This window comes from Pyrus communis, chromosome 6 (genome assembly GCF_041283825.1).
Source record: "Pyrus communis isolate YQ-2024b chromosome 6, ASM4128382v1, whole genome shotgun sequence".
Lineage (NCBI taxonomy): Eukaryota > Viridiplantae > Streptophyta > Magnoliopsida > Rosales > Rosaceae > Pyrus > Pyrus communis.
Window position 1 is genome coordinate 20,415,909 of NC_142570.1, and position 70,186 is coordinate 20,486,094.

General features: G+C 37.1%; 6 protein-coding genes, 1 long non-coding RNA gene and 1 pseudogene across 10 annotated transcripts; 6 read left to right on the forward strand and 2 right to left on the reverse strand.

Moving 5' to 3' along the window:
• Positions 1-12,606: 12,606 nt before the first annotated feature.
• G3PP4 (Major facilitator superfamily protein) lies at positions 12,607-16,896 on the reverse strand. The gene is made up of 3 exons (XM_068448784.2): positions 15,574-16,896; positions 13,867-14,409; positions 12,607-13,287 (listed from the first exon to the last, which is right to left on the reverse strand). Exons 1-3 carry the CDS (start codon positions 16,598-16,600, stop codon positions 13,253-13,255), a joined length of 1,605 nt encoding a protein of 534 aa, XP_068304885.2. The 5' UTR covers positions 16,601-16,896; the 3' UTR covers positions 12,607-13,252.
• Positions 16,897-18,650: 1,754 nt separating this feature from the next.
• On the reverse strand, positions 18,651-20,008 carry LOC148696420 (uncharacterized). Its single transcript, XR_015963825.1, has 2 exons — positions 19,716-20,008; positions 18,651-19,578 (listed from the first exon to the last, which is right to left on the reverse strand). It is a non-coding gene; the product is annotated as an uncharacterized LOC148696420 (long non-coding RNA).
• Positions 20,009-22,342: 2,334 nt separating this feature from the next.
• LOC137710373 (large ribosomal subunit protein bL19cy) lies at positions 22,343-24,515 on the forward strand. The gene is made up of 5 exons (XM_068449331.2): positions 22,343-22,485; positions 22,571-22,945; positions 23,345-23,431; positions 23,518-23,651; positions 24,280-24,515. The coding sequence occupies exons 1-5, from the start codon at positions 22,462-22,464 to the stop codon at positions 24,386-24,388; spliced, it is 729 nt and encodes a 242-aa protein (XP_068305432.2). The 5' UTR covers positions 22,343-22,461; the 3' UTR covers positions 24,389-24,515.
• Positions 24,516-26,595: 2,080 nt separating this feature from the next.
• LOC148696421 (uncharacterized) lies at positions 26,596-27,554 on the forward strand (annotated as a pseudogene).
• Positions 27,555-33,179: 5,625 nt separating this feature from the next.
• On the forward strand, positions 33,180-37,501 carry LOC137711451 (vesicle-associated protein 2-1). Its single transcript, XM_068450694.2, has 8 exons — positions 33,180-33,744; positions 33,956-34,094; positions 35,071-35,141; positions 35,258-35,339; positions 35,629-35,744; positions 35,835-35,963; positions 36,538-36,612; positions 37,196-37,501. Exons 2-8 carry the CDS (start codon positions 34,034-34,036, stop codon positions 37,328-37,330), a joined length of 669 nt encoding a protein of 222 aa, XP_068306795.2. The 5' UTR covers positions 33,180-33,744; positions 33,956-34,033; the 3' UTR covers positions 37,331-37,501.
• Positions 37,502-39,266: 1,765 nt separating this feature from the next.
• On the forward strand, positions 39,267-45,266 carry LOC137709945 (Protein kinase superfamily protein). Of its 3 annotated transcripts, none has more exons than XM_068448921.2 (15): positions 39,267-39,743; positions 39,828-39,877; positions 40,283-41,166; positions 41,268-41,334; positions 41,438-41,500; positions 42,074-42,137; positions 42,227-42,320; positions 42,395-42,478; positions 42,564-42,653; positions 42,781-42,829; positions 43,122-43,649; positions 43,739-43,800; positions 44,349-44,458; positions 44,561-44,648; positions 44,734-45,266. In XM_068448921.2, exons 3-15 carry the CDS (start codon positions 41,119-41,121, stop codon positions 44,968-44,970), a joined length of 1,584 nt encoding a protein of 527 aa, XP_068305022.2. In that variant the 5' UTR covers positions 39,267-39,743; positions 39,828-39,877; positions 40,283-41,118; the 3' UTR covers positions 44,971-45,266. The 3 variants fall into 3 exon arrangements, with proteins under 3 accessions (XP_068305022.2, XP_088552051.1, XP_088552052.1); XM_088695925.1 differs by having other exon boundaries at positions 43,742-43,800; XM_088695926.1 differs by having other exon boundaries at positions 42,781-42,808.
• A 2,331-nt stretch (positions 45,267-47,597) lies between these two features.
• On the forward strand, positions 47,598-49,990 carry LOC137710887 (bax inhibitor 1). The gene is made up of 6 exons (XM_068450042.2): positions 47,598-47,822; positions 48,598-48,741; positions 48,848-48,939; positions 49,097-49,283; positions 49,399-49,554; positions 49,727-49,990. Exons 1-6 carry the CDS (start codon positions 47,706-47,708, stop codon positions 49,775-49,777), a joined length of 747 nt encoding a protein of 248 aa, XP_068306143.2. The 5' UTR covers positions 47,598-47,705; the 3' UTR covers positions 49,778-49,990.
• A 1,478-nt stretch (positions 49,991-51,468) lies between these two features.
• On the forward strand, positions 51,469-54,071 carry LOC137711426 (uncharacterized). 2 transcript variants are annotated; one of them, XM_068450667.2, is made up of 4 exons: positions 51,469-51,625; positions 51,727-51,903; positions 53,399-53,509; positions 53,695-54,071. In XM_068450667.2, the coding sequence occupies exons 2-4, from the start codon at positions 51,787-51,789 to the stop codon at positions 53,923-53,925; spliced, it is 459 nt and encodes a 152-aa protein (XP_068306768.2). In that variant the 5' UTR covers positions 51,469-51,625; positions 51,727-51,786; the 3' UTR covers positions 53,926-54,071. The 2 variants fall into 2 exon arrangements, with proteins under 2 accessions (XP_068306768.2, XP_068306767.2); XM_068450666.2 differs by having other exon boundaries at positions 51,470-51,625; positions 51,701-51,903.
• The last annotated feature ends 16,115 nt before the right edge of the window (positions 54,072-70,186 follow it).

Below are 70,186 nucleotides of genomic sequence, written 5' to 3' on the forward strand. Positions count from 1 at the left end.
AATTGGACAGATGATGGCAAGACAAGTATGAAGTAGATACTTTTGTGATAATAAAGCACTTATTTGCCATAATTATGGTGGATAATTAAATTCATCAACATAATTAGGGTGTTGTCACATCCTGGCCCGGGGCGGATCACTTCCCGGGCCCACTCCACCACCGTAGCACAATATTGTCCGCTTTGGGCTTACCATTCCCTCACGGTTTTGTTTTTGGGAACTCACGAGCAACTTCCCAGTGAGTCACCCATCATGGGATTGCTCTCGCGTACTACTCGCTTAACTTCGGAGTTTCGATGGAACCCGAAGCTAGTGAGCTCCCAAAAGGCCTCGTGCTAGGTAGGGATGGGAATATACATTTAAGGATCACTCCCCTGGGTGATGTGGGATGTCACAATCCACCCCCTTAGGGGCCCGACGTCCTCGTCGGCACACCACGGCCAGAGTTAGGCTCTGATACCAAATTGTCACATCCCGGCCCGGGGCGGATCACTTCCCGGGCCCACTCCACCACCGTAGCACGATATTGTCCGCTTTGGGCTTACCATTCCCTCACGGTTTTGTTTTTGGGAACTCACGAGCAACTTCCCAGTGAGTCACCCATCATAGGATTGCTCTCGCGCACTACTCGCTTAACTTCGGAGTTCCGATGGAACCCGAAGCCAGTGAGCTCCCAAAAGGCCTCGTGCTAGGTAGGGATGGAAATATACATTTAAGGATCACTCCCCTGGGTGATGTGGGATGTCACAGTGTTGTGGCACAATTGTAAATATTATGAAAATAATAGGTATTTATTTGTTTACATCGCAGTTTATTTCAAATTTGGGTTTTATTTGGATGTTTAAAAGGAGATGGATTTTTGTCAAGAAAATAAGTGTTGCATGGGTTTATATCTAAAAAACCCCTGGTACAAACTTATTCTAATTTTTTTTTTTTTTTTTGAAATGTTTTGCATTAAAAATTAATTAGGAGGTTAATAAGGGTATGCGCATTAAAATTCTAAATCAATTACGAATTTTTATTTTAAAAAATTATGTAACTAACATATAAATTCATTAATACATTAATGCTAGGGACTTCGATTAAAATCTAAAAACTAGTCAATGAAGACAAGTGAATCAATGATAAGGTTTTTTTTTCTCCAATTAAATTCTTGAAGTGTTAATTATTTTTATCAAACATACAATTTGCCATCCTTTTTTTCCCCCTAATTTACTATTTTACTTTTCATCCACCACCTTCTTTCCCTTGTACCACTTTTCTCTTTCTAAATTTCAAGTTTGTCTGGAGGATTTTACCTAGCATGAACCGGCTCATATCATCAATCAGAATCTATAACCATTGAACCTTAATTTAATCATTGAATCTTTAGCTAAAGATTAACGATGGTTGAACCAATCTATTATAGAATTTTCACCCATAATATATTGGCTTAGACGAGTAAAGGGAATTGTTATTAGCACTCCAAAAATCTGATTTTGCACGCCTCATACGTGTATTTTTCTTTCTAATTATAGAAAGTTAGAGTGCAAAATGAGATTTTTGAAGTGTCAATAACAATTGCCGAAGCAAATTCACAACTAACAATTTAAGACCAGTTACTACTTTATGGCCAACAACTGAAATTATTTCATTCCATCAAAGACTTAGAGATAGTCAAGTCAAGAAACTTAACTAAAAGAAAAATCATTCACATGTTTATAAACTTTTTCTAGTTGAAGATTACCATGGGAGCTTTATCACCTTTAGACCAAAACCAGTCCACTTGTTCCAAACTCTAGTTGTAGCCATGATGAAGAGGATGCAAGTGCAGTGATATGTGGTTCCAATTTTTGCCCCAAGACCCAAGCCACCGGGCACTAGCTATGTCGTCGTAGACTTTGTCATGTAATGCCGCTGGCTAGCGTGTTTGTTTGTGTGCTTGAGCATATGGAAGGTGACAATTTTAGGTAGGAACTTCGTCAATACATAACAAGGTGAGGAGAGGTATTATCTACACAATTCCGATGTGACAAAAAAGTCCCCATCGATGTTTTGCTCCTAAAAAAGGGTGTTGGAAAATTGAAACTTGTGCTTTGGATTATGGTTTCTAGATGGACATTCAAAGCACCACAATGCGATGCCGCTGCCAGTGGCTTAGCAGTTTTGTATGGAATGAGTGGATAAGAAGAAATGGAGAACACTACAAGTTGTAGTAATAGTTCCATGCCTTCATCCTGACATGCTATCAACTTTCTATCAAAAACAATCCTGACTTTTCCACACAAATCATTGGAATAGTTCCGAAATTCATGTACATGAGCAACATTGACCTTAAATTAAATTTAGAACTCTTGACACAATTAATATAGAGGAAATTGTAACAATAGTCCTTCAACATGCAACTATGGCCTTTTTTTGTCAACTCTGTCAGAGCTTCTTTCAAAATGATTCACGTGTCATGCACGTGAGGTTGAATCAATGGGCAAATATAGAAACCCAAATGAGAAAATTGTAGCAATGGTGCATCAGCTTTAACCCAATTGTAGCAATAGCCCTTTCAATATGACTTATTTTGATAGAAGTTCTGGCAGAGTTGGCGAAAAGGACCATAGCTACACATTTAGTTAAAGGACCATTGCTCTAATTGGATTAAAATTAAGGGACTATTGGTACAATTTTCTCATTAATATAAGATCCTTTTTCTCATAAGAAGTATATTATGCTCTTCATCTATTTTGTAATGATTCTGTGGTGGGTTTAATCAAAGTTGATTGAAAAAAATAGGTCACACTGTATTTGAATTTGAAAATTTAAGATTAAAAAAGAATTCTAAAATAATATAATTTTATTTGTGAATTTTTTTTCTTTTTCTTTTCTTTACTAATCTATATGTTGATGCACAAAATTAACGAGACTCTGAAACAACGTAAAGTGTCAAGTTTGTGACATTCGCTCGGTTGCTCCGGTCACCTGATGAGGATAATATGTAAAGGGATAGAGATAGGGAGGCAAGCACAAGATGTACATGGTTCACCCTAAGTTTGGCTACGTCCACAGAGTAGAGGAGTTCTCATTAATAGTGAAGGGCTACACAAATACATAAGTTTAAGCATTATCATCATTAGTGGGTTCTAATGACTAGTTTAAGTACAATAATGACATTTAGGCTTAATTGTAGGACAATGGTCTTCTTTTATAGTTGATAAGAGTCTCCAGCTTCGCTTTGCGGTCGATGTGGGACTCTAGGAGCTTTATTCTGATGTTGACATGTGTCGTGCTGTGATTAGCCTCCTGGTTGGAGGGAAACTCTTGTGCTTCAGCAGAGGTGCCTTAGCATGAACCCCTCAATGGCTCCTTGAAAGTTTGAAGTTGACAGGTGCTTGGTAGTTTCGGGATTGGTCAAGTATGGTACAAATAGTGCTCCCCAAAGCTCCCGAGTGAGGAAAGCTTCGCCGTTGGGGACTTGAAAATCCAAGTCATTGAGTAATCATGAAACTTCTGAGTACCGAAGTGTAGTAGCATATAGTGGGAGTCCCCCAAGTTTCCAAGCGAAGAGGACAGCCGAAGGAGGTGGCCTGATATTCTTGACTCATTAAAGAAAAAAAACTTCAAAAATTCTCTCCTCTTTTTTTTTTTTTTTTTTTTTTTTTTGGGGTTGTAGCCAACCCCGCTTAGTGGGAAAAGGCTTTGCTATTATTGTTTTGGGTTTGTAGCCCAAGTATGTATATATATATATATATATATATATATTTTTTTTTTTTTTTTTTTTTTTTTTTTTTTTTTTAAGCCCAATTCCTTCTTTCTTTTTGGTGAGAAAAGAAAATGTGGTTGAAGCCTTTTCCTTTGTGTACATACCTTGAATGGTTGAAACTTTTTCCTTTGGGCACATAGCTTGAATGGTTAAAGCTAACCATAGGACTCCATAAATTGATTTTGCTTCACACTATCTTGATCAAGAGTGTGTGAAGCTTTTTACATGTAGTGTTGAAACTTTTTCCTTTGGACACATAGCTTGAGTGGTTGAAGCTTTGTAGGTGAAGCTTTTGATTGAAGCTTTGTAGGTGAAATTTTTGGGTTGAAGCTTTGTAGGAGAAGCTTTTGGTTGAAGCTTTGCAGGTGAAGCTTTTGATTGAAGCTTTGTAAGTGAAGCTTTTTGGTTGAAACTTTGTAGGTAAAGTTTTTTTATTGAAGCTTTGTATGTGAAACTTTTTGATTGAAGCTTTGTAGGTGAAGCTTTTTGGTTGAAACTTTGTAGGTAAAGTTTTTTGATTGAAGCTTTGTATGTGAAACCTTTTGGTTGAAGCTTTGTAAGTAAAGCCTTTTGGTTGAAGCTTGGTAGGTGAGATTTTTGGTTGAAGCTTTGTAGGTGAAGCTTTTTGCTTAGGCATATAGCTTGAATAGTTGAAGCTTGGTAGGTGAGATTTTTGGTTGAAGCTTTGTAGGTGAAGCTTTTTGCTTAGGCATATAGCTTGAATAGTTGAAGCTATTCCAAGGGCACCATAAATTGATTTTGCTTAACACTATCTTGATCAAGAGTGTGAAGCTTTTGACATTTGTAGTTGCCTCCTATGTGTTGAAGCTTTGTTGGGCTTCCCCACATGTCATAATTATTAATTAGTTAATTTCCATAATTATTAATTAGTTAATTTCGGATTTTTTTTTTTTTTGGATAGTTTTTTTTTTTTTTTTTTTTTGTCCTTTTTTTTTTTACTATTGACAAGAAAATGTGGCAAAGACCGCATATATGGATTTTGCTTCCACACTCTTGAGCAAGAGTGTGCAAGGCAAACCAATATTGTTGTAGTTGAAGGTTTAGCTAATATTGTTGTAGTTCAAGGTTTAGAGGAACCATATTAATTGATTTTGCTTCGCATAGTCTTGATAAAAAAATGTGAGAAACTTTCTACAAGTTGTAGTGTTTGCATTATTACAGAGGGAAAATGCCTGGAGCAGATGCAAGAGGGATGAAGAGCTTGATCTTTGTATACCATGCACTGAAGCCTTTGTTGGCTCATAATAAGACCTTGTTGGTGATTATAACCTTTGTTGGGCATAAGTGCTCCCTCATTGTGGTTAAGTTAAGCTTGCTTATCCCCTTTTTGAATTGTAAGGCTTGAGGGTTTTTAATTATTTGTGAATGCAAAGAGTTCACATTTACAAGTTGTACCGCTTCTCACCTAGTTGTTGGGAAGAATGGTGAGTTGCCAAGGAAAAAATGTTTATTAATAGTACTAGTTGTACTCTTCATCGCCTTGTTGGTGATACAAAGGTGAGTTCCTTCGTCACCCAGTTGGTGACAAGAGTGGCAAGTTACATAAGGATATTAGGGTACGGGTTATACGCTTTATCACTTTGTTGGTAATACGAAGGTCAGTTCACTTGGTTAGTGGTACGAAGGTGAGTTCCTTCATCACCTGGTTGGTGGCAAGAGTGGCAAGTTGTCGAAGGATATTAGAGTATGGATTGTACCCTTCATCACTTAGTCGGTGATACGAAGGTGAATTCCTTCATCACCTCACCTTCGTCACCTGGTTGGTGGCAAGAGTGGCAAGTTGCCGAAGGATATTAAAGTAAGGGTTATAGCCTTCTTCACTTGGTAGGTGATACGAAGGTGAGTTCCTTCATCATTTAGTTGATGGTAAGAATAAGAGCAAAGTGTCGAGGCACATTGTAGCAAGTGCCGAATGACACAAAGTATGTTAACATCCCTCGAAGCTCGGTTGGCTTATGTATGAATGTGTTGAAATGTATGATGTTTATGTTGATTGACATGAATGATGCTTATGCATGAAGGAATCCATGCTTTGGATATGTGAACCATGTTGGTTGTAAACTTAGTTTCACTTCCTTTGTGTCAAAGTACGCATGTTGAAGCTTTGAGTTAGAGTATAAAGGTAGGTCATTGTAGACCAAGTGTTTCAGTGCTAGGAATGTAAAAGACTCAAAAGAAGTTGTCTGAATTCCCTTTTCATTAAAATATTTGCCATATAGCTTGTGTTACAAAAGATCTCAAACGGTTGAGGGTCAAAACATTTGTAATGTGTATGCCTTCTTATAGTAGCATTTCCTTCAACATCTAGTCCCCCCACTTTGAAAGAGTGTCATAATAGTTGAAGGTACGTTCTTCATTGGTTGTTTTTATACAAACATTTATCCCTCTTGTTGTAATGAGCTTGCCAAGAATAAAAATCCTTCCTCTTACCAAGAGACGAATACGTTTGGTAACTTAGCGAGTAGCTTAATGAGGCAGGAAATGATGTAATCGGTGTCTGAATAGCCAAATCATCCTCACTTGGTAGAACTTGACTTCCACTGCCCACTTGTTGATAAGGGTTAACCATAGGAGGGTTCCCTTGGTATGTCTTTGCCTCAGCAAATGCATGATTGTAAGCTTGCATCGTCACTTCAAAGTAAGTTTTCCAAGTGTCAAATTGATCATGTACTTGAAGAAACATTCACGCATGCCTACCGAGGAGGCCTTGAGTGCTATTTTATCATCTGCCTCAGCTTAACGAGAGTATTCGTGGTTGAAGCGGCCGGAATATTCACGCAATGACTCGTATGATTTCTAATGAATGGTGTATAACTCATCAACGAAGTGTAAGTGATCGACTTGGAAGATGTGTTGAGCCATGAAGAGTCTTCTTTGTTCAGCAAAAGAATCCACAGTATTAGGTTGAAGACGATAATACCAATTGAGAGCTCCACGAGAGAGAGTTGAGGGGAATATGAGACATCGTTCCTCATCATTGTGCCTTCGGTATGCCATGGTAGATTTGAAGACGTGGATATGCTCAATTGGATCTTCCCTCCCAGTATATGATTGTAAGCCAAGCTTTTGTTTTGTCTTTGCTTGGAGAAGTGTGTTAAGGATCCTTCTTGTAAGGGGCTCAGGCATTGGTTGATTCCAGTCAGGTATCTCGGCCTGACGTTCAGCCTTCAACTAGTTTACTTCCTCAAGGAGTTGCAAGACAAAAGGGTCCTGAGTGGAGTCATGTACTACTGCAGCCTTCCTTCGTAAGTTTCCATCACCTCTTAGAAGTAGGGAAGTTTGATCAAGGGCAAATGGTCTTTCCTTGGATTCACCGTACTAGATTCTAGGGCGTGCTTGTTGGTAGCCCTTCAAGTCTCCCCAACATCCTCATGTTTTCCAGGACTTGTCGTTCATTCCCTGGATTGGTAGTTAGCATGGGCCGTGGTAGAGGACCGAATCTTTCAAAAACCTTTGGGTCATTAATCTTTGAGCTTATGTGGATGGAGTTTTCTTGATGCTGCCTCAGGAAGTCTCGACAGTTGCGATAAATAGCCTTTAATCTTTCCACTTCCTCTGCAAGAAGGTACCTCCCTCTACTTCTCCTGCTTCGTGTCGAAGCAGTTGGGTTGAGAGAAATCTCACGTTGATCAACACATTGATGAGTAGCTTACTCCTTATTAGGAATATCCATGTTGAAGACCGGTGACCCCCGTGTTGGGGGGCACCCAGGTGATGGTTGACGTCCATATGGACAATGGGCTCGTGTGATTGAGTATGCCTAGCCTTGTGGAGCATCTCGAAGAACTTCTCATACTGCTCTTGGAGGATCTCATTCTTCATTGCTATCTTGTTATTCAAAGCCTCCAGCTCTTCGACTTTAGCTTGAAGAGTAAACTTCTTTCATTTCTTCCTTCACTGCCTCACACTAGGCAGGAGGGAAGTGTCGTTTTGTGTGATGTGGCTTCCTTCGCTCCCCATGTTGGAGAGGGATGCCTGGTCAAATAAGAGTGTACGAACAATGGAAATCAACTTGACAAAGCTAGTGAGAGTAGGAATAAGTTTCGTTTCCCACAGACGGCGCCAAATGTTGATGCACAAAATCATTTAGACTTTGGAACAACCTAAAGTGTTAAGTTTGTGATCTTCGCTCGATTACTCCTATCACCTAGTGAGGATAATATGTAAAAGGATAGAGATAGGGAAGCACACACAAGATGTACGTGGTTCATCCTAAGTTTGGCTACGTACACGGAGTAGAGGAGTTCTCATTTATAGTAAAGGGTTACACAAATACATAAGTCTAAGCATAATCATTATTAGTAGGTTCTAATGACTAGTTCAAGTACAATAATAACATTCAGGCTTAATTGTAGGAGAATGGTCTTCTTTATAGTTGAAGAGAGTCTCCAACTTTGCTCCGCGGTCGATGTGGGACTCTATGAGCTTTATTATGATGTTGACATGTATCGTACTATGATTGGCCTCCTGATTGGAAGGAAACTCTTGTGCTTCGGCAGGGGTGCCTCAGTATGAATCCCTCAATAGGTCATTGAAGGTATGAAGTTGACTGGTGCTTGGTAATTTGAGGATTGGTCAAGTATGGTACAAACACTATAAAAACAATGAAATTTAGGTTTATCTTTTACAGTCAGTGTGTGGTATTACCAAGAGGTTTTATTGTTTTTGTAGATTAGCGAAAAAGCAAAAGCAGAATTCACAAGTAAAGTAGAAAAGATTTTCACCAATAAAAAAAATGTTTATAAAGATTAATGGCCATTTTTGATAGATGAGGTAATTTTTGTTAGTTTTGACGGAAAAAAAGGCATATTTTAATTATGTAACTAACATTTTCTTAATTCACAATAAGCATACAATGTTAAAACCCTCTTCGAATTGTGTTTGGAATTAGCTTAAATGATAAGAAAATGTAGAATAATGAGTTGGAGGTTTTTGTCACACACATTTATACGTATGCTTATTGTCCAAATTATTTAAATATCAATGATTTTCTGTATCTCCAGCATGCATGATAGCGATTGATGGTTATGTCTGAGTTGGAGCTTTCAAATAATTTTGCTTTTTTTGGTCATGAGGAACCGTCATTTTTTAAATGGAAGGTTTATGACCACATCTAGCTTATGACCTCAAAATTCATGGCTTATCGTAGATGATTATGAATTTTTTAAACAGTCATTTGATAGCTATTTTGTTGTTAGCTTTTAGTTTTAATTTTTATTTCATTCGAAAACTGAAAACATGTTTGGTAATTATCTTTAGTTTTCAAATTGAAAACTAAAACAAATTGGTTATCAAACGACCCGTGAGCGATCTTACAATAAATTGTGTAAGAAAATTATGAAAACCAAATACACGATGATGATACTAAATATTTACGTGAAGGAAATCCTTGATACTAGAATGCTTAATTGTGATCAGACGATAATGCTTAACAAATCTATTTATTTATTTGTGAATGTGAAGCCAAAACCCCTGGCTACTAGGCCCCCATAAAAGACATCCTCTTTTTAGATTTGTATTAGGGCACACCTAAATTCCGACAGGAATCACAAAAGATTGTACATGTTATTGTTGCTGTTTCAAGGGATTGCTAAGTTTTGAGGAATTAAGAACAAGGTGGTGAGTAATGGGGATTAGGATCCTAGCCGAATCCTCTTTTAGGGGATCCGAAGGATTAATTAATTGTGTTCGTTCTTCGTAATCATGTGGTCAAAAATTATTTAAAATTTTTTATTTAAAATTAAATATAAATAGTACCTAACGAAAACTAACCACACAATGTACGATAAACAGACACGATTAATTGATCCTCCAGATCCCCACAAAGAGAATCCAGAAAGGATCCAAAGAATGGATAACAAAAAATTGATAGGATGAATTAAAAAATGCACTTCATGATCATTATAAAAACATGCAATAGGGATTTGTAAATGACCCCTTTTAAGTACGACTACGAAGAAAAAACACCTCTCTCTCGTTGAAAACACAAACAAAGGAACAAGCAGAAGCTGCCGACCCTAGCCTTTGGATTAGGTGCCGGTGGCAACGCCCTTTTCTTCTCCTTCTTTCTTCCTTCTCTTCTTCTTCTTCTTTATTTTGGTTCTCTTCTAAGTGTTATCTCAGTTTTCTTTGACCTTAGTCTCAATCACCCTCTAAGCTTGTCTCAGTTTTGGGTTTCATGCCTCTGCCTTGGCTTTCATCGCCACTTATCCTCTAAGCTTGTCTCAAATTTGGGCTTCATACCCCTTATCTTCGCCTGTTTTTACTACTTTCTGGTATATTTTTCCTTACTCTCCCCTCATTTGAGTTGCAGCTCACCTTTTTCTTGAGCTTTTTACTTTGTATGGTGTTGTTTAGCTGCTCTTTTTGGACCTTTTTATTGTTTTTCTTTCTTTTTTTTCCTGTTGTTTTGTTTGTATTTAGATTGTGGGATGCCTTTGGATCTCTCTTCTCCTTGTACTATTTTTATTCAATGGAAGTAACTTTGTTTGACAAAAAAAAATTAAATTAAATTAAATTAAATTAAAAATAAATAAATAAATAAATAAAAAAGAGTAGGGATTGGCATATCCCTCTCAATAATGGTCATGGAGGGCTTTTGTAATCATTACTGTCTAACATTTTGTGATCAATTTCCTAAAAACTTGACCTTAATCCCTCGGTACTTGAAAACACCTCACTCAAGCATAAAAAAAATTTCAAAACCAAAGATATATGTATATTTTGATGTCAAGAACTTTTGTGCTGCCCATAATTTTGAGCAAAATGGAGGGCTTGTAGCATTTGTTTCATTACCAGTGTTAGAACTTGGGACCACAGACTATGACTACAGACCATATTCATGAAGAAGGGGGAAAACACATATTACTGGCCAAAGAAATTAAGCACTAATATATGATTATGGTGATGCACCCATCTCTACATTATTAATTAAGTATTGCAGTGAGTGAAGGATTACTTGTGTGATTTTGTTGCATTTAAGAACCTGATGTGAATATTTTTTATAGGATATATTTACACCAAGTGAGAAATTTGTGTTAAATCACACCATAAGCCAGCTATAATAAATTGGTATCAAATTCGTCACCCAGAAAAATGAAAATCAAGACCTTATACTTATAAATGAAAAGATTAGGGTAGATTAAGAATTGCCAATTAAAGTGTTTTCAATGTTATGACTGCTATGATGAAAGGGTTTTATATGGAATTTTAAAACAGAAATTTTATTTCCTACAAGGAGGATTTATTCCAATGTGGTTTTTTTGACGTCAGTTTTCAGATTTGCCCAAAGCTTCTACTACAATGGTGCACTTTGCCTAATTGGACGTTCATGCGACTAATCGAAAATCTTTATTTATTGAGAGTTAGTGCGTATAGTTGATGACTGGAGGCTAATTATGGAGCCCTCTCGAGTCTCGACGTATTACAAACAATTCGAGTAATCTATTTTTTAAGTTTCACTTCGTATTATTTTTGTAAAATATTAGCAAAAATATTAGTCAGAATCAGAAATGATTAAGACATATAATTGTATTTAAAGAAATTAACAAACATAGCACTCGAAAAAACATTAAAATTCCAACATGAGAATTGAATTGGTTAAAGGTTTCATAATGAGTTGTGTGACATCCCACATCGCCCAGGGGAGTGATCCTTAAATGTATATTCCCATCCCTACCTAGCACGAGGCCTTTTGGGAGCTCACTGGCTTCGGGTTCTGTAGGAACTCCGAAGTTAAGCGAGAAGGGGGCTTGAGCAATCCCATGATGGATGACCCATTGGGAAGTTGCTCGTGAGTTCCCAAAAACAAAACCGTGAGGGCGTGGTCAGGGCCCAAAGCGGACAATATCGTGCTATGGTGGTGGAGCGGGCCTGGGAAGTGATCCCGCCCAGGCCGGGATGTGACAATTTGGTATCAGAGCCTAACCCTGGTCGCGTGTGTGCTGACGAGGACGTCGGGCCCCTAAGGGGGGTGGATTGTGACATCCCACATCGCCCAGGGGAGTGATCCTTAAATGTATATTCCCATCCCTACCTAGCACGAGGCCTTTTGGGAGCTCACTGGCTTCGGGTTCTGTAGGAACTCCGAAGTTAAGCAAGAAGGGGGCTTGAGCAATCCCATGATGGGTGACCCATTGGGAAGTTGCTCGTGAGTTCCCAAAAACAAAACCGTGAGGGCGTGGTCGGGGCCCAAAACGGACAATATCGTGCTATGATGGTGGAGCGGGCCTGGGAAGTGGTCCCGCCCAGACCGGGATGTGACAAGTTGACCTTTTACAAATGCGATATATTGATGGAGAACTAAAAACAGGTTTTTCGAATCATTGTAAAAATATATTTAAAATGGGGATCTCTTTTTGAAGGGTTTTTGTGTATGTAAATCACGTTTTACACTTTCCAAATTTATTCAACGACATTTTCCTCGTAACATTGAGATTCTAGAAGTAACCCTCGTCTATTTTTCCTTTTTTATTCAATCAATGTAGAATCGAACTCTTGTTGTAAGTGCGATATTTCTTTTCGAAAAATCTTCATATCGCTGGTTTTCTATGAGAAATGATAATCACGCATCGTTTTTCTCCTCCTACATACCTCTTTTCATTTTGGCCGTATCAAACAAAAACGACAGACAAATTAAACACGGGTGAGAAAAAAAATGTGGGTATCATATTCCCTTTTCTTTTACTCCCTTCAACCCTGTAATTTTTTGGTTACATCCAGCTTGTCAACTGAATTGATTCATTTGTTAATCACAATTATTCTACAAAAAAATCATATAAAACAATGTGACATACTTTACAGCATGCAATCATACCCTTTCACTGAAACATAAAAACTACAAAATACAAACATTATTAATAGCTCCATTTTATTTCCAACTCCTGCAAATGTAACACTCTCAACAAAATTTTCTACACTAACTTCTCCCCAGCAGCTCTACAGAGCTACATTATCAACGAATATGGAACCAAAGAAATGAAACTACGATTCGGGCAAATGTCGATTGGTATTAAACCAAAGTTGTAAACTTACAAACAGAAATGTTTTGAATCTTGACAGAAAGCTAAACAGCATCAGTGCCACCTAGTTGGATCGAGACAGTAAATCAAAATTGTCACACGAAAAAGAAGTCGAGAAAGAAAGAATTATATCTTAACCAATAGCCGTAAACACAATTCACCCGGTCCCTCAATGACAACAGACCTACTTGGGAGAGCGATTATCCAGAGTAGGGAAAATCTTAATATCGTTTATTAGTTTGCTTATATTACGGTCAATGAACCCTAAAATGACTGCTAAAAAGCTACTTCTGAAGGCATTCAGTTTTGACTATACTGATGCTTTGGCTTCGTTTTGTAGAATGTCCAAAAGAAAATTGCTTTTGAAGACCACAAAATGCGACTTACATGCTGAGCTTGAACTTACCAATGTAACGAAGATTGTTTTTCACGATTTCCAGCATACGATGAAGCTTCTTGAGGCTGTACTTTAGTATCATCATTGATCACTTAGAAGTGGCTGTGATGCAGGAGCTGCAGAAGGAAATAATACCAGTAAGTACAGTATGGAATGAAAATGTAATGGTCACTTTGGCAAGGACTGCACATAAGAATTCTAGTTACCCAAGAACGAATTTTTGACGTCTATGATCACCTGAATCAAGGCATGCATGAGAGGGTGTGTTAAGCATAACTTTATATACAATTTAGGCCTCTCTACAAATAACTTAAAGTATTGTGCTACATTAATTTAGGAAACGTTTTGTATTCATATTTCCCAAATATTAAGATAACTCTTCCGGGTGTGTTAAGCATAACTTTATATACTACTAAGATGACGGTTCCACTGACCAGGATGGTTCGATCATGGAATGGAAACTCATCTTTAAATATGACTAATTCTTGCGGAGGTTAGTTGGAGATTATCTAGAGTCAAAGGGTTTATTTTCCTTCAATCAATCATGATCTGGCCTTTTTCACAACATGGATGGAATTGATTACGCAGACCATCCAGTCATTCTATATTGTCAGTATTGGCTGAGGAAAGGAAGAAATGCAGGAAGTTCCTTTTAAGCAAATATTAAGGGAACAATGCAAAAAAGTAAGAATTACCTCCAAAACTTTGCTCACTGGATACAGGTACTGGTTTGCACATCTTCTCAGAAATTTCAGCTATAACCAAACGTGATAAAAGAAGCGTTGCAATAAGAGCACAAATCATTAACATCACAAATACTGCATCCCATCCCTTTGTTGAAAGGAAACCAGTAAGAAGAGGGCCAAAAGCTGCACCAACTGATCCTGTACCATCAATTATGGCGGTAACTGTTGCCAATGCTCGAGAATCCCCTCTAAGGGAGCTGTGCGTACCAAGGTCTGCAGAAACTGCAGTGGTGATAAGTGCATAGGGCCCATTAATAAACAAGCCAGCAACCATCATAAGTGCAATGTTGGCATTGTGTGAAATGCTGCCATATTTCCGATATAAAAGCATTGCCGGAATTGCAAAAGCCATGAAGCCTGCTGCTGTGGTAGCTCGAGCATTAAGTTTATCAGATATGTAGCCAGCAAGGATTCCACCAACTATGCCTCCCACATCGAACAAAGTGGAGAGATTTCCAGCAGATTTCACAGAAACATACTCTCCTCCTATTTCTGAAAAAGCATAAGAGGGAACAAGATGAGGAACAAAATATCAGATGCATGAACACAATTTAAAATAAATACCTCAAAAAAAAAAATAAATAAATAAATATGACTCTGCTGTCACTTCGCCAGTTCATGAACATTGTTGCAATGTGATATAACATTAGACAACAAAGAGTGATCAATTACCAACGGCAATGTAAAATAACAACGCTTACTAACAAGTAAGAACAGTGCGTGCGGATAAGGTTCTAATAGACATTACCATCGACAAAAGAACAGACGCACTCATGCATAGGATCAGCATAAATAACTAGGTACGCATGAGACCAGTATCCACATTAGCAGCCTCATCAAAAGACATGTTTCCTCTGTTGTTACTAGTACTCAAATAATGTTGGAAACCAGGTGAACCTCACGAAGATAAACTTTTGCAGGCTACTAGGACTCCTTATTAGAGTACATGTTTATTCTTTGCAAATCATCTGGAAATCATATAAAGGAATTGGTAAAAATTTCCCTCAAAAACCTATTACCATCTACAGGATGTTTACAGAGAAAATAGATTGGCCACTCTCTCTCTCTCTCTCTCTCTCTCTCGGAACTTGTATGAAACAAAAATCACAAGAAACATGAGAAATTTGTCAGACAAATACCCTCCCTCACTTGCAGCTCCATCCTACACATGGAAAGGCAAAGAAATACAGACGGAAAGAGGCATATAAGTGCAGCCTTGTCTGCACCTTTCAGAACAACAAAAAGGTGGAGAATGGCAATTGGAGGCTTCAAAACCCAAGTCCTGAAAAACATTCTATGCCATTTTAGGCAATTAGATAAGAAAATTAACACACGCAACTGCATAGATTAGAAAGATGGAGACATAAGTAACATTAACTCTATCAACTCATAAGGAAGTTTATTGTGCACTTGTAGTATAACAGAGAGGCCCTAGACCCCAAGCACCAATCTTCTGCCAACATGTTCTTGACTATAAAATTATAAATAACAACCCATGGATACTGCAACGTTTATAATCTTCTTGTTCCAGATTAAAATAATAAAAATAAAAAGGCAGAAGATATCTGAAAATGCAGATGGCATTCCCAAATCTTATAATTGTTACGTCATATCAGTCAATTCAGATTACATATAAAACCATGAATGTTATGTTACCTGTCTGACTTAGATAAAATGGTAGCCAGTACAGAAATGTGTAGGCCACAAGCTTTGAGAAGAAGAGGCACAACGCAAAAGGTATAACTCCTGGTATTGTACAAGCTTGAATAAGTCCAATACTAGTCCTACTCACAGACCCAATTCGGCGAACAGTTTTTGTTTCACCCTCGACAATGAATCCTTTTTTTATATTAGCTTCTTCGTCGTCGGCCGTTGCCTCCAAATTAGGAGCTGAATTTGGTGGGAAAGAAAATCCAATATCTTCAGGATAAGCAGCCAACAAGAAGAAAACGATTAGGCCTCCAACTGCTATAAAAGCACCTGGAACAATAAAGCACCAACCCCACCCATAATCCAGAACACTAGCAGCAAGAAGTGAACCACTTATATTCCCAACCGAAGTATGCGCATTCCATATGCCCATTATCAAACCCCTTTTACCCTTTCCAAACCAATTACCAATCACGGCAACAACCGAAGGCCAACCTGTTGCCTGGAACAACCCGGCAATCATTTGCATCCCAAGATAGTAACCAAACACATGGATATTCCAAAAGTATCCCATCCCAAACAGGGCAACAAAAATGCCACTCCCAATCATCCCGGTCGTCAAGAACAACCGGAGGTCCACTGTATCTCCCAAATGCCCAGCAACATACATTCCCAAAGAGTAACATGCAAGAAATGCAAGATCAATCTCCCCCAATTTCGACGTCCCATCGGTTCCATTGAAGGGGGCCCAACCCTTGTCCAACCTATAATTCTCATTGCCCTCAAACTCTCTCTTGACAAAGACTTTGCCAAACAAGGGGTCCAAGCCATTGCCTTTATTGGGGTCAGGATACAAAACACTTTTAACTATACTACTGGGTTTTCTAGATGCATGGTAACATGTATAAGCTATGAAAGTAACAAGCAAAATCACATATTTATATGTAGAAAGACTCCAGTCTTTGCCTCTAATGCTTCGAATCAGCAAAATCCCAGGTGGGATTCCTCTCATTGTATCAGAATTCTGAGACATTTTAACAATCCCACAAAAAACCAAAACCAAAATCAAAACAACCCAAAATTCTTCACAAGACCTTCATATGGCATTCATTTTTCATGTTCAAAAACTACCCAGAACGCAAAATTGCAGGTTTCATGTGTCAAAATATCAGAGCAAAAGTTTTAGAGAGGGAGAGAGAGTAGGATGAGCTTGTTGAATTGACGAAGAACTGAGGCCTTAAGAGGCCAAAGATTCAGGCTTGCATCCCTGAGAGGATGAGAGGGAAAGCGTAGAGGGCGGGGAGGCAGAGGGAGGACAAGTGGCGGGATATGAGTAATGGAATGGAACTGGTTTTGCTGTGCTTGGGCGCCACGTTTTCTTTCCATAGTGTGAGACTGTGACGATTGGTGACACAGTGGATGATGGAGTGTTTGTATTTGCTCGGCTGCGAGAAACGCGTGGCGGTTTCTGTTGGGTTTTGTGAAACATGAATCACGCATGTGTACAAAACTGCAAACAAATTTATAAACGGAACTTTAACAAAAAAAACTTTCATTATCTTCATTTTAACGAAAAATCATATTTTTATGTTAAAAATTCAATCTTTATACTATTTACTTTATCTTTTATTTTATCCTTATGGTTAAAACTCAAAGTTTTCAAACTATTTTCATTAATTTTCCAATTTATTTAAACTCTAAACTATCTCCAATAGTTGGGATAAATCTTAAACCGCTCAAATCATTTTTAATTAGGATAAACATGATATAAGTTTTTTTTTTAACAAACGATAGTATCTACTTATAATTTAGTTTATCAAAACTAGTCTCTCACCACGAGCTTACAAGCATGCGAGAGGCATTTTTGTATCACGGACGCTGCGCGCCCCCAAAGATGTGTTGCTTTAGATATTCTTATATTTCTTAAGTGATTACTGAAAATGAATAGGATCTCATTATTATGCCTAGGAGAACGACTTATATAAAAATAACTAACACAACATATTTTAAGTGGTGCGCAGCGCCCCTGATTAAAAAATGCCTCTCACATGTGCGTGAGCCCCAGTGGAGAGGCTAGTGAACATGAACGCTACGTGATGGCACACATATTCTTATATGACACGCATGCGTACTCGCTCACATGCTTATTTCTTATTGGAACTTAGACAAATATTGGACGTGGTTGTTGACAATTGGAATATTAACTAAACATTGATTAACGTACTTATTTTCTATTAGTGACATATCAAATAATTTGCATATTTAATTTAAAAATTAGTCTATCTAACAGTATTCTTCCGCACAAATATGAATAAAACTCTTAAACATTTGCTATTAAAAACTAACGTGCCAATCCGTGGTAATTAAATCCCTAATTATAATTGGTATACAGAGTACAATGCCTAGGTTCTTGTTATACTTGACGCTCTCTTGTCTTAGACCTGGTTTGGTACTGAGGTGATTCTGAAAAAAGTTGCTATCAAAAAAAACTGGGAGTTGTTTTTGTGTTTGGTAAACACTCAGCTTCATCTTTTTTTCACAGTTTTGAATGAAAAAAAGCCAAAAACAAGAAGCTGCAAAACCCAGATTTGAAAAACCGGCTTTTTTTCACATCTGTTTTACATAAAAGTTTACCAAACACTCTAATACTGCTTTTTTTTTTTCAAAAGCACTTTTACAAAAAAGTTTACCAAACACTCTGCTGCTTTATTTCACAGCTGCTTATTCTCACAGCACAGCAGAAGCAGCTTTTTTTCAAAGTACAGCAATACCAAACCAGCCCTTAATCCCACTCATCATTGTGACAGAGTCTGGTAATCTGCACACCATGGTCACCTCAGACCTTATTCGACGACAACGTCGAAGAAGTGGTCGTATCCTATCACCAAGGGCTAGTAATAAACAAATTTTTGGTTAGAAAGAAATCAAACTTCAAACCAACCCTACTGTTCGTTTAAAAAAACATAAAAAATGTGAACTAAAAATAGAAAAACGAACTGGTTATCAGGCAAATCCTTAAACTGCCCAAGAAAAGAATGTAAAAAAAAAAAAAATTCAAATTACCAGAAAACAGAAATGAGATGTTCTACAAAATCATAATTTCATCATTATTTCTTCAACTCAAGCAATTGGAACTGTATAGCCTAGCCCATACTGCAATAGCATGAATAATGAATGAGCTCCAGGACCATAAAATCCACCCTCTAATGTTGAACATTCTATACCTAACCCGAATTGGCACACCCATAATTATGTACTCACTCACTCCTCTAACTGCGTCAACTCTCCTATTCGCACAACCATATGAACAGATGATCCACCACCTGCTCGAACGAAGCCAATGCACTCACACTCTTCCCCATTTTATTTGCTCCGAATCACATCAGTCCAACCAGTTGTCCCATGTATTTCATCACATTCCTGACGCAGATCATGTGCCGACAGTCTATGTTCATCCCATGTTGTTGTATCGTATGCAGACTCGCGTCCGTTCAATCTCAAGCATCCTCTGCACTTCCAGAATGTCATTTCTTGCCATTTGGAAAACTAATCACAACCAAACTCATAAATTAGTAGCCTTCGAGAATATAACAAATAAACTAAAAACTTAAAAGCCAAGAAAATAAAAAGACCTATACCAAAATTAGAAGCACACAGCCAAATTGGTAAATATTAGTTTATAGATTTACAAAATATAAAGAGACCCAATTCCAGAACTAGAAGCACATAGCCAAGAAACTAAAAAGAAAAAAGACTCAATGGAGTGTGTGAAGAAACAACTCAACCCAGATACATAACCACATAAAGTAATCCAAAAAACCCAAAAGTCACACAAACTAGTCAAATTCTTTTTGGCAGAAAAGAAGAACATACAGTGGGAAACTCGTTGCTGGTGTAGCAAATAAGCATACAGGCCTTCCCCACAACCTCATCTCCCAGAGTCACACACTTGATGAACCTTGAAGAGCTTCAAGCCATTGGAAACTACGAAAATACTCAGAGAGCCGAAATCTACATAGAAAACGAAAAGAAAAGATTGGTTGTGGTTGGGTTGTTGGGATATGCACAATAGAATGATCTGGTAAAACTACAGGCTGCAAGATAAGATTCAAAAAATATTAAACCAAAAACCAGTATATAATTTTTACCAGTGTGAGATGATTCTTGGCAACTAAATAGAATCCAACGAAACTGAAATTCATTTTGGAGAAAGAGTAAGTCGTATCAATGTAAGATGAGTCTAACCGACGGGAGAGATCTGATGAAATTCAGAAGAAACTTCTAAAAACCACTCGGATGAGATGAGTCTGTGCAGAAAACGAAAGTGAGTTTGTTTACTTTTTGTATATATTGTGGGGGTTAAGTGATGATTTGAGGTCTTTAGAACGTGCGGTAAATGGCGGTTCCTTCTCTAGTATTGGCAACTGCTGCAACTGCTGTTCTGAGTGGAAGTGTGGAGAGTTTCTGTTCCATCTGGAGTGGTTTTCTTTTATTTTTTTTTTTAATATTATTTTTGTGTTTTTATATGGTGAAAATATTAGAGTGCAATGTAGTAGTTATAAGAAGATCAATCTAAGGGTTGACAATGAATTTTAAAGCGTGGATGTTTTCATCCGGTAGTCCAGAATGTCCATGGTTAAGATAGGCACATATGCGGAGCATTCCGCTTTTTGTAGATAATTTATTAATGTTGTGATATTATCGTTTTGACCCTATTTCTATGAGTAATTATACGTTAGCTTTGTGTGTGAAGTGAGAACATTCTTGGCATTTCGGAATGTTTCAGCATTTTGTCCTTCTCACTTTATATATATAGATAGATAAATTTAGTATCTTAAGTTTAATATTATTTTATAACCAATAATTATCTTTTTAATGATAAAAATTATAATAAAAATTAAATTTCTTCCTAATTATCTCTTTAATTATACTTTTTTTGTTCTTTTTTTTTTTTTGCTCTAAACCTCATTCATAGATTTTATTTTTAATTTTTATAATCAATCTAATTTTATTTATCTACGTATATGACAAATTCTTTTTTATAATCGATTCTATAAAAAAATTAATGTATCTTTTTTTATAGGTATACTATGTTTTTCTATCTTTAGGTTTAAAATAATTGTAAAAAAAATAAAGGTGGAGAACAGCTAATATTGGACTTAACCTAATAACCACGTTGATTTTTAGACCCAAATCTAAATGCCCCTTTCAATTATTTAGGTATAAATTATAATAAGCCTTTCAAAAATTTGAGCTCCTCCCAAAATTTGAAACCTATAGCATAAGCCCTAAACTTATCTCAAGAACATTCCAATACCATAAACCTAAAATGATTAACCACAAACCTCGACGTGCCTTCTAAAACCCTGGGTGCATTGTTACACCGGACTATCTCGGATTAGACTAGCTTCAGGGACTAAGTTGGACTGGCTTAGACTAGACTAAGTTGGACTAACTTAGTGAAGCGTTTGGTGCAGTGTTGGACTAACAAGCAGGATAATTAACAAACTCTAATATTATGTTATTTAATCCATAATTATTAATATTTTATTTTCATCCTATTTTTTTATCCCTCTATTCCTCCCTTACCGTCCCATTCTGTCCCTTTTTTTCTCCCTTTTTTCTCCCTTTTCCATTCCAATCTTTTCCTCCCCAGATTAAACCACTCGATTCCAGCCTCTCTCTCCTCCCTCCTTCTCGATTTCAGTCTGTATCTCTCTCTTCTCCCTTTCTCTATCTCTCTAGCTCTGCGCTAGTCGAATGGAACCCTCACGGCTCCTTTTTTTTTATGAGTTGCAAGTTTCTCGACGAGTTTTCCGATTAAACCTCGTTGGATTAGATGAGGTTTGCACCACTAACAAACTCTTCCCCATCTCTAGTCTCATATCCGAGCTTTGCATGCTCAAATTTGTCATGGATTAAAAAAAAACCCAAATTGGCCGAGACTTCCAGGCCATTTTTTGACCACCTCGAACCACCTTTTGGCCTTGATTCAGGTAGAATCATAATCCCCTCACTCCCATCTTCAATTTGGTATTTTATATGAAAATTGGTTGTGATAGTCCAATGGTTTTCGATGGTGAGTGGTCGAGGAGCAGGGCGAGGAGGAGAGAGGGGGAGAGAGGGGACAATCTTAGTTAGTCCCATGGTCTTCGAGGGGTCTCACTAAGACCAGCTAGTCCTTGATTTAGTCTAGGCAAGTGAGACTTAGTCTCATTAAACTTAGTCCCTGTCGGGAACAAACATGGGACTGGACTAACCCTTAGTCCTGTCCAGTCCAATACACTTTAGTGAGGGCAAACAAACGCCCCCTAAACTCTCAAAGTCAACTCGGGGCTCTAAGGGGCCTTACAAAATTCTAAAAGAAATAAGCTTGAGGACAATATGGTAATCTCTCATACCTTTTATTTAGTTATAGGCTCACTGGCAATAAAATTTGTAGCTTATTAAAATAATTAATTGATGTCATTTTGTACTACGGTCTAGTAGTATATTTCTTTCACTTGTAAGTGAGAGATTTTAGATTCGATTTTTACCAAAGGTGAATTTAAACCATATTATTGCTAGCCCATTGTGAGGCTAAATTCATCTCTCCTCTTACTGTAGATAATATCGTTTGTTCAAAAATAAATAAATAAATAAATTGGAGCGTCAATTACAATTCTTATTATAAAAAAATTAAAAAATAAAAAAAAACTTGATTGTCGTACGTGCAACGCACGTGATGAATAGATAGAACAGATAAGGCCACCTTTGTCCTCCTCTTCTACTTTCCTCTGCGTAGTAGACTCCATAGTTATACCAGTCCATCCCACTCACTCCCATGACCTCTACTCTCTAACTCTTTCTCTCTCTCCCCCTTTCCTCATTACCACAAACCCTAATTCCTGAATCATGGGCTCCAAAATTCTTCCACAGGTACTCTCTTTGACTGTCTGTACGTGCGTATGTGTGAATTGTAGCAATAATTTGGAGAGAAATTGATGAATTTATGGTTTTGCAGGCTCTGCTAACAATTCCACGAAACCCTAACCAATTCCCGCCAGTAAAGCTCGGGTTTTCAGCTGCCCTCTGTCGCCGCTCTTCCAATTGCTCTCGGGTTTCGCTCTCTAGGGTTTCATCGAGTTCAATTGGGTCCGTTTTCAGTCCCATTGTTTCTGCAATGTCGAAACGGAACTTTGTTGTGAGAGCCGAGCCGAGCTCTGAAGGTGAAACCGGAGCCACCGATAATGCCCAAGAGAACGAAGCAGCTGGAAGCGGGGAGGCCTCTGTGGCCGTGGTAGAATCTGAAGCAGAAGCACAAGCAGTGCTGGAGTCTGAACCCGAAGACCCAAAGCCGCCGAGAAAGTCTCGGGTTAAGCTCGGAGATATAATGGGGGTAATTTGTTCCCTTTTCTCTATTTTGCCGCCTTGCTTGGTTGATGTGAAAAGTGCAAATAATAAGTATGAAGAACTGAACATAATTTTGAAACCGAAACCGAAACCGAAATTATGTTTGGTGAAGTAATGTAGAAATGAAAATGACATCAAGGTTGTGTTGAGTTCTGATCTCAGCAGAAAATGCGTAATTAAATAAAGGGGATTGCCTGGAATGTAGATTTAAACACGGTATTTTCGGCTGGAATGTATATTTAAACACGGTTTTTTGAGGAAAGCTGAAACACTAACCTCCTTGTTACTGTAAACCTTTCTTAATTTATTAGTCATTTGTTTTTTTTGCCCTTCAACCGTATGGTAAGTGAGATTAATGTTGACCGGAATTCTTCTGTTTGGTTAGATATTAAATAAAAGGGCAGTTGAGGCGGCAGAGCAGGAAAGGCCAGTTCCGGACATTAGGACTGGAGATGTTGTGCAAATTAAACTGGTAACAGTGGTTCTGCTTTCTTTCTTCAGATTTATACCATACAACATTGAACCTGTTGTGATTCTTTTTATGTGTATGACTTACAGGAAGTTCCTGAAAATAAGAGAAGGTTGTCTATCTATAAAGGCATTGTCATTTCCAGACAAAATGCTGGTATTCACACAACTGTTCGCATTCGGAGGATTATTGCTGGCATAGGGGTTGAGATTGTGTTCCCGCTGTAAGTTTTCTTTTGTGTTCTGCATTTTGTGCTTGATTTTTATGCTGAATCTGAAGACATGATTCCCTGGATTCTGATGACATGACTCTGAAGAAGCTAACATGTAGAAATCTAGCTGGGATACTTATTGTCGCTGATGTTTATTTATTAAAAGATTTTCTAGAGTCTAATGTATTACAATCATACGTTTCCTTTCCTCGAAATTAAACAACTTGATCCGTCTTTGTAGTTGGGTGCATTGGTGATCAAAGCTTTTCAGAAACATGCATAACCTAGGAGGTTGTAATGCTTGGAGGGAAAAACGTTTATGCTAATTGTATTATTGGATTCTCTCATCCCAAACACCCCCAAATGGCTTTCTTTTTCTCTTTTTTCTTTCGACTTTTTGTACTTGATAATATATGCGAGAGAAGAAAAACCCCTTACTTTAGTAGAATATGCTAGAATTCAGTTTTGACTTCATGATGATGATGCTTAGGCTCGAATGAGTGTTAGATTGCTTACTGGTAATTTCTCCCCTTAAAGCCTTCCCTCGAGTTTTGAAATAATTCGAGCGTTATAATCATATCTTCCGTGAAGAATATATTTTATATGATATGTTTTTTATTTTTGTTGCTTGTTATTTCAGATACTCACCAAACATTAAGGAGCTAAAGGTACTGAGTCACAGGAAGGTCAGGAGGGCAAGGTTGTACTATTTGAGAGACAAGCTTCCAAGGCTATCGACTTTCAAATGAGAAATAGTACGCGGCTCTTCTTTGGTTGTTTTCGGTTTCAGAGTAGTCTCATGAAAACTGTCACATTGTAAAAAACTTATGTATCCAGGAATCCATTTAATGTGATATGTGTATCAGTTCTCCCCAATTTTTGTTGTATCTACTATAGCAATACTAGGTTGTTTTCGCCTTTTCGTTCTCATGCTGTTTCAGTTGATTAATTGGGAGGAAATCAGTGTTCTTTTGCATGTAAGTTATGTTTCCTTCCCTCCTGGACTTCTTCCCTAGCCTATGGAAACCTCTCGTGTTTGGAAATGGAGGTGATTTTCACATACCCTATCTAGCCATCGGATTGGAGAAATCAAATAGAATCAATGCACATGATTTAAAAGAGATTTGTGAGAAGCTAAAAGGAGTGTTTTATCATTTTCCATTTGGAAACTACTTACAACCTATGCCATGATCAGTTTAAAATTGAGTGCTAAAATTGATACTAGCAATTTGACATTAAATTATTAATAGTAAAAGTATAACGTGTAAAGTTTTTTGATCTAGTACTCCGGTTTAATGATATTTTTTTCCACTTGTAGATGAGAGTCTTAAAGTTCGAATTTTGTGATCGGTGAGTTCGTAATAGCCTTCCACCCTTTTTTGGTTTATGCCCGAATATGCATCCACTATTCAGACAGCGCAACTCTTCTAAATAAAAAAACGATTGGTATGTTTTCATGATTTTCACCCTTCGGTTTCGGATGGTCGGCCTTAAGGCTGTAATATTTATGAACTTATGTTCTGCCTTAAGGTTTTCAACTTTTTTTTTTTTTTTTTTTTTTTTTTTCCTGTCAAAAGATAGATTTTGTTAGATTAGATTTTTTTTTTTTTTAGTACATCGATATTTTTACACTAGGGGGATGGGGAGTTTGGCTACGCTACACAGTAGGCAACCTAATTTGGTATCGAATTCATTATCGACGAGATTCGAACTTAAAACCTCTCACTTCTAAGTGAAGAGGAATATCACTAGACCGTAGTACTGAATGGTTTGTTAGATTAGATGTTAGATTAGCCACTGATGGGGTTCGATCCTACGCCGTCATGCAAGGCTCAACTTCTTTTCACTACTATAATAAAGAGCCACTTGCGCCTTAAGGTTTTATTGACAATCCATAATTTGTTTAACATAAAAAAAATTAATGGAATTGAATGCCAATGATTAAATTGATTTGCAGAGGTAAATTTCAAGAACGACTTCAATTGATTTGAAAGGTGAGACATCAAAATGATGAGTTAGTCATATTCTAAGAACTGATAAAATCCTATTAAGGTAGGGGAATTGTTAGCTCTAAAATCAAAGTTTTAATCCCTAAAGAATTTCTTAATTTGTATGATTATAAATCTAGATAAGTTAATTATGCTAAGTCATTTTAACAATTGTAAACTTCATCCAAATTTTAAATTTACTTATCTTATCTAAATAGAGGGTGTACGTGACAATTAAAATATCACTTAATACTACGATCTAGTGGTATTCTTCTTTATTTATAAGTGAGAGTTCTCAGGTTCGACTATTGTCAAAGATGAATTTCAACTACATTATTACAAACCCATCATGAGGCTAAGTCCACCTCATCTTTTATCGTTTGTTCAAAAAAAGAATCGAATAAGACCAGTATAAGTTTGGCACAAAGGTTGTATCAGGCTTTCTCTACCCCGTGAGAGCCCTCCATAATGAGTGTTTTTCTTTCCCCCATGAGAGTCTGTTTTATAATCATTCCCTTAATCCCCTCACCAAATCCCTTCAAACCTTTATTAATCCCAACCAACCCATTCCATTCTCTCTCCCTCGTGAGAGTCTATTTTCACTTCCTTAATCCCCTTCGTCCAACCTTTATTATGCCCAACCAACCTATCCCACCGAAATTCATATTCAATCCCACCTGTCAATTTCCCCTTTCCAATCCCTTCGCTGTCCAATTAGGTTTGCATCTAGTAGTACCCAATCAACCTCACCCTTAAAACCCTAATCTTTGAATCTGGATCTACGCGTTGTGGGTCTGGACTGCAGAGATAAGGGGAGGGGTCCACTGAACCTTATAACTCCAGAGGGAAGTACCAGGAACACAGCATATCTCGAGAAGGTCAGATCGGAAGGATATGACATAAGGAATCAAAATAAATACCCCAACCTACTTCGAATGAGCACTTACCCCCAACCACCCAAGGTATTCATGGCAATTAAGGAAAGCCCAACTACCAGAGTACCTAACAGAGTAGAGAATAAATGTTTTAAACCTCCAATGAACAAGTACTTACAATCATTTTTTCCTCTTGTGGTCCTACTGTTTTTACAAAAAGATTCACCACTCTGTGAGGCGAAAAGGAAAATCAAGGGTTATTCGTACAACAAGTATCAAAGCAAGCAAACCGTTTACTTGTCATATGTACTCATGCAAACAATCCATCCAAGTCAGCAAAGTTAGGGATTGATTGCGAATCCAGAGGTTGAGGAACTTGTGGTTCGTTTTGAAAGATCCATAGAGTTGGCAATTATGGAAAATGGGGTCAAACTAGTGAGGAAGGCTCTGGTCAACAGAAATCTCAACAAATGGGGGGTTAGAAATATTCTCCGCACTACGTGGAAGAAAATGGGGGACATAGAAATTAAATGGGTTCGGGAGAATACGTTTATCGTTATTGTGCATGATGAAAGTACGGCAACAAAAATCCTTAATCAAGTGCCTTAGTCATGAGGCAAAATTTCTCTGTTCAAAGATGGTCACCAGAACTCGCTTTGGAGGAAATACAGTTGGAGCTTGTTCTTTTCTGGGTCCAGATACATGGGGTTCCGCTATACCTATGCTCGGAAGTAAATGTCAAGTAACTTGTAAGGAAAATTAGGGAATTCCTGGATCTTGAAAACCTGTCTACTACATGGGGCTTCCTTGGAGTTAAAGTATTAGTGAACACGCTAAATCCTCTAATCACTGGTTGCTGGCTACCAAGAGATAATAACGATGATACTTGGATTGAGTTCCGCTATGAAAGACTCCAAAATTTCTGTTACCGATGCGGTAGAATTGGGCACTCGAATAATGAGTGCTCTTTTGAACCCACGAAAAGGGGTGCTGCAGGGTATGGAGATTGGACCAGAATGATGCCAATTCGACAGACGACAGAAACTCAATGATTCTTAGCTCGCAGTTCGAGTGATCCTAGGCGGGCAAGAGTTCGAAGAAGTGGAGTAAAGTCATTCGCCCAGAGGCAAGACGAGAATAGGGCTGGGGAGAGGGGATATAAACTGAAAGCTCGACTATGCCTTCTCCCACAATAGAGACAAGTGGAAGGAAGACAAGTCAGAAAAGATGGCACATAATAGAGAGACGAATGGAAGGTACATCGTTCAACCCCGCCCAATGGGTTTGAATGAAAGCAACTCTTAAATAAACCACCAGATGATAGTGGATTATGGGCCATTGGGCTTCCCAAACACTCACACTATGGACCTATATAGAAGGCAAGCCCGAATCCTGACGATCTGGATTGAGGAGATCCTATATGAGATTAACTCTTAACCATTGGGGGTGTCTTAGATGGGAGACCATTTACAGCTCTTGCAAGCCTCAAGGGGAAAGGAAGTGATAAGCAAGGTGAGTCATTTGAAGATTTCATCCCATATACCAATGGCATATAGTGGAAATCAGAGAGCACAGCAAGAATGCAACCCCAACCTTGTGGGGATTTGTGAGGCAGTAACTCCAAAAGAGGGGCGAATGCCTGTGAGATGGACTTAGCATTTACTCAATCCCCGCAAAAAAATAAAAAAATAAAAAATAAAAAGCAAACAAATAGAGGGATCTGAAAATATCATTGAAAGGAAAATGAAAGCGGCGGAAAAATTAAGGAAAATGAGTGTAAGGAAAAGATGCTTGATGATGGAACGAGCAATCTATGCGGAGGAGGAGTTGCAGGAGATCCCAGTGGAGTACCAAGACATGTGGGATTATATGGAGGCAATAACAGAAGAGGAGAAGAAGGCAATGAGCATTACGAAAGAGGGAAGTTCTTCCCAAGGCGGTGGCAGATGGCCTTCAACAGCTGTACGGTCATTATGATAACCCTGTTTTGGAACTATTGTGGTCTTGGGTCGGACACGGTAGTTTAGGCCCTTCATAGGCTAATAAGGAAGTATAGGCCCTCTATGATCTTTCTATCAGAAACAAAGATGAAAGATCATAGAACTAATGGTGTTAGAGAAGACCGATCAGTTACTCGGCTGGCTACAATGTTGCTCCAATTGGGACGACTGGATGTTTGAGTTTATGGTGGGATGAATCAGTTGAGGTGGACATGGTGGATTCATCAAAATATTTCATTGATGCCTAATGTATAGTTATGGAATCACAGCATGCTTTCCGACTAACGGGGGTTTATGGCACCTTCTACAGAGCATAGAGTGCAGCTTTCTGGCAAGGTATGATCAATGACTTCTACCCATCTACCACCCCTTGGATTTGCGGAGGTGATTTCAACAATTTTCTGTGGGATTGGGAAAAGTCGGGATGAGCGAAGGTCCGACACAACATGTATAAATACCTGGGGGAATTCATGAACATTATGGAATTAATGGATCTGGAGTTTAACAGCCCCAAATTTAGTTGGAGGAGACATCACAACGGTTAAGTTGTTGAGGCTCGATTGGATTGTAACTTAGTAAATAAGGAGTGGTTGGATTTGTGGCCCAATACCATTGTTACTCATGGTACTGTATTGTGTTCGAACCATAGCTCGATTATAGTCTAAGGTGAGCCTAGTTGTGGAAAGGGTAAAAGACCATTCATGTTTAAAGCTTACTTGTCCAAAGAGATTAAATGCAAAGAAATTGTGAGGAATTGCTGGGAAATGCACTACTTGGGAGATAACATGGATAGATAAAACAAAAGAGTGAATGATTGTCGTTCAAAATTAATCGGTTAGAGCAGGAAAAAATTCAAGCTCAGGGGGCGGCAGATTGAGGAAAAGTTGACACACCTTGGGAAATTGTAAGAAGACTGGGGAAAGGATAAAAAGCAGATTGAGGATCTATCACTGGTGGTGGATACGTTGTAGAGGCAGGAGGAAAGCTTTTGGCAACAAAGATCGAGAGTGAAATGGCTTCAAGAGGGAGATGCAACACACTAACTTCTTCCATCAATCCACCTTGCAGAGGCGAATGAGGAATAAAATGCTCAAAATTAAAGAGGAAAATGAGAAGTGTATTAAATGTCCTAGGAGAGTGAAGGAAACTATTGACAAACACTTTGTCTATATGTTCACGTCGACGGGCCATAGGGAGTGGGGAACGGTTTTAGATTGTATCCAGCCTAAGTTGACTGCTGATATGAACTCTTCCCTCATCGCCCCCGTCTTTACGGAGGAGGTCAATGATGCACACTTTAAATAGGGGGATTAAAGGCCCCCGATCCTGATGGCTTCCAAGGCATTTTTTACCTGTCATTCTAGGGAAATATTGCGGAAGACGTCAATGGGTTAGTTGATCTTATGAAGGGCAATATCAATCATAACCGTATTAATTCCACACTTGTTATCTTCATCCCAAAAGTCCCAAATCTGAAGTCTATTTCCCAATTCTGCCCAATCAGCCTCTATAACTATTCGTACAAAATATTGTCGAAGGTCATAGCGAATCACCTTAGAATGTTGTTGCCGGAGCTGATTTTCCCTTCGCATAATGCCTTTGTTGTAGGAAGACATATTCAGGATAATATTGGCATTGCTCATGAGCTCTTCCATTTCCTCAAAACATGATGAACAAAAAGAAAATTCGAGCTCGAGGTCAAATTAGACATACACAAGGCTTATGACAGGGTAGAATGAGACTTCATACTGGTTGTCATGAAGAGGATGCGGTTTAAGCAAAGCTGACGCTGTCTTGTCTTCAAATGTATTCCGTCGGTTGACTTTGCCATTCTGTTAAATGGCCAACCTAGACAGAAGTTTGCTTCCTCTCGTGGCCTTTGTCAAGGCGAACCTTTATCCGATCGTTTCCTATTCGTAAGTGAGGTACTCTCCCTGCTTATCACACGGGCTTATGAAGAGAAATTGATTATGGGGGTTCAAATTAACTGTCATGGGCCTGTTATTTCCCACATCTTCTTTGCGGATGATACCCTATTCTTTTTAAATGCTAATATGGTGAATTGCAACAACCTAGTGAAGTTAATAAACGAGTATTGTGAGGCTTCTAGGCAGCAGGTGAACCTCCAGAAATCTAGTGTTTTCTTCGGTGCCAATGTCCCGGTGGCCTTATCCGAATAACTCGATTGCATTTTTCGGATGCCAATTGTTGATGACCCAAGGACTTATCTTGGTGTGCCAACCATGTGGGGAAGATCCAAAAGGAAGGGGCTGGCTTATGTAAAGGAGAGGATTTTGGGGAAAATTCAGGGATGGAAACATGCAACATTATCGCAGACGGGTAAAGAGGTTTTGATTAAGGATGTGATCCAGGTTATCTAGGCCTATCCGATGAACCTTTTCAAATTTCTTGCTACCATTTGCAAAGAAATGGACTCTTTGATCTCTAACCTTCTAGTGGGGGCATAACAAGGAAGAGAAACACATTCACTGGGTTTCTAAGGATACTATTGGGCTACTGAAGGCAATAGGGGACTTGGGTTCAGATGCTTCATGGATTTTAATGATGCTTTCTTGGTGAAACAATGTTGGTGTTTCATCCATGAACCCGATTCCCTGTGGGTGAAGGTTCTAAAGGCTTGGTACTTCCCATATTGTTCTTTTTTGGATGCCAAGCAAGGAGGCTGAGCATCCTGGGCGTGGTTAAGTTTACTTACGGGATGTGACTTTTTGCTAAGGGGGGACCCACTGGCAAGTCATGAATGGGAAAGAGATTTGGGTTTGGAGTGATAAGTGGTTGCCATCCCTCATGGTTGGACACCCAATCCCTACCGAGTCGGTGCAGGTTAGCCGCAACACCAAAATGCATTCATTAATTAATCATGATAGTGGCAACTGGGATATCGACTTCTTAAAACCGTTTATTTCGACGGTTGAGTATGAGGCAATCCTGGAAACTTATATTGGCGATCCCATACTTCGAGACAAGTTCGTGTGGCCTTTAGATAAAAATAGGCTCTACTCAGTTAAGTAGGGCTACCACTGCGCACTCATGGGTGATTTCAAGGACCAACCTTAGATCGTCGTCATCTATAACCATCCTAGATTCGCTATGGAATTTGGTGTGGAAACTTAAAACCATGCCAAAAATTAGATGCTTTATGTGGAAAATGGTGCATAATGCCCTGGCCACTATGGCGGCCCTCTATAGACGGAAATCTGCCTCCTCACCTCTATACCCCCTATGCAACTCTCAGGAGTAATTGATTAAGCACATTTTCCTCCTTTGCCTGTGGGTGGAAACTATTTGCTTTGGTGGAATCTTAAATTACAAGGTAAATCAGAATGAGATTACAACGTGGACGAATTGCCTTTTTGTAATTTTCAGGGCCAACGATAACTCAAAGGCCGATAAGGGAAGGATCCTGACTTGTGTTGCTTTCTCTTGTTGGTATATTTGGAAGGCTAGACGTTGTTTCCTCTTCCAACAAAAACAAATCATCCATTCCTAAGTGTTGGCAACTATATTTACAAGCGTCAGAGCTTTCATGGAGGCTTCGAGGGCTTCCACCAGGAGTGTGGTGCATCATAGACTTGGTAATCCTGTGCAGAAGCGTTGGACGAAGCCAGCCATCCATATGTAAAAATTAAGGTCGACGTAAGCTGGGTGGTCGCCACGAATGAGGGATTTGCTGGGGTAGTGGTGAGGGACTCTTCTAGCAGTTTCATTACTGCTCAGAGATTCCGTCTCAATGCTCCAAGCATCGCTGCTGTTGAGGCGATGGTCATTTTGCGTGGATGTGATTTAGGTTTATCCTTGGACCTAAACCATGTGGTTGTAGAATCTGTTCCTTGGATTCCATTTTGTGCCTGAGGGGAAAGATAACAAATGGCAGATGGGAGGCGTTTCCAACCTTAATGATGTGCAAGAAAGTCGGGGAATCCTTCCATGACTGTCGCTAGTCTTGGACTCCAAGATCAGCCAATATAGTGGCTGACCATTTGGTGTTGCGAAGTTGTGTGGAGATGTGTGACTTTACTTGGGTCGAAAGACCTCCATCTTAACTTGTTCATGTACTAAACAAAAATGAACTACCTTGCCCGCATTAACTTTGTTTTGGTTGTGCAAGGGGTGACACTTGTTGCTTTCTTTGTAGGGTTCTGGTTTCTTTTTCCCCTTGCACTTCCTAGTTTGTTTTTTGGTTGCTTGCCTCGCTGTGGGCTTTCGTTGTAATCTTTGGCATCTTTGCCCTGGTTATATAATTTCCAGTTCTCCAAAAAAAAAAAAAGGTTGATTGTAAGTGGTATGAACCGAGATCTGCTGTGCTCAATTAACTGTTGCTCAACCTGTGACAAGCATGTTACTTGACACCTGTTCCATATAACAGAAGCTTTAACAGTGTTAAGTTTACAGAAAAAACAAAACAAAATTAAAAAAGATAATGCTAACGAGATTAAATTTGTAGACAAAGTCTGTAAACTAAATGATTTGTCACCAATTAGAATGAGCACGTTTATCAACACTTAACTCATAACCCAATTATCAACTTTTATGTCATTTAGTTTACAAAATTTTGTGTATAAATTTAATTTCCTTAGCATTCCCCAATAACAAAAAACCATGAGAAACTTGAATTTATTACTCCGTTTAGTCTCCGGCTCCTTCGTTTACCCCTCCAATTCAAATTCAAATATAAAGGGAACGAAGCGGAAATCGGGATGCGGGGAGAAAGAGAAAAGAGGGGGACAGATATCTGTTGCGGTTGCAATTGCGGCCGGAGTGGCTGACGGTGGAGGCCAGGTTTTTCTGTAAACTTAACACTGTAAACTCCTGCCGTGTGAAGGACGGGTGTCAAAGTCTGAAAAACAACATGTTTGTCACAGGATAGGCATTGTATATTTGGGCACAGCAGATCTCAACTCTCAACTCTCAAAATTGCACCCCACACAAAAGCTTTCCCCTAAGCGGGCGTCATCACTCTCTTCCTGTTGACACGTGCCCTTCTCCATCTCTCTCTCTCTCCCCGCCTCGCCTGAAGCTCCGCCACTTCCATCGGACCCTCTCCTCCTCTCTCTTCCTCTTTCTCTCTCTAAAATCAAATTAGGAGGTGAGTTTTGGTTTTGGTGTTGAAGCTCGCTCGGACCGAACCCGATCTTGGTGGCTGAATCTCCGAAGCTGAGGTCGAATTTGCAGTTGGACCGAGCAATCCGTACCCTCTTCCTCTCCTTGCGTTCTGCCATATGTTAGTTCCCAATTCAATTTCTCTCTCTCTCTCTCTCTCTCTCTCTCTCTCTCTCTCTCTCTCTCTCTCACTAACACATACGCACATTGTCTCCCTCTCTCTTGCTTTCTCTCTCTATGTCAACCATGCACTCGCAGAGGCTTTAATTCTCTCTCATCTTTTTGTAACTGTTGTTCTGAGCTAGGGTTTGTTCTGGTAATTTGAATGGCAGGGTTTGAGATTGTTTGGTGAAATTTTGGAAGAAAAAGAAAGAAGCAAAATTGTTTTGCATTTTTGGCGGTGGACCATCATGAGTGCCGGTGGTGGTAAACAGTTGATTTCTGTTCTTCCTGATGAGCTCAAATTCCTATGTACTCTCTCTCTCTCTCTTCCCATCTCACTGCCTATATACGTACATGCATGCCGCTCTGGGTAATCAGAAGGGTTTATAGTTGAATTATTTGTGGGAAATTGATCATGATTATACTGAATTGATCATGGAAAGATGATTTTTTTTTTTTGGAGAATTTGAGGATAATTGAATTGCATGAACACAAAAGTACTGGAATTTCCTTGATGATGATTGTGTTTGTTTTTCTGGGTGAATTGAAGGGGAAAAAATCATTGTTGTTAGTTTTCTTTTCTTAATTAAGATTAAACAATAGATTGTTCGACTATATTTATAGCTCATCAAGGTTTATGATCTAGAGGCAAAGGTAATTAGGCTGCGATGATTTCTAAGATCTTAAAACGTTTGCGTTATGAAGTGACGGTAAATTTATGGTTGAACTGATTACTTAGATGATTTGATGCGTGACAAATGGAATTCAAACATGTGTTAAGGAAAAAATTCGAGGGGGATTTCTTTAGTTTATACAAATGATGTGTGCTTGACCTCTCATATCCGACACCAGTCCTTTTTGTTGATTGTTATTTTGCTTCTCTTGTTGGGTACCTCATGGCCTCTGGATTTGTATCCTTTTAGGTTTTTGAGCTGCACCTGTTAACCTTTGTCTTAACTGTTTCCCATGAATTTGCTTGCCCTAAGTTTCATACTTATGTTGTGCTCTATATATACACATAAATAAGACACACATATACCTAATTACCTATCTATGCGTGTGATAAGCGGTTCCAGCACTCCTCTGGTTATTGGAAGGGTTCAAATTGAAACAGTTCCGGCTAATAGGGTGAACCTCATAAATACATATTGGACTTGTACATAATTTTGATTATAGTTAGTGCCATGGCCAGGCAATTTCTTTTCAAATTCTGGCATAGAAAGTTTCTTCTTTTCTTGCTAATGTTGTTGGATAAAATGCTAATTAATTTGACTTTCTTGATCAGTTGAGCTGGAAAAGCAAAGCTTTTGTGATCTAAAAGTTGTCAATAACACAGAACACCATGTTGCTTTTAAGGTACCGATTTTGTTCATAAATGAATTTAATAATAACTCGATGTTTATTCAATATAGAAATCGCTAGTGCATTTTTTTTTTTTTTTTTTTTGTTGTTTTCATTACTCTTGTTTCTAGGTTAAAACTACTTCACCTAAGAAGTATTTTGTACGGCCCAACACTGGTGTTATACAGGCTTGGGATTCATGTGTTATCAGAGGTAATACTCTTCTCATCACGTTTTTACAGTTTTCATTTGCTTTATAATCTTATTTCTTCACCTCGCAAATCAGAAACCTCTGAGACTGCCCATCAAGTGATCTCCAGTATTGCTGAACCTCTCAGGCAATAATTTCAAATGGAAAGTTTACAATCTAAGATTGTATTATGGCCAGTCATAAGAATGTAACATATTGTTCATGTACTGTCTACAAGTGTTTATTATACTCACTTTAATATCTTTAAAAGCTTTTGTAATACTGGCGTCCAACTAACTGCTGGGTGTGCAGTCACCCTCCAAGCCCAACGGGAATATCCTCCAGATATGCAGTGCAAAGATAAATTTCTTCTACAGAGTACAACAGTGCCTCCAAATACTGATGTTGATGACCTTCCACAAGATACTGTAAGAATTTTAAGTTGGACAGCAGTCACTCTGTTTGACTAGCTTGATTTGTCATTTTAAATAACTACTTGTTCTTTAATGTTACTCTAGTTCACTAAGGAAAGTGGAAGGGTTTTAGAGGAGTGCAAGCTTAGAGTTGTGTATGTCGCTTCGGGTGCTCAAGGAAACTCAGAAGATGAAGCTACGAGGAGCTCCATGCGTAGTCTTGATGCTAATTCTGTGAGTCTTGTGGTGCTTTCCCTTCGGGTTTTCTCAAATGTGTTTGTGTTTTTGCACAATAATGAATCATGGATGTGTATCTTATTGTTCTGGGCTTAGGGAAGTTCATTAATCCACTGCTTCACAAACTTTAATCCAAAGATTGTGTTGCATGTTACATTTCATCACTTGCAATACAAAGTGTATTTAGAAAGAAAAAAAACATCAAGTATGACTTCTAGTGATTAAATGTGGTCGGTGAATGAAGTGAGTGGTTTAGCATGTTTTAATCACAATTTATTAGGATTTGTTCAAAGTTTATTCCACATATTAGATATCTGCAGAAAAATCGTATGTCTAAAAATTAATAATTAAAAAAAAATTACGAAATAATGTGAAGTTTGAACCATCTGACTTGTATTTGGAATTATATGAAAACTATGTGCTCCCATTTGTTTGGTTGACTTTCTTTCCGTGCTTACTGTGAACTTGTAGCAGCCCAGTATAAAATGTCTTGATAGGCTTATTGCAGCGATTCATAATATATTTGAATTCATTTCATATTCTAACTCTTTAAAATTTGTTTTATATGTAGAATCATGCTTTTCAGCGCCTGAAGGAAGAAAGAGATGCATCTGTTAGACAAACACAGCAACTTCAACAGGAACTGGTTAGTAGTTAATTCTTCTTCTGCTTTCTCTAATACACACATATACAGGAAGACTCGATTATTAACCTAAGTAGCTTATCCTTGATTGTTTGATCTTTTCCTATAGCTAGAGATCGACCACTAGAACTTGGTGCTTTAATCCCGAGTCCTGACCATGGAAAGATTTTAATATCAAATCTGATGGTACATGATTAGCTACGTGCTAGAGTCACGTGCAGCGTGCTTGCACACACACATATATAATACAACATTAAGACAGACTTGTCACAACTTATAAAAGCAGGAAGAACATAATTTTATGAGGTGACCTCAGGGATTCCGGAAAATTGAAGACGGGGAGCTATTTGTGGTCAAATAAAATTGGCAGTATTTATAATTTGCTTAATGCTCAGAACACTGCCGGAAGTTAATGACCTGGTATCTGTAATACGGGCGAGGTTGATAGGAGCTGATAGGAGCTGAAATAGGCAGTGGAAGTAATAATCATATAAACTATATGGAAATGTCCTTCAGAAGATGGTTTAGATAAATATGTCAAACGATTCAAACCCCGCTCTCACCACTGGCATTCTCTTTTGTCCAGGATATATTGAAGAGGCGAAGATTTCGGAAGGGTGACTCAGGCTTTTCCTTCACCTTCGCAATTTTTGTGGGACTTATTGGACTCATGGTTGGCTTCCTTTTGAACCTTTCATTGTCTTCACCAACTACAGAATGACTTCGACGTTTTTATTCAGGACATCAGGAAATATTTTCTTGACAAATTCGTTGTATAATTTATTTATGTTCCGTTTGCTGGAAAGTTTGCTTTACTTCCTTTTTTGTATATTGATGATTGTTGCAAATTTGCATCATGATTAGTTGATTTATTGAATATGTTTCTGTTTCACCATCGTGTTATATGCTCCGTAATCCGCATGCCACGTTTCTGACATTGTTCGGAAGGTCTCCCCAGAAAAACTTGCGTATCACATGTTCCATATCCCTTTACTACATGCAATGCCGTGTGCCCTGGAAGTTTCTCACTGCTTCCCGTCTTGGAAATTAGTTTGCAGCTTGTCAGTGTGGATTGCAGCAATGGTTTCTTAACTTTAACTCAATTGGAGCAATGATCTCTCAATTAAAAACCAATTACCATTAGTTCCTTAACTCATCAAAACGTGTAGCTATGATTTTTTAATTAAAAATTAATTACCATTAATCCCTCAACTTTAATCCAACTTTAATCCAACTAAAGAAATGGTCCTTCAATTTTAATCCAATTAGAGTAATGGTCCCTCAACTTTAACCCAATTGTAGCAATGGTTTTTCCAGCATAACTCATTTAGACAAAATTTTGACAAAGTTGACCAAAAGGACTATAGCCACACGTTTTGATGAGTTAAGGGACCTCAATTGTATAATGGTCATTCCAACATAACTTATTTTGACAAAATTATGACGAATTTGATAAAAAGAACCAGATCTACACATTTTGATGAGTTGAGGGATCAATAGTAATAGATTTTTAGTTGATGGACTATTGCTCCAATTCGATAAAAATAGAGGAACCATTGCTACAATTTACTTCAACTTAAAAACACCCTTTTGCAAGTTAATTGAACGCTGTTTTCTCAAATTTCTGATAGTTATCAGTCTAAGGTAATTTGAAGTTTGGGAGGTGATATTTCTGTAACCTTACCCGCTTCAAGTGGAATAGTTTTGCTTGCTCAAGATCTTCTGCAAATCTTCCCAATGTGTGATATTCGTATACTAACTTTCACCACGATTCTGCGTCATTGCACTCTATTGACATTAGCTCAACGGAAATGCTAAACACATATCATTTTCTCCTCACACATCACCCCTTATTGTTGCCCACTAAATTGAATACATCAAATGAAAAAAAGCAGCACGATTAAACAAAGATGTGTAAAAGTAACTTAATAGTATTAATTCAATGATGCACAAAATTTGTTCCATCCCGATAGTTGGACGCAAGAACAGGACTGCAAACAGATATTAATCCTAAACTACAGCAGTGAACATAAGCAACAAATTAAACCACAGTACACATTGTACACATTGCTGCCCTATGAAGAAGTGAAAAAAAAAAAAAAAAAAAAAAAACCACCACTAGGAGATGTTCGTGGGAATGGCATGATTAATTTAACTCTAAAAATTTAAAAAAAAAATATTTAAAATTTTTTAAAAAAACTTACAAAGTTCACACTTTAAAAATCTTACAGAGTTCAACACACTTGCTAATTAAACATTTAAAATTAGCCAAAAATTACAATGATAATGATATGTTAAGATAAGATGAAGAAAACCTTAAAAGAATAAAAAAAAAAAAATGTTTGTGAATTAGTAATCATCATTGCCTTTGCTCTTCTTCTTTCGAAATGGTGGACTTGCACAAAGGTAATTACATTTTAGAGTGAATAATGAGGCAAATCCATTGTCTTTGCTCTCCAATTGTCATTGGCCCATTGCTCTCCACCAACGGATGAAGATGCTCTTATGAGAGAGAGATAGAGTTATATAGCATCTGAATCTGGATCTGGGCCATTCAATCAGGTTTGGACTTAAGAGGCCCAAGTTACACTATTTTTTTAGCTTCTTAAAGAAAGAGAAAGAGGGGAAAATGGGCGGGAACTCTTCGGGTGCTAAATCTCAAATACTACACGTGCGAAAATTGGCGCCCATCCTTTCCCCTCAAATTCCAATCCCTCTCTCTGTCCGATCCAAATCTCATCAATCAACCATGGAAATGGCGACTCGCCCCACCGACTCAGCTCCCATCACGCCAACCATCTCCGAGTCCGAGAAGGCCTGGCACCTTTTCGCCCTCCTTTTACAACTCGGCTGCCCGACTCACCTCTCCGAGCTCGCCTCCCGATGCAAATTGTTCCCGGCATCGCCTCACCTGGTCCGATCCCTTTGCTCCATACCGCGCTCTCCCCTCTACTTATCGGACCAGCTCTATGTCACGCCGTCTCTGGCTTCATTGGCAACTTTCCTAGAGTTCTTTTCACGTCGCAGTGCCGGGGATGCAGTGAGAGTCTGCTTGGGGAAGCGGAAACTGGCCGTTTGGGATTTCGGATTCGGGCCTCCGGCAGAAAAGAGATTAATTCTGGATTTTGGAAATGGTAACTGTTACATTTAGTTGTAGTTTCTAGCTTTTTGTTTGCGATTTAGTGTATTTGGTTGGTAATGGTGGTGATGAACTGCAGTAAATGAAGAGTGTAGAGCGCGGAAGGCAGTTGGAAATACTCGTTCGAAGGTACGATTAAATTCGTAATTTCTGCTTTTTTTGTGTTTTTTTAATTTAAATTTTAATCTGGAAATGTTAAACTAACAAAAGAAAAAGAATCACTTTAATCAGGGAATTTGTAATCCTAAGAGAACACAAAAATATGTTTAATTTTTGCTTTCATTTTTTGTAACGGAAGACTTGGCGCAAAACCGAGCGCAGTGGGTTTCTAGTGTTCATAAGGCTTTGTCATTGTTGATGATAGAGAAATATGTGCTCATGCGTATGTGTGTGTATTTACATATGTATATATATTTTTGACATTTATCATCTTTTATATCTTGTTTGAATTTGAGGTTTTTCTATTTTGTTTGAAAGGCGAAATAAGACATATTGCTTTTCTGGGAAGCTTGTAATTCAGATCAATTTTTGCAGTCGCGTTCTCATATGGCTGACTACTACTTCTGCAAATACATAAATATGCTACAAAGTTGGATGACACTAACGGTGAACAAATCGATGTTAAGTTCTTCGTTATTTATCGATTACAGAACCAAACAATCAAGTTCAGGACTGAACAATGTTGATCATGTTGAGGAGCAAGAGGCGGGCATCAATATAATTGTTGAAACGAAGGTTAACAGGCCAGTAATGGATTGTGTAGTTGGTTTAGAACCGGTTCTTTCAATCATGGCATCCGATGATTTAGTCCTTCATGAAGGAGCTAACATACATGAGATGGATTGCAGTGGGTATTTTTTTCTGGAAGAAATGAAAGAGAACAATATATCTCCAGTCGCGGATGAGAATGTTAATGGTAGTTGTAAAGCTACAAATGTTGGAATCGTTGAAGTTGAAAGAATTGTTGGAGGTGTGGAGGAAGAGTTGTTAGTGGCTACTCGCAGCCCTAACGGAGAGAGAGAAAATTTCTCCCAGCCAAATACTGCTAGTTATGATATGTTGCCTAGACGTAAGTTAAAAAGATTGAGAAAGGCAGATTGTGAAGATATGATGCCTCTGAATAAAAGGCAAACAAGTAGACATGAGACCAAGATCATATGTTCAGCTACTGAATTTTCTGTTTAGCAAAAGAAATTGTTGAAGCCCTCCTCCAAGACGAAGGGAATTGACAAGGATAAAATGGCTCGGAGACTGCAATCACACAACTTAGAGCATGACCAGGCTGTTGCCACTCCCAAAGAGAACCAGCAGCGTGAAACAAATCAAAAGCCAATCAGCATAGTACAGAAATTAAACGGAATTGTGATGGCATGCATACTAATGAAAGAAATGGACGCCATAAATCTGTTTCTCTTAAGGTATGCTACGCTTCCGAAATATAATTCTTCTCTGTTTCAACGAGTGCACGTATGCTTTTCATTTATGATCTTGTGCTTAGTAAGTATCTGATACTTTGTAGGATCAACCCGAGAAAAAGGAATTTCCAATTTTTGAATCTTATGTTGTAGAAGAAGAAGAAGGTTCAGGTATATAAAGATCTGACTACGTTGGATTTTTCACACCTCTTTCACACCTCTTTCAACCTCTTTGTCGTTAATGATTTTCTTATTTTGTTTCCCAAACTGGTAGGAGGTTATGGCACTGTTTACAGGGCACGGTTAAAAAATGACGAGAAAAAGGTCGCCATTAAGTGTAAGTAATTTTTAATAATTAAGTCAACTTTCTTTTTCCTAGAAACTGCTAGCTTTTCACTTGGAGATATTAAATAAACACCAAGCGAAAGGAAAGGAATGGAAAGGAAAGCGTGTACCCAAATGTTATAGCCATCCAGTGACACCCCCAACTTTCAGTTATCTAATAAACTTAAACACTCAACTGTGCACTGTCATCATATGCTGCCTACGTGCCTTCTATAAATGTAAATACATTGCAACTTGGCTAATTAATAATGTGTGCTTGTTGATATATTTTGGATAATTTATGATGTAATTTAGGTGAAAGAATGGAATTAAGTTGGGTGTGAGCCCAGTTGAAAAGAAAAAGTGGAGTTGCAATCGGAGGTGGTTTGCATTCTGCATATCGTGTACTCCAACCCGTTTAAGGCATGAAAGGGTTTATAGCTGCCCCCCAAACCCCCTTATAGTTAAACTTAAAGTGGCCTACTGGAAGGGGTTTCAGGTCCAATGGGAGGGTGTTACTCAAACCCACTTTTAGTTGAACCCAAAAAGAAGTTCCTAATCTCATATTTCTTTAATTGCTCTGCAGGCCCGCATGCTAATGCTCATAAGCATCATGTTAACAATGAGTTAAGGATGCTGGAAAGGTTTGGGTAAGTGTTTTAAACTTCAAGTACAAAATTTAGATCTTTGGCGGCATGCAGTGGTGAGATTTTACCTCCCAGTGAATTTTGTAATGTAGGGGCAAAAACTTTGTGATAAAATATGAAGGCCATATCAAGAATGAAAGTTCCAGTTGCTTTGTACTGCAGCACGTTGAGCATGATAGGCCTGAGGTGATTATTGGATATTTTCTTATTTCTTCTCCTCTTCTTTTGAAGCTTTTGTTTGACATTGATTTTACTTTTAGGTTTTAAAGCAAGAGATAGGTCTTTCTCATCTACATTGGTACGGCTATTGCTTGTTTAAGGCATTGGCAACCCTTCATAGACAGGTAACTACTGTTGTTATGCATATTCTAGGAGGATTCAAGAGCTTTTTGTAAAAGTTTCTAAAATATTTTATTATTGCATTCACAGGGAGTAGTACATAGAGATGTTAAACCTGGAAACTTCCTTTTCTCTCGAAAGGCCAACAAGGGTTACCTCATAGATTTCAATCTTGCAACGGTTGGTCATACTTGTCCCCACTTTTTACTTTATTTTTAGTTTGTTTCTTATTTTTCTGTTGCAACCATCTTGAAATTGGCTGATCTATTAGTGTTTTTACTCAATTTTATTTTTCCTTATCTGACAGGATTTGCATTTGAAGCCTGGAACAACTCGTAAGTTTTCGTCTCTTCCATGTAATAGATTTTATTGTTGGCATGGTTTTAGTTATTGAGCCTCAATGTTTTTGTGTTACTGATTATATAGATAATCAGGTGTTAAACAAGTACTAAATGATGGTTACGAGCACCTAGATACCGTTTTGCTTTCAGTTTAATTCAATCTCCAGACTCATTTTTGCAGATCAATGTATGTGGATAATTAGGAATAAAACAATAGCATTTTGCATATGCATGCTAAATGTTTTTTTGTTGAGTTTCTGGTAGAAAGAATGTAAAATTAATGAAGCTAATTTTTGCATTTTCACAGGCAAATTAAAATCCGGAGATGATGTAAATTGCTATGATGAGAAAATTACAAATGCGATATCTGTACCTAGAACCCCACTTCAGAAGTTGTCAACTGCTAAGTCTTCGATAATAGCCAATGGGGAGACCAAAAAAGGTCTCAAATCGACTTTTGATCTTAAGGACTTGAAAAAAAAGGCTTTCAGCCAAATGAAGCCCTACAATTCTTCGGGTAGCTGTTGCGTAATCAAAAGTCAGGGTGCAGATGGCTCAGGTATAACGTCAGTAAAGGATGTGAGTAATATCAGGACGACTTCAGTAGAAAGGCTGATGGAACCTTTGCCATCCCAGGGAAGGAAAGAGCTCATCAACATAGTACAGGAAGCAATGCAGAATCGAAACCATATATCATCAGGTGTTTCGGCTCCTATGAGAAAGAGGATTCCTGCCCCTCCTAGAAATGTGGATGACAAGCTTTTCTGTATCACTCCGATGCCTCTGCACTCAACTGGCAATGGTGTTGGTGGTGCAGCCTTGATCAGAAGCAGAGGTTTGTTTCTTTCATCGATTTGGAGTCTTGGACAATCTGGTTGGACTAGCAAATTTCTTTATTTCTGTTTGTCATATTTTTTGTCTTAGGAGGTGGAAAGCAGAAAAAAGAAGGTCCTTGTGCTGGAACTAAAGGATACCGAGCTCCGGAGGTGAGGATTCATGTACTTAATATATTTACCTTGGTTTATCTGCGTAGCCTCAGTTTAATCCTGCCATTACACTAATATTGTTGTAAGTTCATACATTGTCGGAACCTCACTGATTACTCGTAATAAGGAACTTAGCCAAGCAATAACCAACATATTCCTTGTGACGCTTTGTAACTCAAGTTGTTAAAAACATTTACCCCTTCACCCGATGTCGCGTGTTTGACTCTCCACTCCATTATGTCATTTGTATACAAAAAGGAAAGGGCATACTTGTGAGTAGGTCAACCGTGAACGGGGAGAGTTTGAAGATTAAGGATAGATGCAATATGTTCTTTCAAAGTATCATCTTCTTTTTAAATTTACATGTAACCTGAAACTTTCTAGATTTAGATTTCGGGTAGTTGATTTTGTCGGAAGATACATTCTGTAGTAGCATATGGAGTACTTGAGTTGCACATGGAGTTGAATCCGTTTATTTGGATAGTTTTATTTCTCTATTTGCCTGAAAGATGTTTGATTAATCAAATAACTGTGTGGTTTATATGCAGGTTCTCCTGAGATCCCCACATCAAGGCCCCAAGCTTGATATCTGGTCTGCCGGTGTCACTCTACTCTACTTCATGATTGGCAGAACGCCCTTTGGTGGCGATCCCGAACAGTAAATACCCTTGCTTCGATCCAAACGCTTTATGCGTAATCTCAATTCTCTTTATTTCGTATAAAACATTTTGCTAACCATTGCCGTGGGTATTATGATCAGGAACATAAAGGACATAGCAAAGTTGAGAGGCAGTGAAGATTTATGGGAAGTTGCCAAGCTACACGACCGCGAATTATCATTTCCAGTGGTATTAATCATTCATAACTTCCATGTAGTAAATAATATTTCAATCTGCATAGTCGTTGAAACTGCAAAGTAATATTTTGTCACAGGACCTCTATAGTACAGAGTCTTTGCCATCTCTCAAATTGCAGGATTGGTGTAGAAGGAGCACAAAGAGGCCGGATTTCTTCAACGAAATCCCTAGACCGCTTTTTGATCTCGTGGATAAGTGCTTGACAGTGAACCCGAGGGTTAGGATAAGCGCCGAGGAAGCACTTCGACATGAGTTTTTTGCTCCATGTCATGAAGAGCTCAGAAAGCTGAGGCTTCAGAGGCAGGTGCTGTAACTTGGAACGCAAGAAATGGCACCTGTTTTAGATGCGCAAAACATCATCAGGACTAATCGGCTGGCATTACAGTCTTGGTAATTTGCATCCATGAAAAATGTTGTATAGTTACAGGCCTTGCTACACTATACGGTGGGGGAGTAAGCTTAGTTTGAACTCGTTGTCAACGAGTTTCAAACTTGAGATCTCTCACTAACTAGTGAAAAAGAATACTACTAGACTGTAGAACTAAATGGCGTAAAATATGTAATTAATTGGATTATATACTGCAATAGAAATTGAAAATCATTTGCACACGTGCTTGTTCCCCTTGCGGGATTTCTCCCTATATTGCTTGTTTGATAATTATTTCGTTTTTAACTTTTAAACTCTATTTTTCATGCACACAATTTGAGAATTAGATATATATATATATTTTTTTATCAAATGATAAATTTTATACAATCAAGTCTAATTGATAAGTTCACATCCTTAACAAGAATATTAAAAGATATATATATTATTATTATTTTTAACTTTTAGTTTCCTTAATTTCTTCCTTCTTTGTCATCCTTTCTCTCACAATATCACATTTTTCTTTTTCCGCTCTTCTTCTCTTATATATATTTTTAAGGGAGTTTTAATAAAATATTTTTGATAATGTTCATTTTTAACGAAAAATTACTTTTTTACCTTTTTTTATATACTATTCACTATATCTTTATTTGTCATTTTTTATTAAAATAAAAAAAATTTTGAATTTTTTGTTAATTTTCCTTATTTTTAATCTTTTCAGATTACCTTGGTAAATAAGACATTTGCATTTGACTCAATGTTCGGTTTAAACCGTCCACCTCTTAATGGGGACTGGTGTTCTTCTAATTACTAATTACATATCGTTTTCCTTAACCAAATTTCGTTGAATTTTTTTTATGACGCAAAATTTAGTTGAATTTGTTTTGTTGGTCAAGAACTAAATTGGTGACGAAATCGGACAAACGGGAACGCGCCACGTCATGTTGCTGATGTGGCAAGATTCGATTGGCAGGAAGGACACCTGTCCCTTTCACGGATGCATTGCTTTCGTGGCTATTCCTTGTTTGATATTTTGCTTAGTGAGAAAGCGATGTCACGTTTGCCAACAAATTGAATTAGACTTGACGGTCGTCATGGAGTTGGGTCAAAACACCAATCCACGCGGAAGACTCCAGTATCCACTGGAACTGTCTTTCCTATTTCCCTATATGCCCTTCGATAACGCATATAATTGCTAAAATGACATTCCTCTTCTTTTATTATTTTTCCTTCCCAATAGTTTAAAATTTATGGGTCAAATATCATCATTTTTATTTTGTTTTTCATAAGTCCCGATGAGAGTACAGGAACTTTGTAATCCAAAGATTAAACAATTCAATGCAATTGTTTCACATAATTCTTACAAAGAGGCTTGACTCCTTATGATTGAGGAGTTCCTCAAAATAGTTTGTGTGAGATTTACTGAATTTTATGCTTATAATTAACACGGTTTATATTATAAACTATTATGTAAAAATTATCTCTGTAAAAAAAATTAATTAAAAATAAGGTTTTCTAATCAATTAAGTTTTGCAAATAGATAGACGGTTTTTAATTCTTTTTAGTGAATCCTTTCATTCATTTTGTTTTTATACAATTCAATGACTAAACGATCTCCTTAGTTTATAATTTTTATACATAAATAATTTTTACAAAGTTCAAATTCACCCCACCCCCTTCCCTAACTAGCACTCCAAGTTCATACCCAATTCAGCTCCTCCCTCAACCCACATGACCCACAGTTGCAGACTTATTTTATTTTATTTTTTTAAATGATATTATCTACACTAATGGATGGATTTAGCCTCACAATAAACTAACAATAATATGGTTCAAATTCACCTTTGGCGAGAATCGAACCTTAGACCTCTCACTTACAAGTGAATATGAATATCACTAGACCGTAGTGTTAAATGACAGATAATTTTAGTCATGAATAAAAATTCATAAGGTAATTGATTGAAACTAAAGTTTGGGGAGTAGATTTATAATTTTAGGGGAATCCGACAAACAAGCCTTAAATTTTTGCTCTATTTTTTTTTTATTATAAACAATATTACTACTGCAAGCTACAAGAATTCAACCCGAACGCTATTTCTTCTATTAAGTTCCAACAAATTGGACCCAACATTAATTCTTATTTTTTAATCCAACATTAATTCTCCAACAAAAAGAAATAATCCAACATTAATTAACTTCATTTCGCAACTTCCATCTTTCATCGGCCAAACCAAAAATAAACACATGAATATTTTGTAATTTTTTTAGAGAATTGTTATTATTATTCTAAAAATCTCATTCTAAACTTTAAATTTTCTATATTAAGAAAGAAAAATACACTTATGAGGAGTGTAGAATGTGATTTTTGAACTGCCAATAACACTTTTCTTTTTTTATTTAAAATATTTAAGAAATAACATTATTTCAACTTACAAGAGTCGCCATTTTTTTGGATCCAACGACTACGAGGCAAAAATTTATGGATCTCATCTCATTGCCCACTACAAGGGTAGAACGGTAAATGAACGCTGCAACAACTAGAAGTTTCCAGGAAACCAAGTCACCCGAGGGAGGGCCCTATAAATTCCACATCCCCGTCCCGCACCTGCTTTCAATTTCCCACTTTTTCTCTGCAAATTTTCTCGCTTGCTCGTTCTTCCTTTCTTGCCTACCAAGCAACTATGGACGCCTTCACGTCTTTCTTCGATTCTCAAACGCCTTCGCGAAACCGCTGGGCCTCCGAGTCTCTCAAGAATTTCCGTCAGATCTCTCCCGTCGTTCAGAATCATCTCAAACTGGTACGAATTCCTCTTTCTCCGAAGGGAATTTCAGTTTCTTTGGACTCTGTTTGGTTGCCGATAAAATTTCGTTGTGTTCTTCTCTGTTTTCTAGGTTTTATTCTCTGTTTGTGTATTAGACTGAGCAATTTAGGCGTGGTAGTACGAATTCCTCTTTCTCGGAAGTGAATTTTAGTTCCGTTTATTTCTGTTTGGTTGTCGAGAAAATAATTGAGCAAGAAGAGAAAGTTTCATTCTATTTTGCTCTGTTTTCTTAGTTTGATTCTCTATTTGTGTACTAGACTGAACAATTTAGGCGTGGAGCGAGAACTGCTAGGGTTTTGATTCCCCTTCAATTTCTCTTGATAATTACAATTATGTGCTGCAAAAATCGTGCTGGATGTATTGATTTTGATATCTAGGGTTTCGTTTGGTTACCTAGAATCAGAAAAAGAGATTCATAGCTTCTGCGGGTGTTATTTGTTATTGTATGTTATTTGTGTGTAAACATTGTATGGTATTTGTCATTTGTCATTTGTTATTTGTGGTGGAAACGAGAAACCAGAAAGAGCAGGGCTCTCCCGTGTTCTTCTTTCTCTGTCAAGTTGCTTTTCTTGGATGTTATGATATCGCTGATTACTCGAATGACAATGGAATGTGTGAATTTTCCCATTTTACTGGTTTTGACTTTCTTTGATTGGATGGTTTTGGCTGGGGAACTTGGTTTGCCGGATTTTGTGGTTGCGTGCAAACCAAACCAACTTTGATTTACTGATTGGTAGCCTAAATCTTGCAGGTCTACCTCACTTTGTGCTGCACCCTGATTGCATCAGCTGCAGGAGCCTACCTGCATATCCTGTGGAATATCGGAGGCATGATCACCTTTCTTTCTTGCACTGGATGCATGGTGTGGTTACTCTGCACACCAACCTATCAAGAGGTAGGATTTGTTAAATAAACTCTCTTCATCTTCCTGCAGTTATGTATTTGTGTTATCACAATTTTTTTATTTGTTTTCGTGTATTGTGTTTTTTTTCTTTGAGCAGAAGAAGAGGGTTTCTCTACTGATGGCCGCTGGTCTCTTTATGGGGGCTACTATTGGGCCTTTAATTGAACTGGCCATTGAGATTAACCCGAGGTACATATGTGTTAGCAGTTGTCTTCTTTATTTGATTGAATGTTCGAGCTGAGTAGCATGAAATGAAACGACACTTCTATCTCTTAAGAAAGAAGTGACCGTATGTAGTCATTTCTAAACAAAAGTCGTGATTTTTTGTTGTTTTCTTTTGAGCCAGTGTCTTGATGAGTGCATTTGGAGGAACTGCTCTGGCCTTTGGCTGTTTCTCAGCAGCAGCCATGTTGGCAAGGCGCCGGGAATACCTTTACCTGGGGGGTTTGCTTTCTTCTGGCCTTTCTATACTAATCTGGTTACAGTTTGCTTCTTCTGTCTTTGGGGGTTCTGCAGCTCTTTTCAAGTTTGAGGTAAGGAATTATCAATTAGTCATGTGAATGATGGGCAATGCTACATTTTGCGTATAAAAGCTAAAACAGGGTGATATATGCAGTTATCTAATCGCTCTCTGAAATTGTGTTGCAGCTGTATTTCGGGCTTTTGATTTTCGTGGGCTACATGGTAGTTGACACCCAGGAAATGATTGAGAAGGCGCACCATGGTGACCTTGACTATGTGAAGCATGCCCTGACGCTTTTCACTGACTTTGTTGCTGTGTTCGTCCGTATACTGGCTATCATGGTAAGTTCTCGTTAATGCTTTAAGAGCAAAATCCTCCTCTCGGTCTTGTTTTCTATCATATTCATGACTGTTGGTGGTTAGACCATCTCCTCTTCTATTTTATATTGTGAGATGTTGTCTGTTAGGGTAAATAGACCTGTTAACTAAAACGGCTATCGTTTCTTTACCGCAGTTGAAGAACTCGGCCGAGAAGAATGAGAAGAAGAAGAAAAGAAAGGATTGATGCTCCTCCTGTAACCCTGGTGATGCAAAGCAAATGCAAAATGAGATCATCACTTGTCTATGTAGAGTTTTCCATGTGACCTCAAAAACAAAATGTGTAGTTGATATATTCCCTACTCTTTGATGGGTGGTAGACTGATAGTGGTTGTCTAGTGTTGCTGCCGTTAAACTTCTACGTACTGTTTTGAATGACATCGTTTTAATTCGTGACCAAGTTTATTGTTGTGCTGTGTTAATAAACTGGCTAGCTCCTCCATCTGCACTACTTGTTTGGTGGTATAGCAGGTTTCCAACTTCCGAGTCCTTATGGAACGATTTTCGCCACGTCCAGCAATTGAGCGTGGGCGTAGCGAAAATCCAGATTTCGCAACACTCAAATTTTACGATGAAGATGGTGAGAAGTAGTGATTTATATTATGAAATTTTACGACGCCCTGTAGTCTTGGGAGATTTCGCAAATTTGTTGACACTAGTTATGGTATAGCATGTAACACTACCTAACTTTTAATTGAGTCGATTAGTATTATAATTATTATTGGCACTTCAAAATTTTTATTTTACACTCGTATAAGTGTTTTTTTTTGGCCAAATAGAGAAAATTTGGGAGTATTTTAAAGCGTTAATAACAATTTCTTTAGTATTACAATTTAACGATTGTTTTTTATTTGCAAGTCAGGAGGTTTGAATTTCGTGAATGACGAGTTTCAAAGTATACAATTAAAAAACATAATCTTAACAGGTCATTAATAGGTATCGTAGGCTAAGATGGACTCGTTAATGGGTCCACTTGTTTGAAACATGATCTGCCGGGACTCATCTCGGACACTCTATTCGTGTTTTGTCGGGTAATTGATTTTGAAACATGATCTGACGCGGCCCGGGACTAAATCTATTGTAGGGATTTTGTTGTTCCGCCTTTAAAGTAGTAAAGATACCCTTAAAAATCTACCATCTGCAATGCAGATACGTTTTTTTTCTAGGGAATTAACGACAACCTCCCGGTAATGTTTACTTTAATGAAAAATCACATTTTTATACTAAAAAGTCGATCTTGATACTATTTATTTTATCTTTTATTATGTCCTTATCGTTAAAAACTCAAAGTTTTCAAGTTCTTTTTATTATTTTTTTATTTTTTTCTTTCTAAGGTGACAAAATGTAATTGGTTAGTTACGTAGGTAACATAAAACAGATGGGTATATTTACAAGATATTGAACTGTTTTATACATCAAGTTTATTGTTCATTTTTAATATTTGGCATATATTTATCTATAAATTCAGTTACTTTTAAAGTGTATAAGTATGTTTTAACCATTTTAATATAGAAGTATATGATTAATATGAAAATAATGAACTCAAAACTAGCAATAAAATACAAAAATTCGGAACGCTTGAATAGAAGAATTCAATAAAACGAAATATTTCAGAACTTTTTTTATTTCAAAATAAGTTGGCTAACTTGGGAAAAAAAAAAAAATTCACATTCTAAATCTATCTCAATTTCCCCCTTTTTGTTTGTTTGTCTTTTTTTTTTTTTTTTTTTTTTTTTTGTGAAATTTGAATTCGGAATCGGTTGGGTTGAGATTGGAAATTTCAACGGTGGAATATAAAATTCTATTCCAACTTTGCCCCCGTGTGTGTGACGAGGCATAACAGGTAGTTTGGGCATACAAATGGACTTAAACCAACCCCCACCACCCCCCCCCCCCCTCGGGGGGTGTGCGTCTGTGTAACTGAAAACAGCACATCTCCCACAGACGCCCAAACAAAGCCCTACTATGCTTCCTCTCATTTCCGTCTCCTCCAGCAAAACAGCCAGCCATTGCTTCCGCTCCACCGCCCGTAAAGGTCAGAAACGTCGACTGAATTTCCGAATTTTCTCTGATTCCAAAGAGTATATATTTCTGATTGTCGGTCCATTAGGATGCTTTGAATGCCCTAAATTTAAGATTTGATTGCGTTTGAGCTGAAATCGATGCGTTAAGAGGTGGATGAGAGAGTGAAAAATTATGAATAAGCTGATTGAATTCGGAAAGAAAGCTCTGTTCTATGCGAGGGTTCTTTCCGGCTACGAAGAACGGAGAATCCGATCGTTTCGGTTGGAGGTTGAAAAGCGCCTGAAAGAGGTCAGTTTTATTTATTTATTTTTTCAATTTGTTGATCTTGCATTTGTAAAAATTAAGCTTCTGTTAGAGAAATTCTTGTTATTCTTTCATTTCCGTCCGATCGACGCTGTTTTTGTTCCGTAATTGTATGAAATGGTGGGCATATTATGTGGAGATTATTAGGCTGAGATGAAGTATGATGACAATCTTTGTGGACATGTGAGTTGAGTTCATATTGTTCCTTTTCTTTGAGCGCTAGAATTCATCGCTTACGCGGTGTTTGGTTGCTGAAATGAGCATTGAAATGAATTCAATTAAATAAGAACGGAATGTGGGAGTTATATGATGGATCAAGGAGAGTTGAAAATTTGTTGGAAATGCGTCGGTTGGTTTAATCATATTGGAGAATGGGAAAACAGTACTTTTGTTTGTTTTTCCAGATCCATTAAGGACCTACGGTCCGGTGATGTACGTACATGTCAGGCGTTTGTAAATAGCTGAGATTCATAACCTTAACTTAGGTCTTTATCTTAGGTTCTTGTTAGATCAGGACTAAACATAAGGTGCACCCAAAATTATGAGCATTTTGGAAGAAAAATATTAGATATGCATTTCATACGCATTCAAAGATGTGTTTTTTGGTTGTGTGAGGGAAGCATGTGTATTTTGATTTTTCTTCCATGACTTTCTTTGTTTGAGACTTCATTACTTTCTGAAATAGTGCCACCATTTGTATTCCCTTCCCCTTGGTTTATTTATTTCTCTTTTTCCTTGGCTTCTTATTCTGGAAACGGTTAATGTGATAGAATAAATTTCTAATAAAAATACCCCTTGAACATAGAGGTTAATGCCGAAAGTGCAAATGCATAGGCATTAGGCATTCTTTCATCCACGAAATGTACTACTGTAATATAGGCTTACCTTGTTCAAGTACTTTGGCAAATGATTATGAAAATTCCCTGGAAACTTTTTGGCTGTCTTGTGTGTCCACAATGTTACCGTCAAAAGGATGAAGGGACATACAGATATAAAGGTGAAAATTTTACTCCTAAACCCTGAGTTTATATTCTGTCTGACTTTTGGTGATAAGATAAAAGTTCAGCAGAATAAGTGGGACTTTAATTGTGGAGGAGCAATTGAAACACATCTTTGTACACCAATTTCTTATTGAAGCATTTTGAGAAAATGAAAGTGTTTGGCTCATCAGTCAGTTACAAGCAACTTGATTACACTCAGAAGCATAATATTTGCTTTCCGAGCTCTAAAATATATGCAATCAAGTTACGATGGAATTTTTTCTTAAGAATTAAGCAGCATGTAATAGCTTATATATGGATATCTTACTTTGGTTTGTACCTTCTTTTCTTTCCCCAGTCGCTTTAGTCTTATTCAGGTTTAGCGTTCACTACCTCTAGTAAATAGGATTTTCACATTATCTGTGGCATTTGTTGCCTTAATGCTTTGAGTACTAATTTACTGTCCCCATTTCTTTTATTTATTGACTGTCTCTCTCCAGGCAACTGCGCGGAAGTTAGCCTTAAGAAAGATTCCTGAACAAACTATATTATCGGAGGTTCGCCGTATGGTCGAGGAGATGCAAACTTTAAATAGGAAGCTGGAAGAAACTGTAAGTTTTATTGTCATTGCTGAGGCGGTGAGGCCATTTGGAAACAATTCACAAGTTAACCTTCGGAAACATTAGGGAATATGGCCCAAATATACTTGTTGCTTTTAAACAGATGCTTATCCCAGCAATGTAGAATGTCATGTTGTTTTAATTTGTTTTTGTCCTTTTGTCTGCTGATGTACCAGGAGGCTCAAATTGAAGAGTACTTCAAGCCGATTGACAAAGAGGCTGAGATGATTATGAAAACGCAACTTGAAGGAGAGGAGAGGACAATGAAGGAGATGATGAAAGCCATGCATCAGCAGGCTTTGCTTGAGAAAACAGAAGCGGAGAAAGAAGCACAAAAGAAATTGGAAACAGACCAGAAGAACCAAGAGTCAAGACCCAAGACCCAGCATCTACAGCGGCCCCCTTGAAGCTTAGGTGAGATGATTTTGTAGTACGAATATGTGTAGCTTTAGGATGATTCCTGCAAGAGCGTTTTATCAGTTTTGACTGTTTCAAAAACCGTGCTTTGATATGAATATAAACGAAGTACTTAGTGTACTTACAAGTTTTACTACTTCTTTGATTATAAAATGGGTTTTGACCTGGCTACTGAGTATTTATATCGTGTCACCGCCACACCTAACATGCTTCTCTTACCTTGCTTTCGTTTCTTCCCAATTTCTAATCCAATTTCAAATGAAGTATGTGGTAGTTGAAAATTTGGCTTAAGTAATTGTAGGGCTGTATGGAATTTTGAAAACACCTCTTGCCCTTTGGGAGACTAGGCTGTGCGGTCATGGCTTCTACTCAGCCCTTGTTCCTTAGGTCACAAGTCAATCAACTGTGAGAGTGCCATTTTGCCCTTTTTACAGGAAAGAAAATGGTATGACCGTACTCACCATACCATGTAATTTTAAAGCCTTTTTAGGGTTTTTTTATGTTTGACTTTTACTTTTGACTAGAACTAAATGAATGAAAATATGATCTTGGAATATTGGAAACATTAACAAAATGAAATTAGCCTGGTCAAGTTTCTTTTAACCTAGGGGCCATTTTTCCAGTTAGGGGTAAGGGGTAAGCATTTTACTGATAAGGCCGATCAATCCAACAATTTGAATTGGTCGTAGCGAGTTCATTCCTAGTTTTGGTTAAAACGCATTACAGCATGTTTGTTGTCAATTCTTTCCTCTCGAAAGGATATTATTCTAACAGAAATCGAGGATGGTTAATTTTTCCGACGTGGTTTTGTGTATTTGTCGGACGTGATTATATAGCAGGTCGTCTTTTAATTGAGGTTATACTTTGGTTCTTGATTTTCACATATGAGTTTTGGATAGACCATTTTAACCATCCCTTATTTGTAAAGCCTTACCGTTGAAGAAGTTGAATTTCTATGATGTCTGGAATTTCTAGTTCGGTATTGTTTGTTGGCGTCTGTGTGATTCTGTTAATTGAGATAGTAAAAGCCAACTCCAGTGAGTTTAATTATTTTATTAATATGTGCAATTCGTGTTTCAAAAGGGCCATAAAATAATAGCGTTGCTTTGCAGCAGAAGTCTTTTCAATTGAATTTGATGGACTCTACTCATTCCACTTTGTCTAACATGCAATTGAAGGGGTACATAGGCGGAGTGATTTTCGCATTATTTTTAGCCTCTTCATAATTTCTTTTTTATTTCTAATCATTTAATTAAATGAATCAAACTTAACTAATGGACAAGATGAAACAAGATGGAAGCTTAACTTTTGGCTGGAAGCGGTGGAAGTTAAAAGTCTTTGCATAAGTAGGTCAAAGACTAGTATATGGAGTGCAAATTTAGTGAGAACCGGGGCTCAAGTAAGATAGGGTGAGGATTGGAGATCAAGAAGTATCAAAGAGTGAATGTTTTCGTTATCTTAGATCTATCTTGCAAAATAACAGAGCATTAGATGGAGATCACAAACATAAAATACAAGCCAAATGGATGAAGTGGAAGAGTGCATCGAGTGTTGTGCAATCGTCATATGCCACCGATGCTCAAGAGAAAATTTTATTGGACGGTAATAAGGCCAGCAATGCCTTATGGCACAAAATGTTGGACAGCCAAAAAGCAACATTTCAAAAAATGAGTGTAGCATTCCGTTAGATATGTGGGCATGGGAGAAATGATAGGATTAATAATGAGGATATCCGAGGTAAAGTAGGAGTGGCTGTAATTGAAGATAAAATGAGAGAAAATCAGTTATAATGGTTTGGACACGTGAACCGGTTAGAAGAAACAATTATGAGATGGAGGCTTAGGGCAAAAGAGGTAGAAGAAGACCTAGAAAGGCTTTGAAAGAGGCTATAAGAAAAGATATGGAGTGTTTGAAGCTAACGGAAGACTTGACATAAAACTAAGTGCAATGACGTTTGAAGATTCATCATACAATCGATCTCACTTAGTAGAATAAGGTTTGTTGCTGTTATTGTTGTTTATGATTTCTCTTTGAGTTTTCAAACTTTGCCACTTGAGGTTTAATGTCAAATCCCGGCCCGGGGGGGGACCCCACTCCACTACTGTAGCACGATAATGTCCGCTTTGGGCCCCGACCACGCCCTCACGGTTTTGTTTCTGGGAACTCACACGAAAACTTCCCGATGTGTCACCCATCTTGGGAATGCTCTCGTGCGCTACTCGCTTAACTTCGGAGTTCCCATAGAACTCAAAGCCAGTGAGCTCCCAAAAGGCCTCGTGCTAGGTAAGGATGGGAATATACATTTAAGGATCACTCCCCTGGGTGATGTGGGATGTCACAATCCACCCCCCTTAGGGGCCCGACGTCCTCGTCGGCACACCACAACCAGGGTTAGGCGCTGATACCGATTTGTCACATCTCGGCCCGGGGGGACCACTTCCCGAGCTTGCTCCACCACCGTAGCACGATATTGTCTATTTTGGGCCCCGACCACGCCCTCACGGTTTTGTTTCTGGGAACTCACACGAGAACTTCTCGATGGGTCACCCATTCTAGGAATGCTATCGCACGCTACTCGCTTAACTTCGGAGTTCCCATGGAACCCAAAGCCAGTGAGCTCCCAAAATGCCTCATGTTAGGTAGGGATGAGAATATACATTTAACGATCACTTTCTTGGGCGATGTGGGATGTCACATTTAAACATTGTCAAATTCATAATACTCGAAATACTTTATTGTTCTCCATTAAAAAAAAAAAAAAATTAAGTATCTATACTAAAACCTCAATAAATATATCTTTGATATAATAATAACTCTGGTTAAATAATAAAATATTTTGGTCCCCACTAAGGTCACTGTACTAAAAAAATGCATAAGATAATAATTTTCTATAAAATACTTTAAGGCCTTAAAATATATGATTTTAATAATTAATGAAATACACACACAAAATTAACAGGTACAATTTCATAATACATACATAAAAGAGTTAACACTTAAATTCCCATAATACATATATGTAGGAATTTTTTACTGAACAATTTACATTTTCTCAATTCAGCTCATCCTTAACTACAAGTGGCCCTCTACCATAGTGGTAGAGACGAGTGTTGTCCTTGCACCATGGTGTGAATTTGAGTCATGTCGTCTCCAATCTAACAAATCTATCATTTGACATAAAATAAAAAAATAAAAAAAAACCTCACCCTTAATTTTTTGCAATGCATACACCACATTCATTTTTCACCTCATCTGACAAATAATATGTTAACCTTTTAAGAGCGTTTGATATTATTAATTGGCCGATGGAGATCTGAAACTTTTGTTGAGCACATTGCCACTAATCTTTTCTACGTGACGAGGGATGCTCATTATTATAGTCCACTATGCTCTCCTTATCACATCAATCAATCTTGATTTTCTCACTCATTTTAAGGGAGTCTAAGAGATTATGTTCTATGTACATGGAACATCTTGAAACAAGCATCTTCTAGTTCTTAAATTGTCTCAAAGTTTTAAAAAAAATCATACATCTTTTTTATTTAAAAAAAACATGTATTTTTTGTCAAAATAATAATAATAAACTATAAACAAAACAAAATTTTCTTATTAAATTAATAAATATTCATTTATTTATAAATAGTAAATTATTTATTATCGATATAATCATAAGTTTTCTCAATCTTTACAATATTCATTTTCAGAAATTTTGCTGCCAATTCAAAATAAACATATATTTTCCACCACAAACTAAAAATTGAAACAAGAACCGTAATTTTTTTTTTTTTTTTTTTTTGCCATAAAAGTGTGAGTTTTTTTTTTTTGCCATAAAAGTGTGAATTCAAACTTAGATTAAAACCTTCGTCAAACTTTTATATTTAAAAAGGACATTATACCAAAACTTGGAGTCTTTGACCGTCTTTGACCCTCCATATATACATACATATATATACATACACATATATATACATACACACATATATACATACATACATACATATATACATACATATATATATATACATACATATATATATATATATATATATGTAAACAATATAGATCAAGAATGGAGGATGAAGTCATGAAGGCATGTAGGCAGTTACGTTAGGTATCCATACATTACTATTGATAGAGAAAGGCACTCAGTTACTTTTGAGTCTTTGACAGTTATTGGTCAAACAATATTAAACAAAGGGATAAACTCTTTTTCATTTCCATAATATGCTGATTTTTTCATTGAAACCTTTCCAATTATAGTGGTCATGTATGTATAGATAAACAAAACCATGATTTCTTCCTACTTCTTAAGCTTGGGTGTCTAGTTTTTTTACTAATATTAATTATAACCGCATCTGCAAGTAGTGAAATATCTTAGTGAATATGATATTTTTTTAGATCTATTGTGTCACGGATTCAAACTCTACCTCTCCCTGTAATTTAAATGTTTTTTTTTTCTATACAATGATATATTTATTTCAAGGTATGAATATGACTAAAATCATAGTATTAAGTGGCGCAATTTAGATGTATTTAGGGCATGATTACATAGGAGTATCATTTTCATTATTGTGTTACTAAAAATCAAGAATTCGAAAGGAATGAGTATGAGTTTCATTCACATGTTTACTAACAATTAATCAAGGAATGAAAATAATAAATGCAGAGTGGTATCTCATACTTAAAAGTGAAGGTATAAGATTATTACGGAGAGTTGTTTATCTCATACTCAATCTTTTATATCCATATTTTTTTATATATTCATTTATTTTCACAATATATAAACATATATATTTTTAGGGTAAATTATCTTATCGTGCCTCAAATACTATCTCCCCCAATCTATAACATAAAATATGTGAGTACCACCTCTTCTTTTTAAATTAATTTAAGTAAACAAAAGCTAGTTTGAATAAAGTAGGCTGTTTGTGGTCGCCCGCGGCCCGCCCATGCGTAACGTTCGTTCAGATAGGTAGGTTTGGACTGGCATGAACGATGATGCAACCAAGCGCTATCAATGGGCTCAATATGGTCATGTTAAACCAATGATCTCCTTCCACGTGTCATTGCTTTCCGGGTTTGCAGTGAAATGTGGCACAAAGTGGTGGAAAAAGGATTTTCGCCGGATCATTTTTCTAAGAATTCTATGATCTCACTTTTTCATCGTACATCGTGCGATCAGAAATCATTTCAAAATTTAAAATTTAAAATTAAATATGAATAATACCTAACGAAAATTAATCACAAGATCGGCGATGAACAAATGAGATCATAAGATCTCTAGGATTTCTAGAAAAAAGATCCCGCGATAATTCTTTTTCCAAAGTGATGCATGAGATGAGATGAGGCAGCGTGGACTTTGAAAGCCTAAAAGCTATCGAGAGTTGGAGTCGCGACACCACTTGATTGAAACGGTAAAAAGGATGCTTCAATGGCTTTAAAATCTAATCTGGGGAAAAAGCAGGTTGCTCACCTTCCTAGTGCGCGCAGGCCTTTGCCTAATATTTTTGCACCCCACGTAAAACTTATATTCCAATTCAATATACACGTCATATACCGTTAACACAGAATTATTGACACGAAAATTAATGATAAGGGCTTTGTATCATGTAATTTATTCTTCAAATATTGAATCGAATCTGTTTAACGCACTCAGAAATATAACAAAATATAATATTCGAAAAACACATTAGGTACATTGTTAAATCGGTCAATCTGAACGGGTTAGATAAGGATCTGGAACAAGACTACTTTGCATACAAGTTTTATCCTGGAAAGCTTTATATGTGACATGAAAATAATTTTGTTTCAATAAGAACACGTCAAGTGATACTCTGGTGGAAGAACAATTTTATTATTATAAACTCTACGTATAACGAATTACAGTTTAGGACATGAAAAAAACCTTTTTGTAAAGGTGTTGGTACCATTTAATGTGAGCGTTAGTAGTGTAATGCAATTACGTCCAAGTATAATATCTTATCTTTATAATGTAATATGACACTCACAAGGCAAATGTCGACCTTGTTACTATATAAATTATGACATTACTATTATTATGTAACCTTGGAATATAACTTGAACATAGTGTAACCTTACATTTCTTATAATTCACAAGTTGAATGTTGACCTCGTGTTGCAACATTGTTATAAGTTAAGCTAGGGAGGTCATAAGTGACTTGCATTGTGTAATTTCACAACGTCCCCTAGTAATAACCTACATCCATAGTGTAATTAGCAACATCGGTTGTGTAATGCAATCACGTATAAATGTTATTAACTATAACATTGGTATTGATGAGCTTTTTTATTTATCAAAGGGCACCGTAGATTTTTTATTTTAAACAAGCGATATTGAATAGTAAACGAGAGGTCAAGACTTCTAGTTCAAGGAATGAATGCTCTTAATAAATTGAATTATAAGTAACATAGTAGTTGAATACATCAGTATTCCATATCATGTTCTGGTATATTTATATATGACATATTTTCTTTGTTAAATCAAAACACACAAAAAATACTTCTTACTGTATTTAACAAATGAATTATGTATGGTAAATTAATTAGTTATTTACGTAAACAACGAATGATAAGATATATATCATTATATTTTAAAAGAAATAAGTAATTACCATTATATATTGACCATTACATAAGTAATCTCCGTACTCACAACACTTTCACACACTCATATTATCGTGAAGTGCACAAATATTTTTTTATTTAGGATAGATATTCACATACTCATATTTACCTTCCACATCCTTGTTAATTTTTGTCATTGGTCTACTTCAATTCATTTTATCCTACATCCGATGATCGAGAGAAGTGTGCGAAAAGTAAAATTGGATGTATGGATAACACTACCCTTTATTTATTATATGGGAAGGGGAATTCCAGCAGAAGATTCGGGTTCTAGGACACTTCAAGGGCTTGTTTGTTTTACTAGATAGGTATAGGGATTGTGTTATTTTACCCTAATAAATATGATTTAGTGGTATTTTTTTTTAATTTACAAGTTAAACGGTTTAAATTTGAATCTCGTTTATAGTGAATTTGATATCAATTTTTATTTTCACCTCTTAATGTAATGTCAGTGTATTAAGAAAAATATGAATCTCAATGAAGTTTAAGGAAGAGGATCCTCTCCTAAGCTCAGGATGGGGATCCTCCTGACCAGCCTATCTGGACCGTTCAAACTTAATCCAATGGTTGTAATTATTATAACTTTTAGAAGATCCTCCTGTTTAGAACCGTTGGATTAAATTTAAACGGTATAAATAGGCTGATCAGGAGAATTCTCATCCTGAACGCAGGAGAGGATCCTCTTCCGAAGTTTAAGACCACATTGCCAAATCTAGTTTGAGCGAAACTGATTTTGTGAAGCAAACTCTCCCCAATATTAAAATATAATATATAAATACAATTTTCAGAGAATATCATTAGTGCCCATTGTTTATACCGGAAGGAGATTAGACTGGGTCCTGAAGCTCCCAATATTAAAGAGCCGGCCTTTTTATTTTTTTGGTTATTTATTCACATAAGTACTCACCTGTGTCTCAGCACATGGGTCCAAACATGAACCTCACCTCTCCTCTTTACACTTGGCATGTACACAAGTCGCACTAGTGGACCTCGTCGGACCCGCATACAGTAGACTTGGATTCTTCTCTGGGGCCCACTATGTCTCATCTTTTACAAGTTTCTGGCTGTGTGAGTGCTCACATCATATGCCACCTATTTAAAGGAAAGGAAACTACTAAACAAAGGAAAATAAAAGAAGGTAGAATTGGTCGATGAAGGGGTGAGTTTCTGATTTCCAACTTGGGATCCACCAATGACAAAATATTTACTATATATTTTTTTATTTATAATTTTATATACCTTATATTATAAATTAATGTAGGGGATTTTGCTTAAGTATCACTGGACTTATAAGAATGTGTGATATTATCATTTGAACTTTCTATTTTAATTTTTTTTATCACCTGGACTCTTTCAATTTTTGGAATATACCAGGGTGGACATTTGGAATCGAAAACTAAAACCGAAGCACAAACCAAACTGAACCGTTTGATTTTTTTGCGGTTTTGAAACGGTTTCGGTTTGAAACCGAACCGCAATATGGAAAAACAGTTTGCTTTCGGTTTTGAACATTTAAAACCGCACCGTAAAATTAAATAAATATTTAATGCAATACAAATATTAGGTAATTTGTATTGTAGGCTGGCTTTATTTTATTTTTTCAATGTGTTTTGTTACTTTTGTAGGCTTTCTAAAGTTTATAACAACCAATATAATTTACATTGTTTATGTATTTGTACTGTGTAGACTTGACCAATTTTAAATCAAGTATCTCCTCTCTTACTTAGATTGGCAATTTCTTACACGATTTATTAACACGACACATAAATGACATTAAAATAATAGGTTACGGATCAACGCGATAACTAATCAGATTGTTATTGGGTCACACAATAAGAACCCGTTAATAACGGATCCTTAAAAGGTTTACACGAAAGTGACATGTGGGTAACCCATTTCGATACGTTAAGAAAAAAAAAGTTATTTTAATGATTTCAATCCTTTAAACTACTAAAAAAATACAATAGTCATAGGGTGTGTGTATATATATATATTGTATTAAATATGTATTATTGTATTATTCTATATAAATTTATTTTATTTTTTCAATGTGTTTTGTTACTTTTGTAGGTTTTCTAAAGTTTATAACAACCAATATAATTTATATTGTTTATGTATTTGTACTATGTAGACTTGACCAATTTTAAATCAAGTATCTCCTCTCTTACTTAGATTGGCAATTTCTTATACGATTTATAAACACGACACATAAATGACACTAAAATAATGGGTTACGGGTCAATGCGATAACTAATCAGGTTGTTATCGGGTCACACAATAAGAACCCGTTAATAACGGATCATTGATAGGTTTACATGAAAGTGACATGCGGGTAATCCATTTCGACACGTTAAGAAGAAAAAGTTATTTTAATGATTTCAATTCTTTAAACTACTAAAAAAATACAATAGTCATAGGGTGTGTGTATATATATATTGTATTAAATATGTATTATTGTATTATTCTATATAAATTTAAAACATTTAAATTTTATTTATTTATTAATTTTTATAGTATAGTATAGGCCAAGAGTGATATTAAAATTTATAAAACACACTAAAAGTAAAAATATCAAGTAATTTAAAAATACCAAAAACATTACAAATTATAATAATTAATTTACAAGTACGAACGATGTGAAAAAATATGCAAATGCTCGTGATCGCATTCTCTACGCTTTAAGTATAGGTACAACATCGTTTAAATTTTTAAAACTATACAAACCTCATGAATAATATTTTAAGAGAGTTCAAAATAAATAAAATTCATAATCATTAATGTACAAGTCTAAAAAATGTGAAAGCATATATAAATGTACAAGGTTTCTCAACCTTGAAACACAACTTCATTCATTTTACATATTCTTTAACATTTGGTATTTTGTAGTAATATACTAATATTTTTTTTCATTATGCTCTTATTTTGGAGAATGTAATACTTGAAAGATAAATTTCTTTTCTTTTCTTTTTTAATATTTTGAAGTAATATTTATGTGATAGTGTTGTATGCATATAAATATTATGTTTTCCATTTTTTTTGGGTCAAATTATGTTTTTCATTATTTATTGATTTAAAATATATTTTCTTTAATGGGTAATGTGTGACATCCCGTCCCAAAATTCATGTTAACGTACGTGTGAAATTACAAATTTGCCCCTAGTTCGTTTTCGTCATGTTTTTGGTTACTTGGTGTGGTGTTGGCAGGTACTGGGCCACACACACACACTCTCACCTTCACTGTCTCTCTGTCTCTTTCCCTGTCTCTCTCTCCCGAGCTCCCTTCTTTCTTCTTCTTCCTTTTGTAAACGTACGGACACACACCAAACCCATCAAACCTTAGCAGATCGAGGGAACCAAGGACACTGTCGAACTCGTGAGGTTGAGGGGAGCACGATCGTACCATTTTTAGGTAAGAACTTCGACGTTTTCACGTCGATTTCACAAGCTCCGATTTAAGTACTATTCATGCAAACTTATTGTAGCACGTTTTTGGGATTTTTAAGCTCGTAGGTAGCTTGGTGGTGTCACAAGGAGCCTCGGAGTACTTAGTTGGACGAATTTGGACGTCGGGATAGCCTGGTTCGAAGTTGGCCGGTTTTGGTTTGTGTGGACATGTATGATCTGGTGATTTTTAGCCCTTGAAACTTGTATAATGTTGTTCTACTAGTCTAGGGCTTCAATTTGGTTCAAGAAACGTGAAAAATGGTTGAGAAACGAGAGAGAAAACGAAGTTAGAAAATTTTTCCAGTTTCCGACGCCGGAGGCTCGCCGGAGAAGGTGACGGAATATTCCGTCAAATCTGACGAAATATTCCTGACGCCGTTGACGGAATCTGTTAGAACTAGTGGAATATTCCTCACGGCGTCAGTTGACGCCGTCAGCGTGCCAGGCACGTGCCTGCGCGTGGCCGGCGCGTGCGGCGGTGGAAATTTTTTCTAAAAATATGGTTGTGATCCTGAGGTTGTGTAGAGCACGTTGGTATATTTATTTGTCCAATTTGAGCAATGTATGAGAAGTTATTACGAGAAGTTGGTTATGTGCTTTAAAATTAACGTTTTTGTAGTTGTTTCGCGTATAGGTGATACGTATCCCGAGGACGAGCGTGGTCACTCGAGGCAGGGGGGCTACGACCCTTCCACTTACCAGTGAGTGGGCTTTTGGTTTTCCGTATATACCTATATACATTTATATTCCCAGAAATTGTTTAAAAAGGGTTATTTGTGTTATGCCATGCACCATATTATCATTCTTTATGCATCATCACGTGCATTAGTAGTTGCATATATATATATATATACATATGCATATTGGGTGCTGTGGACGCACAGGTAAGTGCCAGGTAAGTGTTATTCGTATTTACATTCAGTAGTGATTTGAGATGCTTAGAGAGTTCATAACCTGCACCCCCGGTGTTAGTGCTCCCGCCCAGAGTAGGGCACAGTCCTTCACGTGATGTTCACCTCCCGCACCACACGCTCAGCTTGGATCCAAGTTAGGTGCACAGTCCTGTCGTACAGACCACTTTAGGTGGTTCCGACTCGTAGGTGACCCGCGATTATTCGCACAGCCTTCACGTGATCGTAGCACTAAAGCATACATATGTATTACACCCAGGCATGTCGTACAGACCGCTTTAGGTGGTTCCGACTCGTGGGCAGGTTTAGTTATTGAGTTTTGAGATTTGAGCTCTATATGCAGCCGTACAGGTCACGTTAGGTGACTCCGGCTGCCAGATTACATATTATTGATATGATTTATACCTGAGCACTTGCATTTCCATTATGAGATTCTGACATGGCATATTCTTGATCATGATTGGCATATCTATACATACATATGTTAATTTCTGGGAAGTATACAGGTTTTACGGCGAGGGGTTAGATTGTATTTTACTAATTGGTTTTCAAAGAGCTTTGTTTTTGCCCACTCACGCTTTTGTTTTGCGCCCCTCCAGGTTCTAGTTGCTTAGCAGTTTTGGTGGTTTCCCAGAGGGTTCTCCTGGCTTTTCTGACAGACACTCACCAGCGTAGGGTCACCTTCGGGTGTACTATTGTCGCATCTTTCCTTTTGGACTGCTGTAGACTTGCTCTGAACTTGTGTCTCACTTACGCTAGCACTTGTTTTAGTACTTTGTATGCTAGTTTTAAATTATTCGTACTTTTCATATTACTTTTTCATTAGCTTCCGCACGTGCACATGGTTACGTCACCTTCGTGTGACGGCCAGCACACCCTGATCTCGGTCGGGGTGTGTCATAATGGGTCGGATCATATTACCTGATAATATTAACGGATCGATTTTGAGTCGGGTTATATTATCCATTTACATTAATGAGTGTTACAGGATATGACCCGTTAAGATATCGAGTATGTCATGAAAACGACACAAACATGGAAAACACGACATGAATGTCAAATCTGTCTTACTCTTAATCAACAACCACAATTACAAGCTCCAAGGTAATCTCAAGCTTCTAGTTCACAAGATTCAATGACTTCTCATCCATCGGTTTCACTTTCACATGGTCCAAAGTCTTCCCAAGTATCACCTTATCAAGCCCGTTCACAAGCTCAAAGGCCTCCTCAATCTTCAAAGATTAAGTGTCCAAAAAGAAAGGGAAAGAGAAAGGTTGAACGATGCAAAATAGTGCTTGAAAAGTTAAAGCACTATTTTGCGTGAACAATTTTATTTTTTTTCAGGCATTTTGATGTTGAAGTTTGTTTGAACTTTAGTTTTAGTTCGGTAAGCTTAACTTTTTCAACTGGGTTGTACTAAAGTAATGTCATAAGGTATTTTGGTGTTGAACTTTATTTCAAGTTGAATTTTAGTGTAGTGATAGTGCACTCATTATCCTCCACCTCTCTTCACTTAATGCCAATGTAGATCCAACAATCAATTTGCACTTCAATTCTTCAACAAATATTAACAAAATCAAACTTGAATCAACTTCTCCTTTTCTGGTCATTATCTGACTCTAATGTTGCTACAAAAAAATGCATTTTGCCTTCGTACAAATTGATCCTGGCGAGCTCTAGGAAGTAAATGGGGACAAAAATATACCTCCACATGAGGGGCGCCTAACATGTTTTAACGGAAATCTGAATAGAAAATAACGTAGGTGGTAAATTCCAACAATTAAGAGAAATTAGGTGGAAAAAATTAAAAATTGAAAGTTTAGGTGGTATTGGCAAACATGTTTGCAAGTTCAGATGGTACTTGTGCAAAATCCTCATTAATGTAATATAGCACATTTTCTCATTCAAACAATTTTTAGGGGTGTATTGTATCTGGAGTTTGAGGGGCTTTGCTTGATTCTGAAATCCATATATATTCAATATAAAGTTTTACGGAGTTAATAAAAGTCATCATGTATTGAATAAAGACTTTTTATGACTTTTAAAAAGTCTATAAAATTTTTGTGGTACTTAATTATGACTTTTTGTGTGTCTAAAAATTCCAGGTGTATTCAAAATTTTATTCATTGTAAGGATCTAAAAATTCTTGGATTTTGATGGACTTTTAGTGCTTTTATGGTAAATTTGTTGTCATCATATCAGATTCAACCTCCCCACTAAGATTTTGATGGATTTCATTGTTTCTCAATTTTCTAATGATAAACTTCATTGCCCACCATAATGCAATGACTATTATTATTACTGAAAATATGACTTTAGTCCCTGAAACTTATTTTTCTCCACATAAAACCCGACATAAGATTTTTACTGGAATAAAACACATTGACTAGATTCCACATCAGCAAATTTATTAATTATATTTGACTTTACACATTTAAAAAATTTCAATGCCCAAAACACCCCTATTTGAATGTTTGATTTACACAATTAATTCCATACAAATTGTAAGGGAGAATTAATGATTTTACAAAAAAAAAATAATAATAAATTCATTGCATAATATATAATAACAATAAAACATGCCTAATAAATGTAGTAATACATGCTTAGTTAAGTCAATAAAATTATATTGTAAATATAAATGTAGGTAAATTATTTCACACACACACACATATATAACAACAACAAAAAATGTGCATGATATACATAAAAATTCATGCAAAATAATTTACCTACATAATAAAGCAAACCCAAATATATGCAGAATAATATACCTACATAAAAAAAATGTTATTATTTTATTCAATACTAGTTTACCTATTATTTGTACATATAATAATAAAATGTGCCCAATATATATGATGATACATACAAAATAAAATACCAACATAATGAAGAAATGTTATTTGATTCAAAATTAATTTACTTGCAAAATAAAGCAATTGTATTTCCAGTTCCACAACCATCTCGCCAACACTACCTTACCGTGACCACACCTCCACCCCTACAACCACTACTATGCCAACACCGCCTTAACGTGACCACTCCTCCACCCCTACAACCACCACTATCACCATTGCCACCACCACCATCACTTCCATGAGCATCGTCGCCAACCCTATTATAACTAGCATTGACACCACCATCATCATGACGGCCACCTCTACTATCGTCATCACCACCCCATCCCCTAAACCCACATCCCTACTCCTCCACCACCCCCAACAACCCTACCACCACAATTAGCACCCCTATTATGATCGCCGCCACTAAAGGCATCAACTTTACTACCACCATCTTGCTGATAATCACCACTGACACTTCCACCACTATCATTGCCACCCCCACCTCATCAAACTACTTTGTCATGGTCATCATCTCCATCTCAATAGTAAAAACATAAAAAATAATAATGCTTATTAATAAATTGGTCATTAAAAAGTCCATGACAATCCATTGAATTCTAAAAAGTTCTAGCATTAAACTCTCTAAAATTATGGTAAAGTTTATCATTCAAATTCTTTTTTACAAAGTAAAAGTCTATGAAGTTTTAAAACGTTTATAATAGTCAAGTTGAATTTTAGTATAGTGATCATGCTTTTTTTTTGTTTTTTTGTTTTTTTTTAATCAATTGGGTTGTGTTAATGGCATAAAGCATTTAGTTTGTAAATGGTTTGAAACCAAAACCAAAACCGTTTAAAACCAAACCGAACCGCAACTAAATGATTTGGTTACATTTTGCTATTAAAACATATGTAACATGTAGGGATATTTTTATCAATTAACTTCATGGGGCTGGCAAGAATCAAATTGGCTCTAAGATAAACTGCCTGAGTCATTATGACGCCAAAATTGGGGGTTAATATAGCCCCAATTCGGTAATTCCCTCCACAAGCATTTGAAAAATTAATATTTAAATAATTAATATGAATCACACACTCACTTGCTGACCTGCAAAAAATATCTGGACTCACTGTAAACGAAAGACTAGATTTTTGCATAATTTCTATGCATGATACTTTTCATTCCATAAAACTTAAAAACAACATAAAATACACAATTTTCTACCCAAATCTGAACTCATTACACTCCACCCTCTTCACTTAATGCCAATGTAGATGCTAGCAATCAATTTTCACTTCAATCCTTCAACAACTCTCGACAAAATCAAACTCGAATCTAACTTCACTCTTTCTGTTCATGACCTGATTCTAACGCTGCTACAAAAAAATGTCTTTTGCCTTTGTACAAATTGATTCCAGCAATCTCTAGGAAATAAATTGACAAATATACATCTCCATAAGATGGGCGCCTGACATGTTTTAACGTAGGTGGTAGATTCCAACAGTTAAGAGAGAATCTAGGTGGTAAAAATTAAAAATTGAAAGTTTAGGTGGTATTGGTGCACATGCTTGCAAGCTCAGGTGGTACTTGTGCAAAATCCCCATTAGTGTAATATAGCACATTTTCTCATCCAATCAAATTTTATGGGGTGTATTGTATTTGGAGTTTGAGGGAATTTGCTTGACTCTGAAATCTAGGTGCACTCAAAATAGAGTTTTAGTGAGCCAATAAAAGTCATCACGTATTGAATAAAGACTTTTTATGACTTTTAAAAAGTCTATAAATTTTTTGTGGTAATCAATTATGACTTTTTGTGTGTATAAAAAATCTAGGTGTAATCAATATTTTATTGATTTTAAAGGATTTTAAAATTTCTTGGATTTTGATGGACTTTTAGTGCTTTTATGGTAAATTTTTTGCCATCATAACAAATTCAACCTCTACTCCTAAGATATTGATCGATTTCATTATTTCTCAATTCTCTAATGATAAACTTCACTGCCCACCATTATGCAATAACTATTATTATTACCACTTCCACCACCATCTCGCCAACACCACCTTACCATGACCACTCCTCCACTCCTACAACCACCACCGTCACTACTATGAGCATCATTGCCAATTCTACTATGACCACTACCGACACCACCATCACCGTGACCGCCGCCTCTACCATCGTCATCACCACCCAATCACCAAATCCATATACTTACTCCTCCACCACCCCAACAACACCCCGCCACCACAATCAACACCCGTATTATGATTAACGCCACTAAAGACACCAACTTTACTACCACCATCTTGCTGATCATCACCACGTGACACTTCCCCCACTATCGTTGTCACCACCACCTCATAAGACTACTTTGTCATGGTCATCATCACCATTTCAATAGTAAAA

What these genes read in the sequence shown, in the direction of transcription:
- G3PP4 (XM_068448784.2), bottom strand. Translation starts at nt 16,600, where the DNA reads ATGTCTCAGAATTCTGATACAATGAGAGGAATCCCACCTGGGATTTTG. An exon ending in ATTTTATCTAAGTCAGACAG is followed by an intron (nt 14,410 to 15,573) that starts GTAACATAACAT and finishes ATGCTTTTTCAG; the next exon opens with AAATAGGAGGAGAGTATGTT. An exon ending in CAGTGAGCAAAGTTTTGGAG is followed by an intron (nt 13,288 to 13,866) that starts GTAATTCTTACT and finishes TTCCTTCTGCAG; the next exon opens with CTCCTGCATCACAGCCACTT.
- LOC137710373 (XM_068449331.2), top strand. Translation starts at nt 22,462, where the DNA reads ATGGGCTCCAAAATTCTTCCACAG. An exon ending in AGCTCGGAGATATAATGGGG is followed by an intron (nt 22,946 to 23,344) that starts GTAATTTGTTCC and finishes CTGTTTGGTTAG; the next exon opens with ATATTAAATAAAAGGGCAGT. An exon ending in GTTGAGATTGTGTTCCCGCT is followed by an intron (nt 23,652 to 24,279) that starts GTAAGTTTTCTT and finishes TTGTTATTTCAG; the next exon opens with ATACTCACCAAACATTAAGG.
- LOC137711451 (XM_068450694.2), top strand. Translation starts at nt 34,034, where the DNA reads ATGAGTGCCGGTGGTGGTAAACAGTTGATTTCTGTTCTTCCTGATGAG. An exon ending in AACACCATGTTGCTTTTAAG is followed by an intron (nt 35,142 to 35,257) that starts GTACCGATTTTG and finishes TCTTGTTTCTAG; the next exon opens with GTTAAAACTACTTCACCTAA. An exon ending in GGATTCATGTGTTATCAGAG is followed by an intron (nt 35,340 to 35,628) that starts GTAATACTCTTC and finishes CTGGGTGTGCAG; the next exon opens with TCACCCTCCAAGCCCAACGG.
- LOC137709945 (XM_068448921.2), top strand. Translation starts at nt 41,119, where the DNA reads ATGCATACTAATGAAAGAAATGGACGCCATAAATCTGTTTCTCTTAAG. An exon ending in TGGCAACCCTTCATAGACAG is followed by an intron (nt 42,479 to 42,563) that starts GTAACTACTGTT and finishes TTGCATTCACAG; the next exon opens with GGAGTAGTACATAGAGATGT. An exon ending in AGCCTTGATCAGAAGCAGAG is followed by an intron (nt 43,650 to 43,738) that starts GTTTGTTTCTTT and finishes TTTTTGTCTTAG; the next exon opens with GAGGTGGAAAGCAGAAAAAA.
- LOC137710887 (XM_068450042.2), top strand. Translation starts at nt 47,706, where the DNA reads ATGGACGCCTTCACGTCTTTCTTCGATTCTCAAACGCCTTCGCGAAAC. An exon ending in TTCAGAATCATCTCAAACTG is followed by an intron (nt 47,823 to 48,597) that starts GTACGAATTCCT and finishes TAAATCTTGCAG; the next exon opens with GTCTACCTCACTTTGTGCTG. An exon ending in GCCATTGAGATTAACCCGAG is followed by an intron (nt 48,940 to 49,096) that starts GTACATATGTGT and finishes CTTTTGAGCCAG; the next exon opens with TGTCTTGATGAGTGCATTTG.
- LOC137711426 (XM_068450667.2), top strand. Translation starts at nt 51,787, where the DNA reads ATGAATAAGCTGATTGAATTCGGAAAGAAAGCTCTGTTCTATGCGAGG. An exon ending in TTGAAAAGCGCCTGAAAGAG is followed by an intron (nt 51,904 to 53,398) that starts GTCAGTTTTATT and finishes GTCTCTCTCCAG; the next exon opens with GCAACTGCGCGGAAGTTAGC. An exon ending in ATAGGAAGCTGGAAGAAACT is followed by an intron (nt 53,510 to 53,694) that starts GTAAGTTTTATT and finishes CTGATGTACCAG; the next exon opens with GAGGCTCAAATTGAAGAGTA.